This window comes from Vidua macroura, chromosome 32 (genome assembly GCF_024509145.1).
Source record: "Vidua macroura isolate BioBank_ID:100142 chromosome 32, ASM2450914v1, whole genome shotgun sequence".
Lineage (NCBI taxonomy): Eukaryota > Metazoa > Chordata > Aves > Passeriformes > Viduidae > Vidua > Vidua macroura.
This window is the reverse complement of record NC_071602.1, coordinates 210,262-277,480: the sequence shown is the minus strand read 5'-3', so window position 1 is coordinate 277,480 and position 67,219 is coordinate 210,262. Positions and strand designations below refer to the sequence as shown.

The 67,219-nt window shown below is 54.4% G+C and overlaps 5 protein-coding genes across 6 annotated transcripts; 1 reads left to right on the top strand and 4 right to left on the bottom strand.

Moving 5' to 3' along the window:
* The first annotated feature begins 1,763 nt into the window (after positions 1 to 1,763).
* Positions 1,764 to 5,059, top strand: LOC128820891 (serine/threonine-protein kinase pim-1-like). The gene is made up of 5 exons (XM_054001731.1): positions 1,764 to 2,607; positions 2,769 to 2,819; positions 3,024 to 3,390; positions 4,028 to 4,207; positions 4,463 to 5,059. The coding sequence occupies exons 1-5, from the start codon at positions 2,032 to 2,034 to the stop codon at positions 4,567 to 4,569; spliced, it is 1,281 nt and encodes a 426-aa protein (XP_053857706.1). The 5' UTR covers positions 1,764 to 2,031; the 3' UTR covers positions 4,570 to 5,059.
* A 2,621-nt stretch (positions 5,060 to 7,680) lies between these two features.
* Positions 7,681 to 11,774, bottom strand: LOC128820889 (uncharacterized). The gene is made up of 12 exons (XM_054001729.1): positions 11,722 to 11,774; positions 11,252 to 11,399; positions 10,819 to 11,006; positions 10,594 to 10,731; positions 10,204 to 10,318; positions 9,890 to 10,030; positions 9,519 to 9,695; positions 9,230 to 9,385; positions 8,969 to 9,070; positions 8,620 to 8,722; positions 8,291 to 8,347; positions 7,681 to 8,001 (listed from the first exon to the last, which is right to left on the bottom strand). The coding sequence occupies exons 1-12, from the start codon at positions 11,754 to 11,756 to the stop codon at positions 7,802 to 7,804; spliced, it is 1,560 nt and encodes a 519-aa protein (XP_053857704.1). The 5' UTR covers positions 11,757 to 11,774; the 3' UTR covers positions 7,681 to 7,801.
* Positions 11,775 to 30,828: 19,054 nt separating this feature from the next.
* Positions 30,829 to 34,141, bottom strand: LOC128820919 (uncharacterized). The gene is made up of 10 exons (XM_054001759.1): positions 33,966 to 34,141; positions 33,741 to 33,878; positions 33,351 to 33,465; positions 33,037 to 33,177; positions 32,666 to 32,842; positions 32,376 to 32,531; positions 32,115 to 32,216; positions 31,766 to 31,868; positions 31,437 to 31,493; positions 30,829 to 31,147 (listed from the first exon to the last, which is right to left on the bottom strand). Exons 1-10 carry the CDS (start codon positions 34,139 to 34,141, stop codon positions 30,948 to 30,950), a joined length of 1,365 nt encoding a protein of 454 aa, XP_053857734.1. The 3' UTR covers positions 30,829 to 30,947.
* A 32-nt stretch (positions 34,142 to 34,173) lies between these two features.
* Positions 34,174 to 36,208, bottom strand: LOC128820918 (uncharacterized). The gene is made up of 4 exons (XM_054001758.1): positions 35,942 to 36,208; positions 35,460 to 35,524; positions 34,869 to 35,017; positions 34,174 to 34,546 (listed from the first exon to the last, which is right to left on the bottom strand). Exons 1-4 carry the CDS (start codon positions 36,060 to 36,062, stop codon positions 34,174 to 34,176), a joined length of 708 nt encoding a protein of 235 aa, XP_053857733.1. The 5' UTR covers positions 36,063 to 36,208.
* Positions 36,209 to 49,122: 12,914 nt separating this feature from the next.
* Positions 49,123 to 51,838, bottom strand: LOC128820904 (olfactory receptor 14A16-like). 2 transcript variants are annotated; one of them, XM_054001745.1, is made up of 3 exons: positions 51,633 to 51,838; positions 50,400 to 51,332; positions 49,123 to 50,130 (listed from the first exon to the last, which is right to left on the bottom strand). In XM_054001745.1, the coding sequence occupies exon 3, from the start codon at positions 50,105 to 50,107 to the stop codon at positions 49,175 to 49,177; it is 933 nt and encodes a 310-aa protein (XP_053857720.1). In that variant the 5' UTR covers positions 50,108 to 50,130; positions 50,400 to 51,332; positions 51,633 to 51,838; the 3' UTR covers positions 49,123 to 49,174. The 2 variants fall into 2 exon arrangements, with proteins under 2 accessions (XP_053857720.1, XP_053857719.1); XM_054001744.1 differs by lacking the exon at positions 50,400 to 51,332.
* Positions 51,839 to 67,219: the final 15,381 nt, after the last annotated feature.

Below are 67,219 nucleotides of genomic sequence, written 5' to 3'. Positions count from 1 at the left end.
GCACTCTGCCCTTGTGCCCGAGGCCTTCCCTGGGCTGGGGCTGGCCTGGGGCTTTTCCTGCAGCGGGACCTGCCCTGCTCCTGGCACAGGAAAGGCAGTTCCTGCTGGAGCAGGAGGCTCTGCCTGCACTGGGCTCAAACAACTCCAGCAAGGCCCTGTTTGCAAAGCCCCCAGTGGGAAATGAAGGAGGGGGGTCACGCTGCTTTTGGGGTGAATAATGCTGAAACCAGCCTGACTCCTCCATCCCTAAGTTCCACATCCTCAGAGGGAGCTGAAGCTGTGTCAGAGCTGGAAAATCCCCAGAGAAAGGAACAACCAAGTGACACCACTGAGAGCTTCTGCAGAGCTGCTGAGCTGGCCCAGCCGGGGCACATCTGACCCACAGGGCAGCACTTCAGACTAGAAATGCCCTGTCCCAAACTTTAATGGCAGCATCTCCTGACATTTCCCTTCTTGGGGGCTGTGGAGATTCCTCCCTGCAGTGGGGACACCCCTCAAGGTCACTGCTCCATGCCGAGCCTGAGATTTGCCCATGCTGGTTGGTCTGGGGGAGTGACATCAATCTCTGCTTAAGAATTGGTTTTTGTTTAATACAATTGCTTCAAAATTTAATTTATTTGCTTTCTGTTTTACCCTGAGTGTCCCTGCAGAACACCTTTCAGGCAGTTCCAGAAGCTCAGGGTTCTCATTTCATGAAGAATCTGGGGTGCAAATGGCCTTGTAAGAAGGATAAAAGCAGAAGCAATGGACTAGAAAGAATTAGAAAAAATTACCCTTCTTCCAGACAATGTCCACCAAGTCATTCCCTGCATTTCTCCTTTTCAAATTCTTTCTGTCACCTACTCTCAGAGGTCCAGCTTGTTCTGGTGCTTATCATGAACTGACTGTGCTCTTGATTTATACCAGCACAGGAGATGTAGAATCACCAAACTGCACACAGAAACAAACTCCCTCTGTCAGCCCATTTTCATCTTCTAGATCACTTTCTAGGTGTCCATGGAGATGTGGAAATCATGATCACACACCTCTCCATTTCTGGCTGCAGGCTCTGGAGAGTCTTTCTCTGAATTCAGTCAGGCTTGTATTCCCTAACAAGTCCTGGTTCCACCTCCTGTTTTCCAAGGCTGGAACAGTCCCAATGAAAACCTCACCAGTGGCACAACTCCCCAGCTCACCAGGAAAAGAAAACAAGCTGTCAAATTCTCCAAACCTTTGGCCTGCTTGGCTACAGGAGTCCTGCTGCACACACGGTGGAAAGCCAAGAGAAGCTGCAGCTGGTGGCACCTCTTGTGACAGGAGCTCGACCTCATTCTCCAGGAAAGGTTCTTGAGAAGAGCAGACATCACTGTGGAGAAGATTCCTGGAAAACTGAAACAGCTTTTAAGAAATGAAATGAAAATGGAAAGAAACAATCTAAGATGTTTTCCTCTATTTATTTCTCTGCTCCCCTTTTCCATCTTGCACTACTTCTCCATGCCATGAATTCCAAGTGCATCTCACCTCTAAGATGGGTGACTTAGCGAGCTCTAGACACTCGAAAATACCATGAGCTGCACACAGTTTGCCTTCCCATTGTTGCTGGAAGCAGTGCTGGACCCTTAAGAGCAGGGCCAAGGCCAGGGAATCCTCCAGCCAGGGAATGTGCCCCGACAGGGTTTGATCCTCAGCAGGGACAATGCACAGCAGCGACCGAGGGGATCCCTGTGCCCCTGTGCAGGAGTCCAGACTCTGGGTCTGGGCTGAACAAGGCAAAGTTACCGTGTTTGGACAGGCTCAGGGGCTGCCCCCGGGGAGCGCGGGGCTGGGCGCGGGGGCGAGCGGGCAACGGACAAACGGACACGGGGACAAACGGCCCCGGAGCTTCAGTTGCAGCGGCAGCAGCGGCAGCAGCGGCAGCAGCAGCAGACAGAGCAGCGAAAGCAGCAACTTTGTGGAGTCCCTCTTGCTCCTCCTCTCCCTCTCCCGCTGTCCCGCAGCCTCTCCCGCTCTCCCGTTCCCGCTGTCCCCTCCTCTCTCGGTCTCTCTCTCCCCATGCCCGGCCGGGCCATGCCCCCGGCCCGCCCCCGGCCCCGGGCGGGGCTGTCCCGTCCCCGGCCCCGGCCGTCCCGCCGCCGTCTCGCCCCCGCCCGGCTCTGGCCGTGCTGGCGCTGGCGCTGCTGGGCGGGCATCAGTGCCTGGGGCTGGGGCGGCATCGCCTCCCTTTGGCTCCGCCTGGCCCGAGCCCGGCCCCGGCCCCGGCCCCGGCCCCGGCCCCGGCCCCGGCGCCGGCTCCTCCCGGGCCCCGCGGAGGACACAGGCGGCGCGGCCGCTGCCGTCGCCTCCGCTGCGGCTTCCCCGGCCCGAGCTCCGCCGCTCGGCAGCGCGGCCGCCGGCCCCGAGCCGCCGCTGTCCCGTTGCCAGGAGCGAACGCCTGGGGATGGCCGGCCCGGGGCGCTTGAGGGGCGCTCGGGGGCCGCTCCTGGCCCCGGGCCGAGCGCTGACAGCCGCGTCCCGCCGGCAGGGAAGGCGCAGCAGGGCCTGAAGGAGCAGTACCGGCTGGGTTCGCTGCTGGGCCGCGGCGGCTTCGGCAGCGTCTTCGCGGCCACGCGGCTCTCGGACGGCGCCCCGGTGAGCGGCGGGGCCAGCGGCGGGAGCAGGAGGAGGGGGCGGAGGAGGAACAGGAGGAGGAGGAGGAGAATGAGGAGAAGGAGGAGGAGGAGGAGGAGGAGGAGGATGGGGCTGGGCAGGGCGGGCGGCGAGCTGAGCCCGCTGCTTCTCTTGGCTTGCAGGTGGCCATCAAAAGGGTGCCACGGAACCGCGTCCTGCACTGGGGCGAGCTGGTGAGTGAGCGGGGCCAGCGGCAGAAGCCGGGGCGTGCCGGGCGGGGATGAGCCGGGGCCCGGCAGGGTGGAAGCCGCCGGGACGCCTCGAGGGAGAGCGGGCGTGGGGCCAGCGCAGGGCGCAGAGCATCCCGCGCTGGGTGAGGGCTTCCCGAGCCCCGGCACGGCCTCAGCCCCACTGACGGCATCGCGCTCCTCCCGCAGCCCGACGGCACCAGCGCACCCCTGGAGGTGGTGCTGCTGGCCAAGGTGTCCACTGGCTTCCCCGGTGTTGTCCAGCTGCTGGAGTGGCTTGAGCTCCCCAACGACATCGTGATGGTGCTGGAGCGCCCAAAGCGGTCTCAGGACCTGCACCATTTCATTCGGGCACGGGGGTTCCTGTCCGAGGAGGTGGCGCGGGAGCTGTTCCGCCAGGTGCTGGAGGCCGTGCGGCACTGCACCAGCTGCGGGGTCCTCCACAGGGACATCAAACCAGGGAACATCCTGGTTGACCTGGCCACCGGGGAGGCTAAATTGATCGACTTTGGCTGTGGCACCTACCTGCAAGACACAGCCTACACTCACTTTGCAGGTGAGTCCACACAGGGGTGTGCTCCCGGTCCCAGCATCTCACGGCCCAACATCTCCCAGCCCAAGCTGGCTGTGGCATCGGGGATTGTCCCTTTTGCTGCCCTTGATGGCACTGAGATTTCAGCCGAGTTGCGTTTCAGCAGGGCTGGGTGGGGAGCCAGCTTCCAGCCCTGCTGGCAGCCTTTGCCCACCACTCTGCCCAGGGCTGGGGCTGGGGCAGCCAGCCCAACAAAAACACCCGTGGGTGGGGGTAGCAGAGAGGGGGGGCCAGAACCTGTGCCCCAGCCGGTTTGGTGTGCAGGTGAGAAAGGGCTTGGACTGCTCCACTCACCTGGTTTGCTTTGAATTCATAATGTTCTTTGGGGCAATGCAGGCAGGGAGGATGAAGGCATGGTTTTCCCCACCAGTGAGCGGGTTTTTCCTTGTCATGATTGGGCCTTGCCAGGGCTCCTGCTGCCCTCTTCCAGCACCTGTGGCTTCTTTTCCAACCCCAAGTCTGTACACAAGTCCCAGGTGCTGGCGAGAGGGCAGCGGTCACCCCGTGTGCCACTGGGGCAGCCCCCGCATGCCCAGGGATGCTGGGGCCAGGCTCTGGGAGCAGCAGCATCCCCCTGCTGAAGCCCATCTCTATTCCATAGGAACACGGTCATACAGCCCCCCGGAATGGATGCATTTTGGCTGGTACTACGGCAAGCCAGCTACTGTCTGGTCCCTGGGCATCGTGCTGCACCAGATGGTCTGCGGGGAGCACCCTTTCAGGGGCTGCCAGAACATCAGCTGGGACCATCAGCTCTCGCTGCCACAACGGCTCTCTCCAGGTGGATCCCAATCTGTGGCCACAGGGGCAATACCAGTGCTGGGAGACAGCAGCAGCTCGTGAGCATCCCGCTCTGGCAGCTGCTGAGGAGGGGGCACATGTCCTGCTCTCCTGCACTCCTCCAAAACAAGGAATTGATGGGAAAGTTTAGGCCCAGCTCTGAGCACATCCAGCATGGCCTGGGCATGGGAATAGTGGGGCAAAGCCAACAGAAGCCTTCTCCAACTGACCGGCGGGTTCTGGTTTCTCTGTCCAGAGTGCCAAGATCTGATCAGGAGGTGTTTATCCATGCTGGACATGGAAAGGCCCTCGTTAGAAGAGCTGTTGTGTGATCCCTGGATGCAGGACGTTCATCTGCCCTAGAAGAAGGGAGAGAGCCACAGACACACTTTGATGCAAGGCCCTGGTAAGTTACAGCCCCACACACGCCTTGGCAATCAGAAGCACAGGAACCCAGACTTTTTTGTGCTGCCTGTGTCACTGCCCAGGGCTCATCAGATGGGAACACGCAGCCCTTATGCTGGAGCTGAGCTGCTCTGCCCAGCACTGGTGGCCGCCATCTGAGCTGGTTTTGCTTGTCCTTGGTTCCCTGACAGCTGGGGCCCTGGGCAGAACCCTGACAGCCTGGTCTCAGCCCCAGGGAAGGAGAAGGAGCCCCTGGAGAAGCTGTAGCAGGTGGGGCTGCTGCTGCTGGAGACAGCGAGGAAGACATCAAGGATGACAACCTCTTGCTCCACCTGGTCACCGGCAGGCTGAAGATGACGTCACTTTGATTCTGGCACCTTCTCCAAAGCCAGGCTCCACAGGGAATTTGCAGATGAGTCCACACGCAGGGGATGCTCCCAGATTTGGGCATGGCACAGCCTGGCCGGGAACAGAAGGTTCCCCTTTTGCTGGGATCCTTCAGTTGGCTGCCCAGCTGCTTTTGGCAGGGCTCGGGGCATGGGCTGGGGTGGGTACGAAATGGGAGTGGGCTCCTGGCCCTGCCAACAGCCCCCACCACCCACCGTGCCCCGGGCTGGGGCTGGGGCTGGGGCAGCCAGCCCGACACAAACCAACCCCCATGGTGGGAGCAGAGGTGGGACTCCAGAACCTGTGCAGGGGCTGCTTTGATTTGCAGGCAAGGAAGGGCTTGGGCTGCTCCCCTGCCCTTGTTTGCTTTGGGATCACTCTTATTTTGGGGGGCAGTGCAGGGGAAGGGAGAAAGCCTGGGCTTCCCTCACCCGTGGGTGGGTTTTTTCCTGGCATGCAGGGCTTGGGCCTTCCTCAAGCCCCAGACAGAGATATGATTTTTGACCTTTTTTCTTGTTTCCCCTTTTTGTCTGTAATCTACTTTCAATAATTTGTTGTGTGTTTTTCTAGAGGAAGCGTTCTAGGTGGGGTCCAGTCTGGATGGGGAAGTGCTTGGGAGCAGCTGCGGCGTGGATGGGCCGTGCCCTTGGAGAAGGCTGAGGACATCGTTTGGGACCAGATTTCTTCCAGCGGTGGATGGCGTCAGGTGGGTCCCATCTGCTTGGCATGGTGGGATCAGAGCTTTGGGGAGATGGCAGCAAGCACAGGAGCATCCTGCTCTGGGCAGCTGCTGAGGGCTGGATGTGCCATGGCTGGCTGCAGGCTGGGCACATGTCCTGCCCTCCTGCTCTGCTGCCAAAGGCAGCAGTGATGGGCAGCTCTGGGCACCGCTCTGGGCACGGCCAGCATGGCCTGGGCACCGCGGGCGGCTGGGACAAGGGGACAGGAGCCTTCAGCTGAGGGGCACTTTCTGGTTTCTCTCCTTGCAGCCGGGCTCTGAGGGTGCTGAGGCTGCTCCGGGCTCTGCCAGGGCTCTGCTGGAGCTCAGCACCGGGCCAGAATCAGCCAAAGAAGAAATGGTGTGACCTGCAGCACAGACTTGCTTGAGCATTTCAGCAACACAGCTCAAGTTTGCAGAGTGCACACCTCCAAGGGAAAACATGCCACCACCCAAAAATTAAACTTGTTCAATAGCTTCTGAAATGAAATCAGTCTGGGATGACCCCAAATGACATTTTTCAGCTTGCTCAAGCTGTAGCTCAGGCCTTCTCTGAACAATTCTCTCCCCACCTGCCTTTTACTTCCCAACTGCTCCCTCTTTTCCCCCAGTGAGTTCCCAGCCCGTGGCAGTCTCCATCACACTGTTGCCTTCCTTGATGCCCCTCACCACGAGGAAGGCCGAGCCCCTGGCTTAGGGACTCATCCTGTCACTGGCTGAGGAGCAGCAATGTCTCAGAGGTCTGGTTGGATTTTAGTGGCATTCAGAGCTGCTCTCCAGCCCTCCGCTCTCCTCACTGCTGAGTTCCCACTCCCTTTTCCTTGTCCTTTCAGCAGAATGAGCTCTGTGAATCCCCTTGGGCCTCCCCACTCCTCCCAGCCCATGCACCCACCTCAGTTAGGCTGAAGCTGCAGCTTCTCTGTCTCCTCTGGCACACCAGTCCAGTCCCCTGTGCGGGGAGCCCCAGCCCCAGAGCGCAGCACCCAACAGTGCCGTCCGGGCTGGAGCAGCTGCCCTGCAGCCCTGGCTTGGCTCTTGGTGGCAAGGGAATGCTCCCTGTTTGCAGCTGTCCTTGCAGGATGGCCCCAGGGCAGAGCCCAGCTCCCACTGCAGCCCTGAAGCTTGGGGCAGACAGTGGTCCCAGAGCTGAGGTTCATGGGGAGCACCCGCAGCTGTGCCTGGCACTCTGTTGCCATGTGTCACAGTGCAGGCTGCCTTGTACTGGGTGAATGGACCAGCCCCTGCTTTGACTGACAGGGGCCTCGCCCATCACATCTCTCCCAAGGCTGCAGGCATTTCACAGGCCAGAATCTGAAGGGGCGCAGAGATCACACCAGTGAAATTATCCAGACTGGCTTTTTCAAAGGCCCCTTAGAAGGAAGGGCTTGAGCACAAACGCTCTCTGTTTGCCCCATGAACATTGGGCTGAGTGGTCTCTTTGGCTCCAACCCACTTTCCTCCTGGCCAATGCTACCCACTGCCTCCCACATCCCCCCCATGCCTTCCCACTGCCTTGTCCTGTCAGGGCTTTCACAGCCCCTCATCCCTTGGTGGCCCCATCCCCTCAGGGTCTCCCTCAGCCCGGCCAACCTGCCCGGCAGCAGCGCCGCAGCCCCACAGGAGCTCCCGAGGAGCCCCATCCAGAGGCACCTCGGAGCCCTCAGCAATGCAGCCAGCAACACACGGGCAGGAGGACACAGATGGTGGTTCCTGCCTGGGACAGGGCTTGTGGCCATCTCCAGGCACCGGTCTCACAGGGATCCCTGGAACTCCGGCCCCTGCCCACCGGCTCCGTTGGCAGCACAAAGGCTGCAGCAGAACCACCAAAGGCCAAGGGGCTTCTGGCCATTTTCCCTGCAAGCCTGCACGTGCCTGGGCAGCTTGCTGAGCCCAGGCACCCTTTGCTCCCTCTTCCCCTATGCCCTGCAGAGCCTGGGCAGCAAAAGAAAGATCCTGGGAGTCTGTCTATTACAACACATCCTATATTTAAATGCTAAAGAAAAGCCAAAAGAAGGAAAGAACAACCTTAAACAAATGAAACATTCCTGCTGGCTCAGGTGGCCCCAGCAGACAGAGCCTCTGGGATCAACACTCTGCACAGCTCCGGCAGCGCAGCCAGCCGAGCCCCAAGAGACGAGGCCGTGTCCTCCATGCCCTGCGGAGCTGATCATGCAGGCTGTCCAAGAGGGAATATCCAGCTCTCTCTACTGCCTGGAGGATGTACAATGTTTGAATTGCCAGGCTTCCATCGGCGACGCTGATGTCATTTGCCGTGCCTTCAAGGGCTGAAAGAGAGAGCAACAGAGCCATGGTCAGATCCCGGATCTGAGGGGACCCGAGGAGACCTCCCTGCCAGGGCCATCCCAGCCGGCTCCGGCCATGGCCAGCAGGGATAAGGGACAAACGGGATCAGCCCGAAGCTGCTGGCCACGAATCCCCCAGGTGGCCCTGAAATCTCCGTGTGCTCTGCCCACGCCGCCCCTCGTCCGCACAGGGAGCAGAGCCCTGCCCAGCCGGAGCACGGCTTGCCGCTCCCCCGCCAGCCCCCGCTGACAGCCCGCTGCCCTCACTCACCCTCACAGATGAGCTGGAGCTCTTCCTTCTTCCCCCTCAGCTGCCGCCCGGCCATCCCTGCCAACACACAGCCCGTCACGGCCCAGCGGCACAGCTCCCTGCCAGCGGCGCTGCCAGCCCTGTGGCCACACGGCCTCCTGGCCCGGCAGGGCTCAGCCGGGCCCTTGCCGCACGCTGCCGCCCAAGGGCACAGCTGCGAGAGGGCGGCAGCAGCGCCCAGGCCAGCCGGGGCTCCACCCCGCCGGGCCCGGATGGCGCTGCCGGGGCAGCAGGCGGGGCTGGGGCCGAGCTGCGGCGGGGCGGGGAGGGAGCCCGGCCTCGCGGCTCACCCAGGAACCTGATGGCCGCCTCTCGCAGGGGCTCCTCTGGGCTCTCCAGGTAGGGCATGGCCTGGCGCAGGTGCTCGGCCGCTCTGCTGCTGTCGTCTGCCAGCTGGAGAGAGCGGCAGGAGGGAAGGCTTGGCGCGGGCTCAGCCCCTGGACCGGGCACTCCCTGCGCCCAGCCCCAGCCTCCCCTGCCCGCACCGCCGTGAGCTCGGGCCCACAGGAGCCTGGAGCAGAGCCCGCGCCGCCTCTGGCTGCAGCAGCGGGCAGGGGCACAGCTGCCAGCCCCGCACACTGAGCACCGCGCTCAGGGGGATTCTCCAGCCTGAGGCTGGCACTTCCAGACCATCCTTACCAGGCACTCGGTGAACTTCCACAGCTTCTTCTTCTTCACCACTTTTTCCAGATCCCTCCTCTTCAGGAACTGGGCCACACAAAGCAGCGTTTCCTGAGAAGCCTGGAGAGCAGCAGAGACGCGGAGATGGCCCCACAGCCCAGGGCGCAGGACCTGTGACCCTGTGCCAAGGCCTGGAGGAGGCTGCAGCCCAGCAGGCGCCAGGGCAGGAGACAGCTGAGCCGCCTCCCAGGGGGACAGCAGCAGCCCACGAGTCCTCACCTGTGCCACACGCCCATCCTCATCATGGCAGTGGAAGAAGAGTGGCAGCAGGCTCTGGCGCGCGTGTGTCTTCAGGGCCTTTTTGCCCTTTTCCAGTGGAAGAGACACCAATGTTTGGAAGAGCAGGATGGAGAGCAGCTGCACCTGGCTATTGTCCTGTATGAAAGGAAGAAAAAAAGACCTGAGCATCGGCTGCATGGGGCTCAGCTTGGCTCAGGCCTGGAAATCCACAGGGCACAAAGTGTCCGGGCAGCAGCCAGTGGCTGTGGCTGGAGGCAGCGAGCCTTACGTGGTCAAAGAGTGGCAGGAGCGCCTCAACCAGCTGCAGTGCAATGGAGCTGCCTATCAGCATGTCCTTGTCCCGGGAGATAAAGCTGAGGAGCGTGACTGTCATGCTAACTATCTCTCCATCTGTGTCGCACAGGAGCTCCACAAGACTTTCAGTCAGGCTCCACATTTTTTCACGCTGTGCGGAACACAAGTTTGTGAAACGCCATCCTGCTGCCGCAGGGCCTAGAGGCCAAAGGGCTGTTGCGGAGCACTTGGGCAGCTGAAGCAGGAGGCAGGAGAGCTGGGAGCAGCTGCCCCAGTGCCTAAAGCCCAGCAAAGCCCAAGCGACTGCATTCCCGAGCGCAGCCTCAGCCGCTGCCCCCTTCTCACCATCGAGGGATTGTCAATGAGCTTGAGAAGGGCCCTGAGCGCCAGGCGACGCCTGTCCCTGCACCTGCTGTGCAGGTGCCTTGACAAGATTTGCAGGACTCTGTTAGCACTGCCTCCACTCAAGTTCAGGCACTCGAGGACCTGAAAGGCACAGGGCAGTGACAGGGGACCCGGCCGGCAGGAGCCCGGAACCGCACAGGGCTGGGCCCAGGCAGCAGCACAGGGCGCGGGCACCCGTCCCAGGCAGCTGCGGCTACGAGAGGACAGAGAGCTGGGAGGCAGCTGAGCGAGGCAGCGCTGGCCATCAGGCTCACCTCCACAAGGAACGCCAGGGCGGGCAGCTCCCAGCGTGGCTCCAGTGTGTTGAGCAGCTGGAGCAGGTAGCGAGCGATCCGGGAGCACAAGGGGATGGAGACACGGGATATCTCCCTGGCAGGAGAAAAAGTAACCAAGACTTTGGGCCGGGGGACAAACCTCTCCCAGGACAGACTCACAGAGGTCTGGTCTTTCCCCAGCATCCTGCAAGGGGCCCTGGGCTATTTGGGAGGCGGCTCCTTGTGGGTACCCTCCTCTGCCAGCCTTTTCCAGTCTGCTTGGCTGTGCCTTGGTGACAAGGCCCTCTGGCCCACGACCACTGGGACTGTGTGGGGCACCCTGGGCACAGAGCACAAATGTCAGAGGCAGCGGGGAGAAGGGGGTTTCACCTGGCCAGCAGACCCACGGCATAGTGGTGGGTGTCAGCACACAGCAGCGTGTCCCAGCCACGCTTGCGTTCCATTGCCAGCACCACATCCTCGTGCTCCATTTGGCAGAGCAGGGACTTCAGGGTCCGCACTGCAAACCTGCGTGCAGAGCAAAGCCCAGGTCACGCTGGGAGCACTGGCTCCTGCCCAGGGATGTGGCAGGGACAGAGGAGTGGGATGGAGTACCTGTTGGGGCTGGTGGCAAGGCCGTATTGCTGCTGGCATCCCTTCCAGAAGGTATCGACCTCCTCTGGCATATCCAGAGTGCTGAAGAACACTTGGAAGAGCAGATGCACAAGTAGGTGGGGGAAATACACCGTCACCATCTGTGGGACACAGGGCACCTGGAGGATCTTCCACATCACCAGAGTTGCCTGCAAAGGACAAAGCCCCTCGAGACAGCGCTCAGTGCCGAGGTGTCCGTGTGGCAGGGCCCGAGCACGGGAGGGAGAGGCCCGGAGAGACGCAGGGGGAGCAGCGGGCCTGGTGCCCCTGAAGCTGCCCCGAGGCCAGGTTTCAGCCCAGCGCCTGAGGCAGGGAGATGCAGTGGGGCAAGGAGGATGGAGAGCTGCTGGGCAGGTGGCCTTGGGGCCAGCAAAGGCCAGTTGCAGAAACTCACAGCCAGGACAAAGACACCCGTTTTGCCCCCATCACAGGTGAACGTGCTGTGCTCTGGCCAACTCCCCAGCACATCGAGGAGTATCAGCTGCACTGGCTCGGCAGTCCTGGGCGAGCACATGATGCTCTTCCACATGGTGAAAGCAGCTCTGCGGGGTTAGAGCTCTGTCTCAGCGGGGTCTGGGACACAGCACCGTGGCCTGGGCAGCAGCGGGGACCTGAGCTGGCTGCCAGCTCTGCCTCTGCCCACTGCCCCTCGCCAGCAGCGCCCAGGCAGCCTAGGCCTGTGGGGACAGGCCCCTGAGGGGCAGCGAGGGAGCATGGCAGCAGGCTCGGGGGCTGAGGTGCCAGGGCTGGCAAAGGGAGCAGCCAGAGGGCTCTGGGGACTCTCTGTTGATCAGACACCTGGCACAGGCTGTACAGGCTGATGGGCTGGGGAGCCCTGAGCCCTCTGGGCAGGTGGCCCCATACCTGTCACAGGATGGGGCCACACACAGGAGCGTCATTACTACATCAGCAGGCTGTTCTTCAGTCAGATCCAGCAGGGCCCTCTTCAGCCTCTGCTCAGCAAACTGGTTGTCCATGAGCCACTCGTGGATGTACCTCACCATGGCGGGCACCTGGAGAAGGCACGGGGAGACTTGGAAAGCTGCCAGAGGGAGGAATGTCCCCAGCTTCCCCAGAGAAGTGCTTCCCTTCCCACCACACTGCCATGGCCTCAAAGGCTTCCAGTGACCATCGGGCGTGGCTTGGGAGGCCAAGCAATTCCTGGGAGGATCAAACCCTGGCCACAGGCTGCTTATTTGCTTTGGATTGCAAAACCCGCCCTCTACGAGCATATCCAGCAGGGCAGCAGAGGTCTTGGTTTTGAAGGTGTGTGAATATGCTCTGAGCCCTTTGCCCATGGTGCTGGGCTCTTCCTCCTGAATCCTCTTAATGAATTTGCAAACCAGGTGTAGGAGAAGGGCAGGAAGCCAGGGATGTTCCACGGAATGCTCCAAGCATGGTGCTCGGCTGAGCGGTGCCAGCAGGCCCAGCCCAGGTGGGGATGGCTGCAGGTACCTCCACTGTTCTGCGGAAGAGGCCACGGGCGGGGTCCTGCTCTTGTGTGCGGTCCACGGCTGCATCTGGCAAAGAGCGAGCGCAGCCAGAGCTGAGGGGCTGCGGGAGAGGCCGGAGAACACAGCCCAGCCCTGAGCTCCCCAGGCAGGGACAGCCCCGGGATGCCCCAGGGGATGGAGCACGGCCACTGCGGGGTGTCTGCCCGGCCCCTCTTCTGTCCTGTCCGTGGGCATGTCCCCAGAGGATGGGATGGGATGGGATGGGATGGGATGGGATGGGATGGGATGGGATGGGATGGGATGGGATGCCATGGGATGCCATGGGATGGGATGGGATGCCATGGGATGCCATGGGATGCCATGGGATGCCATGGGATGGGATCGGATGCCATGGGATGGGATGCCATGGGATGGGATGGGATGCCATGGGATGCCATGGGATGGGATGCCGTGGGATGGGATGCATTGGGATGGGATGCAATGGCGCCAAGCTGGCTGCAGGCACCAACCCTAAGCCCAGCTCTGCCACTCACCCTCCTGTAGAGTCTTGAACCGCACCACCTCTTTGATCTCCACTATTGGGGCAGCTCCAGGGCCTTCTTCCTCCTCCTGCACCCAGGCCAGCTTGGGCCCTCTCAGGGGTCTCTGCTCCATGGCAGTGACTGGATTTGAGGCTACTTGCAGGAGAGATGCCTCGGAAAAGCTCCAAGTCAGCAAGTCCTGCAGTCGTTCCTGGAAGGCACCTTCAAGAGAGAAGCCTCAGGAAGGCTACAGGACAGCAAGTCCTGCACTCTGGTCTTGAGGGCTGCTGCCACAAGGACAGGAGACTCCTGTCAAGGATTGATTGTGGTCAGGCCTCGAGGGCACCGGTGGCAGGGATGGGAGATGCCTCTGGGGCACCAAGTCCCACGGTCTGCCCTCAAGGGCACCTGCAGAAGAGAAGCCTCGGGAAGGCCACAGGTCACCAAGTCCTGTGGTCTGGCCTCGAGGTCAGCTGCAGGAATAACGCCTGGGAAAAGCTCCGGGTCAGACACGAACGAGTGCGCTGTGCGGGGGCTCCTCACGGCACCGCTCTGTCCCGTCCTGTCCCGTCGCGTGCTCCAAGCACTCTGGCGTGGTCTTGTCACCGCCAGCTCCTATGTCACCCCGTGTCACAAAGGGCCCTTGGACACGCTGTCCCGTTCCATGACACGGTGACCACGCAGCACCGTGTCACAAAGGGCCCCTGCACACACTGCCCCCTGCCCTGGGGCCGCCCCTGACCCACCCAAAGTGGCTCAGGTTGGAAAGAATTCCTCACCCCAAGTGTCTAAGAGAGCCCGACAGGGTCTTTAGGAACGGCTGAAACCATCAGCAAACGCTGCCCTGCTCTGTGGGCTCAGGGCAGCAGAAGGAGCCCCCAGGGCTGCCGACGCAGCTGTGCTGGGAAGGGCACGGGGCCTTCCACAGAAGCTGGCACGGCCTCCTTGGGACACGTCCCGGCTGGTGGCCATCCTAAACCCGCGGGTGTGACACAGACTAGGAACGTGTGGGCCAGGGCACCAATGCTGCTCAGACCCCTGGGGCCCGGGGAGCGCTGACATCAGCAGGTGTGGCAGAGTCCCTGCCCAAGCAGACCTGCCACCCCCCGGGCCCTGGCAGCTCTGGTGCCCTTCTCCTGCCCCAGAGACCTGTGCCCGTTGGGGGCTTCTGTGCCAGAGGGAGCCAAAGCCCACGTGCACTGGGGGCTGCGCTCCTGCCTGCAGGGGCTCTTGGCAGGAGCACCTGGAACAACTGCTGGCAACACTTGGTCTCTGTCAGAAGCTCTTACTCCATGCTGAAATTATTTTCTCATTGAAGTTCTTGCCTTCTGCACAAAAACACCTTAGTGGCCAAGGCACGGAAGAATCTGGCAAGTAAGAATCCTCACTTCAGGAAAGCTTTCCTTCCTGTTGTTCAACTCAAGTAGTTCCAAAAATTTGCAAGCTTCCCAAATTAATTGGGATGGCCTGAGGAGGTGAAGATTTGGAATTTTGCTTCCCATCTCAAAGCAGCAACTCATTTGCCTTAACCTCATCCACTGAGGGTCACTTCACAGAACCTAACACTACACAAAAAAGGGCAAAAACAAGGGCCATTCTTTGGTTTTCTATGAAGGGATGATAATATCCTAATTCTCTTAAGGAATAAAAGCTCTCAAGAAATCAAAGTCCACTCAGTGGTACAAAATTAGCCCAGAGAAATGAGTAGATGGCAAAAGGGCGAATCCTCCCCCTGGTACAGATATCTAAGTGGCCAGTAAAGTGCAGCTCTCTCCTCTTGTTCCCTGCAGCAGAATCAGGAGCATGAAGAGGAAAAGTCACAGATATTCTTTCTGCCCTCCCTAACCAAAGCTGTGCCAAAGCACAGATGCTGCCTTCCAACTGACTCCAATTCCAGCCTAGACCTCTCACCTTCCACACAACTCCTTCTCCAACACCCCACCAGCAACAACCCCCCCAAACTCCCGCACAGAAGCCCTCAACACCCTGCCAGGAGCCCCAGCTGTCCCCGTCCCTCCACAGAGCTTTCCCAGCCTCCAGCAGATGCCCTGGTTCCCTGCAGGTGCCGTGGGATGGCACTCAGGAGGATCTGCTCCAAGGCCTTCCCCTGGAGCAAGCTCAGGCTGCCAGGCCTATGGTTCCTGCATCATCCTTCCCACCGAGCCTTCCTGTGCACGGCTGTTCCATTTGCACCTTTGTGCTCAGCTCGGACTTCTCCACTGAACCAGGAGTGCTGGGGAAGGATGGAGAGCAGCCTGGCAAGCTCTTTCTCCAGCTCCCTCTTTACTCTCGGGGAGGTAGAACATTCCACAGGAAAGCAACTGCTGCCACAAGGAGCGGGTGGCCTCAGGCACCTTTGGCAAGGAAACAAGGCCTTTGACAGAAGGAAGCACAAGCAATTCACAGGAGTAAACAAGTAATGAGCACAGACATACTGAAGTACTTAGCAGCAGTTAGCATAAGAAAAAGCTGGCAGGCCTAACTTGACCTGAGAGTGACTTGACAAAAAGCTTTAGCCGTAGTCTAGCAGAAGAACTAAGGGCAAGTGTGGAGTCAGCCCTGTGCAGGGAAGCCGTGAGGAAGACTGTGCTGCTTTGGGGCATGGAGACGGCTCCTGGCCAGGGCCTGGACATCAGCTTCAAGTACAGCAATCTGACACAATGTATTTCTAACCCCCTGCCTATCGAATCACCTCAGCAGTGTAAAGATGGATGGTGTGATAAATTGAGGCGAATAATTTGATTCAGCCCTTTTGAGGTCAATTAAAATTTTATTAATTACAGCAAGCAGTAGCAAGCAAAACAGCGCTGGGTGGGTAGGGGTCTCCAAACCGCCCCTCCTGTGTCCCACACTGCAGTGCCCCACGCCCCACTCCCCTTATTCAGTCTCTTTTATAGTTTCTTGGAGGTTTCTTTATTCGCGTCTCTTGCGATAGCGGTGGGCGTAGCTTGAGCATCCCTCTGCATCGTCTCTGCGTTGTGTCGAGGCAGGTGATCGTTGGTTTCACAATCGGCTCCGGACAGTGATGGGCGTACCCGGAGCACTCCCACGCCGTCCACTTCGCTGGCCGCCGCCCGGTGGTCGCTGATTTCACAATCAGCTCCAGCCATCCCCCAACATCCTTTAGCCTGTGTCTGCAAAAACAAGCTAAGAAAAGCTCCCTAAATGGTGAATAATCATACTTGTGGTCTTGCGTTTTGTAATATGTCTATAGCCTTGCAATATGCCTATGCCTCGTGGTTTGTAGCAGGTGCTTCCTGTTTCCCAACCTTACAGATGCTTCCCCTATCTCCTAACAAGCAAGCTGATCCCTTATACTTTAATTTTATATTTCCCCCTTTAATATTCTAATTCTTTTGATGAACAAATAAGTTACCATAGTTTATCACAGATGGTATGTTTGATACAATTCCTACATCAACCCCCTGAAATTTATAGGTGGTGGAGAAACATTTCGGTGGGTGCAGACCCCTGCCCTCTTGCCAGGTCAGTAAAAGGGCTTTTGGCAGACAGTGCATTTGTCTGCCGATTTCTTTGAATAAGGGAGACCCCTCAGGACTGCTGTATCCTGAGGGAACACCGTTGACCTTGACCTGTAGGCACCTGCACCAGCTTAAAATCAGCTGCCTCAGCTTCCAGGACCTCTCTTGGCCAGCATCCTGACGTGGATGCAGGACTGCTGGGAGGCACTGCTGGGACCCAGCGGGACGGGACCGGCTGTCTCGTGTCCACGTAGCACCCCCTGACACAGCCAGGGTCATCCCGAAACCAGAGAAACGCTCACGTGTCAGCACAGGGGAGCAAGGAGCACTGGGCTCCTCTCAGGGTATCTCAGCTGGGCTCGCTCCACAACACAGCCCCATTTTAAGGCCTGCTGATGCCCAGCTGCCAGAAATGCCTACCTTGCTCTCTCCAAGATGCACAGGGAGAGCCAATGAGCAGGACGCCTTGGGAGGCAAACCTTCCCTGCCTTTTCTGAGGCCAGGGACACACCAAGATCAAACAAGACTCTCCACGCTGCGTGGTCCACACAGCCCAGCTCTGTGCTGGCCCTGGGCCACAGCAGCTTCCACCAAGCAAGAGGCAAATGCATATTGCCAAGAGTTGAAACCCAGCAGACAGGGAAGATGTGAAAAGTGTGTGCATAAAGGCCTTTTAATTCACAGCTCTCAAAGAGAGCTTTGGGGCTCGTGGCTGGACAGAGGCGCTCCTGCTCACACCTCTGTCCAAAGGGGGGAACACACCCTGCTGCAGGTGCTTGGGTTGGTCTCCATAGGTCCAGGCGGATGCCAAACCTGCTCTTCACAGCCTTCTCCCTTGCCCTGCCCCTCGGCCAAGTGCAATGAGCCTCAAAGACTGAAAGGACCACAGAGAGACAAAGGGGGACACTTGCACCTGCCTCCCTGGGAAGCACTTCCCTTGAGAAGCAAGCCCCTTTCCTCCAAAGGCATTTCCCCAAACGTGTAGCTTTCCTGGGGAACACCAACACACTCTTAAGAAAAGCTGGCAAGGCTGAATGACTTCAGGTCCTTTCAGGACAGGCACTCCAGCTGTAGCTCATATTCCCCCAAGTGTGTTTCCAGGTGGAGGTTCAGAGGTGCAGCCCCAGGCCCTCTACAAACACAAGCTGCCCGCTGCCTCTTCACCTGCCTCAACTCGTGCCTCAGGTCAGGGCAGCAAAACCAGGCTGTTCCAGCCAGAGCCCAGAGCCCTGTTCCCGCAGGATGCTCTTGCCAGTACCTTCCTGCAAAGAAATATCATCTAGGATATCATGCCCTGGTTCCACGAGAAATTCCTCTACCCATTCCCCTTTTTCTTTCTGGACAACCCAGGCTCTATTTGTAATAGATTCTAAAGTTTTCTTTACACAAAAAAATACTGCCAAAGATAATAAGCACAGCAAAAGTGACAAGAAGGATTCTACTTCCTTCCATCAAGAAGGTTTTCAGCCATCCACTAATTCCACATTCCTTGAGCCATTTGTCAGAAGGATTTTCAACAATAGTAAGCTTTTTCATATTCTCTTGAAGTAGGGAAAGTCTCTTGTGAATGGAATCAGAGTGATCAGAAAGATTCATGCAACACATTCCTTCAAAATCCTCACAGCGATGTCCTTGAGCCAGTAACAAGAAATCAGTTGCGGCACGATTCTGTAATCCAGCCTGTCGTCTACTGTCAACGTCAGTGGTGAGCTCACTTAATATTTTGGAGGTGATATTACTTTGTTTCCCTGTCCAAGAAGCCAGTGGTCTTATTAGTTCAAAAGCTCGGGCAGAAGCAAAATTTGGTGCAAAATTTGGTGCAAAAATTGATGCTAAAATGACAGATGGTCGTCCCCACAATTGAACATCATCTCTACAGCCAGGTCCTAATTCTAATTGGTGTACGCTACGCTTAGCACGTTGAGACTTGTGCCTTATGTTGAGTACCTGTTGGATGCTGGGGGCAAATGATGTTAATTTGCCAAAGTAACACGGTCCTCCTGCTGCTTTAGCAGGTATGGCAGGCCAGGCACGATCCCCACAAATGAGGAATACTCCTGGAGGTTACATCTGTGCCGTGGCCCTAAACCATGGAACAGGCCAAATCCAATTGTCACAAACAGCAGGAATGTTGTTGTACCAAGGGGATCCAGGGGCAATGCAAGTACTATTACTTCTTGGTTTGAATGCCTGAAGGTTTTCGGAGCTAATGTCCTTTCTCTGAAATCCAAAAACTAGACAGTAATTTCCTGGAGCAGACCCTAACATGTCAAGCTCCTGAGGTTCTTTTTATACCTGTAACATTCAGTCCTTTTTGCAATTAAGAATGCTCGGGACCCTAGGAGGGTTGGTCGAAATGTTGAGTTGTTTGCAGCAATTAATTGGAACATCTTTTGTTTCATTTCATTGTTGTGGATATTCTCAGTTCAGTCAGAGAGAAAAAGAGAGATTTCTACCAGGCTGGACCTGGGAGAGAGTTGGAAAAGAATGTAAAGAATTCACTATGTCTCTTGTTGTTCATATTGTTTATAGATATATTCTGCCACCGTGCATCATTCAGAGCACCATAATGGTGTGAGATGTTTTTACTTTAAGACCAATGAAATTTGTCTGCACAATGTTCTCTCTAAAGAGAGTGGTGCATTTGAAATAAATCAGTTTTCCTTCTCACTTCTGAACTGGAGTTCTTTGTTCCTGTCCTGCCACAACAACAACAACAGGCGGTAGTACAAAACTCATCTGCTGCTTGTTCAGGCTTGGGATATACTTTACTTTTTGTCCAAGGCCTGAATTCTGTGAGATTGTTCAAAGGAACTCTGATTAAGCAAGTACAAAAGGGATCAGAGGGGGGTAGCTAGTGATAAACAGAATGATTTTTGCCCTGTCTGATTGGCCCAGGTAACCCACATATTTGTTCATGGTTGGATGTTAATCCATGCTGTCTTCTCCAAGGACAGTTTTGTCAGTCCTAACAGCCCTGTAATCAAATGAAACAAGAATTTTGTAATTCTTGTTCCTAACTGGCAAAATGAACACCACAGGCTAAGAGCTTGAGTTCTTTTTGTGGCTAAGACAACAGTGTAAGCCTTGGCTAAAAGATGCCAAAAGAAAGCTTCATACAAGCCTTCAATATTTTCTGGTATCCATGTTTCTGGAAAAGGCTGATCTGGCTCAAGGTTCAGAAATGCTCTACCAGGTTCTTCAAAGGTAATACTAACAATGACATCTCAGCAGTCTGAGCACAAAGCATGATCATTTTGCAAGTGGTTCCACTGTATAACAAAATTCTTTCCACAACTACTGCAAGGTAACACTATGTCAGCTTGCTTTCCACAATTCTCACAAGCAGAATTTTTATAGCACTTCCTTAACACAGCATTACAAGCTAGCAGACCAAATGATTGTCCTGCTATGACTTTTGACACGACGTCTTCTCTGGAAGGTGGGATTGGTCCGAGTTCTTTGTGGAGTCTCTTGAAGATTGGGAAGAACTAGAGTTGATATCGATATTCCCTTCATTCTGCTGGGGTTGACATGCAGGGCAGACAAATCTGCTAGGGACCCACAAAGGTTCTTTACCTGTGGAAATACAGAAATATCCTTGACCGATAAAGAACACTGGACTGGGTCCTTCCCAGTTGCCTGTAGTCACATGTTTTTATAATGAACTTGCATCCCAGGAATGGTTTGATTTTGACTGTTTTGAATAGCCTGATTATGTAGAACAACAGGAGGCCCCTCTCTTCCTTCTGTTAGAGACAAGTAATTCCATGTGAAAATTACTTTATTTAACCGTTTACTTGCATCAATCTCTGTTGTCTTTTGTTTTCTCAAGTATTCTTTTAATGTGCGATTTGCTCTCTCGACTATGGCCTGTCCTGTAGGGGAGTGTGGAGTTCCCCTGACATGTTTCACCCCCCATGTTATCATAAATCTAGCAACCCATAAACTACTGCAAGCAGGGCCATTATCTGTTTTGATTTCTGCAGGCACTCCCATAACTGCAAAACAGGCTGTTAAATGTCTTTCAACATGAACTGCCTTTTCTCCAGCCTGGGCAGTGGCCCAAATGAAGTGAGAGTATGTACCAATTGTTACATGGACACATCTAGACTTTCTAAATTCAGAAACGTGTGTTACATCCTTTCCCCAAATTTGGAACGCTTTTGAACCTTTTGGGTTTAAACCCTATACCAGGCCCATGATGACTACACTGAGGACAGGAACGAACAATTCCTTTTGCATCTGCCAAAGGGATTCTGTTCTGTCGATGCAATGATTTTGCATTTTGATGAAACATTTTGTGAAAAATGCCAGACACTTGTTTTTAGAATTTTTAAAAGTTTAATAATAATAAAATGGTTATAAAAATAGCAATGCAATTAGAGCAATAAAAATTTAGGGTTGGGACAATGACAAGACAATTAAAAGCAAAGACTTACAGACATCAGGATGTTCTTGGGCACTAAGCTGCCAAAAACATGCCTTGAGAACAAAGGAATAACCCTTAAAAGCAACAGCCTGTTGCATATTCATCTATGTCATATATGATGCATAAATTCCTTGCAAATTAAGAACTTTTCTGTTTTTTGTCAACTTCTTCCCCTTAATCCTGGTGCTTCCATAAAGATGGAGAGAAGGTAGAAGAATGTTTGTCTTTTCTGATAAGGAGGCCATAACTCTTTGTGTCCTGTCACTGTTATCTCTCTGCGAAGAGTTTCTTGAATATCTTATCCCTTTCTTGAGCTAGTAAAAAATCTTACCTCACAGAGTTTCTATGTTAACATTATGTTATAACCTAAAACTATATTTAACACACCACTCAAGAGAATTAATACAGCATAACTTTCTAATATTACACATATCATATTCATTTTAATATTTGTGAAAAGCCAGTCATAAAAGATGCATTTTTCACAATTTCATGGCTGTTTCAGGCTTCTTCCAATTTGTTTCTTGGAGGTGTTATTGCAAAACAACTGACTGCTTCATGTGCTTGTGCATTGCCTTCGCCTAATCGAATGTTCCGCTGATGGCTTCTGATATGCATCATGCAGAATTCTTGCTCTCCTTGCTGAAGCGTGGTATGTAACTGTACAAACAGTTCACCAAGCTGCTGCTTTTTTCTTTCTCGTAGCAAAGCATCTTCAATGCGCTGCACTACGCCGACTACACACAATGAATCTGATGCTATGTTTACAGGCGTATCTTTCCAGTTTCCAAAGCCCAGCACATGGCTTTCGGTCCTAAGGTTTGGAGGCTGTGTCTCTGTTGCCCAAGGATGATGTGCTTCTGCCAGTGATTTTCTGATTGCCGCACACATGCAGCCTTCTTCATTTTTCGCCCCGCATCTGTAAACACCTTGGCCCTTTAACTGGCCTTTCAGAACAGAGTGTCCTTTTGACCCGTATCGTTCAAGCATCTTCCAAAGAGGCCCTTTTGGTCGATTATTATGTACAGTTCCTGTAGAGCCTATCAAGGCTTCTTGCACTTCAATCGAATGCCACAGGAGCCATTCCAAATCATCTCCACGGACCGGGCTGCTGATGTCTGCAGCCTCAGCTCCATCTAGTTCAATGATTCTGTCCCTCCCTTTCCTTACCAAAGCTGCTAATGCTTCTGACCAACACGAAATACGATGCCATAATTGCATTGGCAAAAACACCCACTCAAGAATGATGGCCGTGTCCTCCCCCTTTTTCTTTTGCCATTGTAGGGTAATGGCAAGGGGAGAAGTGGTGGCGTTGCAGATCAGAAGAGATAATGGCTGATCTGGCAATCGGCGATTACTCCATCCTGTTTGAATCTTACGAGCTACTGCATCCAGGGCAGCCTGTTGTTCTGGTGAACAGGTGTGGGGACTATGTGCCTGGGTGCCATGCAGCCAAGACTGGAAGGGGAGGAGGTCATCATTGGTGATGCCAACTAGATTACGAACCCATTGTACGTCTCCCAAAAGCCTTTGAGCATCATGCAGGGTACCGATCTGTGCAGTGATGGTTACCTTTTGTGGCCTGATCTGAGCGTCCGAGATGAGCCAACCCAGGTATTTCCATGGTACAGAACGCTGGACCTTTTCAGGGGTGACAGTCAGTCCACAGGAGTGCAAATGGTTGATGATCCACTCGAATTCACTATCTGTTAAAGCAGATTCGGCAGCAAACAAAATATCCATGTGGTGATAAATGAGCATGTGAGACCATCGCTTTCGCACAGGCTGAAGTGCCCAATCCACAGAGATTTGACACATACTTGGACTCTTTCTGGACCCCTGGGGTCAAACTACCCATTCATAGTGTTTGGCAGGGGCTGCACAGTTGACAGATGGCAGAGTAAATGCAAACCTCCGTGTATCATCAGGGTGTAAAGGAATTCTGGAAAAAAAAGTCCTTTAAGTCTATTATTATTATGATTTGCCAATTTTGTGGGATCATTGTAGGAGCAGGAAGGCCACTTTGCAGTGCAACCATACCTAACATTTGATCATTAACTTTTTGTAAATCATGTAAAAGTCGCCACTTGCCAGATTTTTTCAGGATGACAAATATAGGAGTGTTCCACGGGCTTGTGGAAGGTTGAATGTGACCTGCTTTTAGCTGTTCCTGCACTAACTCTTCTGCAATGCGCAGCCTTTCAGAGGTCTTCAGACACTGGTCTACCCACTCTGGCTTTTCAGTTAACCATGTAATTTTTAGGATGGGCAGCTGCCGCCCAGTGGCCGTGGCACAAAATGCTGCTCTGTTGTCAGCACCAGTCCCGGTTGTGACAAAACATCCTGTCCAATCAATCCTGGTAAAGTGTGTGGAAGTTGCATTACATAAGGTTTAATTACAATTGTTTGGCCGTCTTCAAACTGCAAAGTAATTAAGTCTTTACTTTGTTTTGGTGCTTTTGCTCCTCCCACCCCCACTGCTTGGGCAACTGGAGATTGTAATTCCCATGTCAGAGGCCCACATATGTTGATTAATGATGGTGAGATCTGCTCCAGAGTCTGGTAGTGGTTCTAAACTAATTTGTTGACTGCCCTTTTTCAGTTGAATTTTCACATATGGTCTTTGATTAAGGTCCAATGTGAAAAACACACCATATCCAGAGGATCCAAAACCTTCATTTCCTCTTACTTTAGCTACTTGGCCTTGTTTTTTGAGTTTTTCATAATACTCTCAATGTGTAAGAAAGTTTTCATAGGGAAGTATTTGTGCAATCTTGCTGCCTTTAGGAATTGTTACAGGTGGTTGTAAAGCACAGGCCATGATTTGTACTTGCCCTATGAAATCTGCATCTATTATTTCGGGTAATGCAATTACTCCTTGTTTGCTTGTTGACGACCTGCCAAGTAAAAGCCCTCCGGCTGGAGACTCAGCCCTGAGCACAGGGCCTTTTACTTCAGCTGGAATCAATGTTACCTCTTTGTTGCTCAGGGTTACCTCTACTGTGGTTGCCACGTCCACTCTGAGACTCCCTCGGGTGGCTGGGACGCGCTGGTATAGGAAACCGTATTTTTCATCTGTGTCGAAGGGGTGTGTTGGGTGGAAGGGGTCTGTACTTGTGTCTTTGTGCGGAGACAGGTCGCGCTGCTCTGCATGTTTCTTGACGGTTTGTGAGCACAGGCAGCGGTGGCATGAGTGTCAGAGTTACACACATGACACCAAACAGTTTTGGAACAGGTTCGCCGCATATGCCCAAATTCACCGCATCGGAAGCAGGTAGCAGTTTTAATCTTTCTGTTATTTTGACCTTTTATTTTAGCTTGCTTGCCTCTGTTTCCAGACAGAGCAGCTGCAATTACATGACCTTGTTCCTTTAATGTTTCTTTCATCGCTGCCGTGAAGGCGGCTGTCTGATTATTCTGTTCTGCCCGAGTGGCTCTCATAAGCATTTTGTCAACTGGGCTCCCTTGTGGTAATGTTGCCAGGATTGCTCTCGTTCTGGCATTTGCTCCTTCAAAAGCGAGAGTGCGGAACATATGTTCTTGGAGTTCAGGAGGCAAATCTGCATTATCTTTTATTGCTGCTGACAGACGGTCTAGGAATAGTCCACAGGGCTCTGTTCTTCCTTGGCGGACAGCGGTCTAAGGTGCAGGATTTTTCTTATCAGGTACAGACAAAAGAGCTCAGTGGGCTAAAGTCTGGGCAATTTGGTGCATTTGAATAGGATATGGTAGCTGAACCTGTGTGTTAGAATAGGGTCCTTGCCCAGTTAGCATGTCTGCCTGTATACCATACAGAGGGTCTCCTACTATTAAATGTTTATTTGCTTCTTCAACTGCTAATCTTTTCCATTCTCTTTCAAACAACAAATACTGAGACAGAGTGAGGAGAAGGGAAGCAACTCTTGCACAGTCAGCAGGGGCAAGGACATCTGCTGTAAAAATAAACGGAATAATTTGTCGGGTAGCTTCTGATCAAATACCATGGCTAGGAACTGCTTGTTTTGCTGGTTGTGATATTTTCCAATCATGAGGTTCCCAATTTGCTTAATTATTACTGACTATTGCAGGGCAAGCAAGAGAACTGGCAACCTGCCATTCACCTTCTATGATAGCATCTCGAATCACACCCGACCATCGCGGTTGAATTGGATCTTTTTCCGGCCTTGGTGCCTGCGGGGGTATTGCAAGGCATCCAGGCATGGGTGGAGCAGTCGGCTCCTCAGGGGGTGTCACAGGGACTGGGACTGAAAGGGGTGTCGGAATAGTCTTTAGCACTGACACAGTCTCTGTTTGTTTTTCCAATTGTTCCTGCCGTATGGATAATTCTGCTAATTTCTTTAACACTTCTTGAATTGAGTCATTAGAATCCGACTTTTTAGCTTTGTACTTAAATTCAGAGCGCTTTGACCTTCTAACTCTATCTTTTTCCTCTTCCTCGGACTCAGCCGACAGCATAGATTGGTCTGATGCTATGTCAGGCAAAGGAGGGCACAGGGAAGGGCAGCATTCTTTTCTTCTCCTTTCTGCCCGCAAGCTGAAGCTGCCTTTTTCGGCCTTGCATCACCCACCGCCTCAGGAATTTCTTCTATTTCTGCTGCTTCAGGCACTGCTTCCATATCTATGGCTTCTCTTGAAGGGGCATCAGTTACTTTTTCTCATTTTTGACCAGCTGCAGCAGACTCTGATGGGGCAACCTCCTCTTTTTGTGATGGATTATTTAGCAACTCTTGTAAATTAGAGCAAACAGGGACAGAGATTCCTTTCATGGGGACCTTTCCAACTCCAAAAAAGTTAGCGAGACGTGATGGCTTGGAAGGAACTTGTTGCTTTGCTCCACTCACATCGCCTCCCAAATCCTCAGTGGCTGCGGCAGCTACCTTTTTCTCAGCTTTCATAGTCTCTGAAGTATTGGTGATAGATTTCCAAGTAACTCCTAACTCCCTTGCTTCTTTTCCATATTTTCCACCTTCTATCATGATATCCCAGAGGAAGTTTCCTACCTCTTGCACTCAGATTCACTAAAGAGCAGGGCAGGTTCAGAAAGCTTTCCTTTTTTTACATGCCCATTTTATTAGGGCTATTACTTCTTCTTCTTTGGTGCCCTCACCTCTCTTTGAGAGGATAGTTGTCAGTAATTTAACTGCCGGGTCTAATTCCATCCTGGTCTTACCTTGGCAGGGCCTTGATCGGCCACTCAAGCTCTGGACTCTGCTCTTGCGTTTGCCTACCAGGCCTCTCCTGCCTCCAGCTCTCCGGCTCCCAAATCAGGTGCTTCCCTGATGCTTGGGAGCCTTCCGCATGTAAGTGTCTGCATTTAAGCAAAGGAGTCCCTGTTCATGGTGCCAGTATGAAGGGGGTCCCACGGAGAGCCGTCCGGAATAATGACACTCAAACCACTATGGCTGCATGTCCTCCTCCTTTATGGTCTAATTTATCCATATTTTATACCCTACTGCCTTACATCATACAACAGCTAATTAACATTCATTGGTTAAGGTCATATGATCACATCTACAAGTCACTTATTGATTGGCTGTTATACTACAAGCGTCTGATCAGGTTATAGTACGTGACAGTTTTCAGCATCCAGCATAGACTATTGTATTCATACAAAGCTTATTGTCTTTCCAAGGATGTCCTAAATACTTCTAAAGTAACTAAAGTATTTCCGTAATCTGCAGGCCAGGGTTGTCCAGTTCCTGCAAAGAAATGCCATCAAGGATAGCATGGCCTTGTTCCATGAGAAATTCCTCTACCTTTCTCTACTGTCACACAGCTGGTCTCTAATGTCACAGCCTGTTCTGTGATGTCATAGCCTGCTCTGTGATGTCATGCCTCTGCCCTGTGATGTCACAGCTGACTCTGTGATGTCACTGAGACAGCCTATGATACCATAGTTGCGTGATGACCTCACATAACCCACTCTGTGATGTCATATCCCACTCTGTGAACTCATGTTCCCAGATGATAAATTGTCTCCACCCGCTGAGCACACAAAATGCTCGTTCTGCAAAACCCCGGGCCTATGGAAACCACACAATGCCCATTGTGTGAGAAGGGGAACTGAAATTCACCAGCCTCAGTGTCCTGCCAGCTCAGCCAGGCTGACGGGAACATTGGGGTCCACGACCACCAGGGACCACCAGAGAGACCCCCCAGGACAGAAGAAGGCATGCAAAAAATGGGAGGGGAAATGTGTTCATGATTTTGGGGAAATGATTATCATCTGTGTGTTTAGTGCAGGACAATCAATGAATATGTGTGCAAAATACAGAATATGAACAGAAACTCTCCTGCACTCAGCATGCTTGGCTTTGGGAGGAGCTCTCCCCCGTGCATCCGGCTGAATAAAGAATGCTGCTTCCTAATGCTACATTGGGGTTAAGGAGTTTTCTGTTTTACTGAATTTTTGGTAACTCCCACTCCCAAGGAAAGCTCTGTCTCCTGCTGTTCACAAACAGAGAAGGGCTGGTGGCAAATGTGGTGCTCAGAGGCTGCCTGGGACACAGTGACCATGAAATAATCAAGTTTTCAATGTTCTGTGAAAGGAGGGGGGGCTTCAACCAAACTTCTACACAGGAATTACGGAGGGCAGACCTGGGCTTATTCAGGATGCAGATTTGGAGAGTAGTGAATCAAGTGTCTGATTCTTTCAGGGAAACAGCCCTTAAAAACAAAGAGGTCCAGGAAGGATGGACACATCTCAAGAAAGAAATCCTACGGGGGAAGGAGCAGCCTGTCCCTCTGTGCCGAAGTTGAGCCAGCGAGGAAAATGGACTGTTCTGTCTGTGCATGGAACAGTTCTTTTGTGGGAACTCAGGAAAAAAGAGGGTGCATCAACTTTGGACAGAAGATCAGGCATGTCAGGAAATCTTTCAGGATGTTGCTAGCTCGTGCAGAAAGTAGAGTGGTGAAAGGTCAATTAGAGCTTAAGCTGGCCACTTCTGTGAAAAAGAATAACAAGTGGTTAAAAATAAACTAATAGCAAAAGGAGGGATAAGTAGAACTTCTACTCTTTATTGGATGCAGTGGGGAATAAAGTACCTAAAGATAGGGAAAAGCTGAGCTGCTTAATGCCTTCTTTGCCCCAGTTTTCAACATTAGGACAGGTCATGCTCAGGACAAGTGTTCTCCTGAGCTGGTGGATGGGGACAGGGAGCAGAACAGCTCCCTGGAATCCAGGAGGGAGCAGCTGGGGACCTGCTGAGCCACTCAGATGCTCCCAGGTGTCTCTGGCACCAGATGGGATCCATCCTAGGGGCATGAGGGAGCTGGTGGATGAGCTCCCCAAGCTGCTCTCCATCATTTCTCATCAGTCCTGGCTCACCAGGGAGACCCCAGAGGACTCGAGGTGCCAGTGTGAGCCCATCCCCAAGAAAGGCTGGAAGGAGGATCTGGGGAACTGCAGGCCTGTCAGCCTGACCTCGGTGCCCAGCAAGGTTCTGGAACAGATCAGCCTGAGTGCCATCACAGGGCACCCACAGGATGGCCGAGGGATCAGAGCCAGCCAGCGTGGATTTCAATGTCTGCATTGAGGATCTGCATGAGGGGACTGAATCCACCATCAGGAAATTTGCAGATGACACCAAGCTGGGTGTGAGTGTGGATGTGCTGGAGGGTAGGAGGACTCTGCAGAGGGACCTGGACAGGCTGGATCCAGGTCCAACAAGGTGAGGTTTAACAAGACCAAGTGCCAGGTCCTGCACTTTGGCCACAAAAATCCCTGCAGAGCTACAGGCTGGGGACAGAGCGGCTGGACAGCAGCCGGCAGAAAGGGACCTGGGGGCACTGATGGACAGCAGGCTGGACATGAGCCAGCCGTGTGCCCAGGTGGCCAAGAAGGCCAATGGCTCCTGGCCTGGATCAGGAATGGTGTGGCCAGCAGGAGCAGGGCAGTGATTCTTCCCCTGTACTGGGCACTGGTTGGGCAGCACCTCGAGTGCTGTGTCCAGTTCTGGGTCCCCAATTTAGGAAGGACATGGAGGGGCTGGAGCATGTCCAGAGAAGGGCAACAAGGCTGGTGCGGGCTCTGCCACACGAGTCCTGTGAGGAGCAGCTGAGGGAGCTGGGGTTGTTTATCCTGGAGAATAGACTGCTCAGGGGAGACAAGGCAGTGTCAGGGCACAGGTTGGACTTGATGATCTCCAAGGTCTGTTGTAGCCTGGCTGGTTCTGTGATCCTCTGAAACCACCCTTGGAGCAGTTGCAGGAGGAGCCCTGGGCCTCCTCTTCAGAAGCTTGCAGCAGCCCAGGTCCCTCAGCTTCTCCTCACAGCCCCAAAGCCCGCTCTGGGCACGGCCAGCATGGCCTGGGCACCGCGGGCGGCTGGGACAAGGGGACAGGAGCCTTCAGCTGAGGGGCACTTTCTGGTTTCTCTCCTCGCAGCCGGGCTCTGCGGGTGCTGAGGCTGCTCTGGGCTCTGCCAGGGCTCTGCTGGGCTCAGCACCGGGCCAGAATCAGCCCAAGAAGAAATGGTGTGACCTGCAGCACAGACTTGCTTGAGCATTTCAGCAACACAGCTCAAATTTGCAGAGTGTACACCTCCAAGGGAAAACATGCCACCAGCCAAAAAATAAACTTGTTCAATACTTTTCTGAGATGAAATCAATCTGGGATGACCCCAAATGACATTTTGCAGCTTGCTCAAGCTGTAGCTCAGGCCTTCTCTGAACAGTTCTCTCCCTCACCTGCATTTTACTTCCCAACTGCTCCCTCTTTTCCCCCAGTGAGTTCCCAGCCCGTGGCAGTCTCCATCACACTGTTGCCTTCCTTGATGTGCCGCACCACGAGGAAGGCTGAGCCCCCAGCTTAGGGACTCATCCTGTCACTGGCTGAGGAGCAGCAATGTCTCAGAGGTCTGGTTGGATTTTAGTGGCATTCAGAGCTGCTCTCCAGCCCTCAGCTCTCCGCACTGCTGAGTTCCCACTCCCTTTTCCTTGTCCTTTCAGCAGGATGAGCTCTGTGAATCCCCTTGGGCCTCCCCACTCTTCCCAGCCCATGCACCCACCTCAGCTAGGCTGAAGCTGCAGCTTCTCTGTCTCCTCTGGCACACCAGTCCAGTCCCCTGTGCGGGGAGCCCCAGCCCCAGAGCGCAGCACCCAACAGTGCCGTCCGGGCTGGAGCAGCTGCCCTGCAGCCCTGGCTTGGCTCTTGGTGGCAAGGGAATGCTCCCTGTTTGCAGCTGTCCCTGCAGGATGGCCCCAGGGCAGAGCCCAGCTCCCACTGCAGCCCTGAAGCTTGGGGCAGACAGTGGTCCCAGAGCTGAGGTTCATGGGGAGCACCCGCAGCTGTGCCTGGCACTCTGTTGCCGTGTGTCACAGTGCAGGCTGCCTTGTACTGGGTGAATGGACCAGCCCCTGCTTTGACTGACAGGGGCCTCGCCCATCACATCTCTCCCAAGGCTGCAGGCATTTCACAGGCCAGAATCTGAAGGGGCGCAGAGATCAGACCAGTGAAATTATCCAGACTGGCTTTTTCAAAGGCCCCTTAGAAGGAAGGGCTTGAGTACAAACGCTCGCTGTTTGCCCCATGAACATCGGGCTGAGTGGCCTCTTTGGCTCCAACCCACTTTCCTTCTCGAGCCAACATTACCCACTGCCTCCCACATCCCCCCCGTGCCTTCCCACTGCCTTGTCCTGTCAGGGCTTTCGCAGCCCCTCATCTCTTGGTGGCCCCATCCCCTCAGGGTCTCCCTCAGCCCGGCCAACCTGCCCGGCAGCAGCGCCGCAGCCCCACAGGAGCTCCCGAGGAGCCCCATCCAGAGGCACCTCGGAGCCCTCAGCAATGCAGCCAGCAACACACGGGCAGGAGGACACAGATGGCCGTTCCTGCCTGGGACAGGGCTTGTGGCCATCTCCAGGCACCGGTCTCACAGGGATCCCTGGAACTCCGGCCCCTGCCCACCGGCTCTGTTGGCAGCACAAAGGCTTCAGCAGAACCACCAAAGGCCAAGGGGCTTCTGGCCATTTTCCCTGCAAGCCTGCACGTGCCTGGGCAGCTTGCTGAGCCCAGGCACCCTTTGCTCCCTCTTCCCCTATGCCCTGCAGAGCCTGGGCAGCAAAAGAAAGATCCTGGGAGTCTGTCTATTACAACACATCCTATATTTATATCCTAATGAAAAGCCAAAACAACGAAAGAACAATCTTGAAGAAATTAAACACTCCTGCTGGCTCAGGTGGCCCCAGCAGACAGAGCCTCTGGGATCAGCACTCTGCACAGCTCCGGCAGCGCAGCCAGCCGAGCCCCAAGAGACGAGGCCGTGTCCTCCATGCCCTGCGGAGCTGATCATGCAGGCTGTCCAAGATGGAATATCCAGCTCTCTCTACTGCCTGGAGGATGTACAATGTTTGAATTGCCAGGCTTCCAACGGCGACGCTGATGTCATTTGCCGTGCCTTCAAGGGCTGAAAGAGAGAGCAACAGAGCCATGGTCAGATCCCGGATCTGAGGGGACCCGAGGAGACCTCCCTGCCAGGGCCATCCCAGCCGGCTCCGGCCACGGCCAGCAGGGAATAAGGGACCAACGGGATCAGCCCGAAGCTGCTGGCCACGAATCCCCCAGGTGGCCCTGAAATCTCCGTGTGCTCTGCCCACGCCGCCCCTCGTCCGCACAGGGAGCAGAGCCCTGCGCAGCCGGGGCACGGCTTGCAGCTCCCCCGCCAGCCCCGCTGACAGCCCGCTGCCCTCACTCACCCTCACAGATGAGCTGGAGCTCTTCCTTCTTCCCCCTCAGCTGCCGCCCGGCCATCCCTGCCAACACAGAGCCCGTCACGGCCCAGCGGCACAGCTCCCTGCCAGCGGCGCTGCCGGCCCTGTGGCCACACGGCCTCCTGGCCCGGCAGGGCTCAGCCGGGCCCTTGCCGCACGCTGCCGCCCAAGGGCACGGCTGCGAGAGGGCGGCAGCAGCGCCCAGGCCAGCCGGGGCTCCACCCCGCCGGGCCCGGATGGCGCTGCCGGGGCAGCAGGCGGGGCTGGGGCCGAGCTGCGGCGGGGCGGGGAGGGAGCCCGGCCTCGCGGCTCACCCAGGAACCTGATGGCCGCCTCTCGCAGGGGCTCCTCTGGGCTCTCCAGGTAGGGCATGGCCTGGCGCAGGTGCTCGGCCGCTCTGCTGCTGTCGTCTGCCAGCTGGAGAGAGCGGCAGGAGGGAAGGCTTGGCGCGGGCTCAGCCCCTGGACCGGGCACTCCCTGCGCCCAGCCCCAGCCTCCCCTGCCCGCACCGCCGTGAGCTCGGGCCCACAGGAGCCTGGAGAAGAGCCCGCGCCGCCTCTGGCTGCAGCAGCGGGCAGGGGCACAGCTGCCAGCCCCGCACACTGAGCACCGCGCTCAGGGGGATTCTCCAGCCTGAGGCTGGCACTTCCAGACCATCCTTACCAGGCACTCGGTGAACTTCCACAGCTTCTTCTTCTTCACCACTTTTTCCAGATCCCTCCTCTTCAGGAACTGGGCCACACAAAGCAGCGTTTCCTGAGAAGCCTGGAGAGCAGCAGAGACGCGGAGATGGCCCCACAGCCCAGGGCGCAGGACCTGTGTCCCTGTGCCAAGGCCTGGAGGAGGCTGCAGCCCAGCAGGTGCCAGGGCAGGAGACAGCTGAGCCGCCTCCCAGGGGGACAGCAGCAGCCCACGAGTCCTCACCTGTGCCACACGCCCATCCTCGTCATGGCAGTGGAAGAAGAGTGGCAGCAGGCTCTGGCGCGCGTGTGTCTTCAGGGCCTTTTTGTCCTTTTGCAGTGGAAGAGACACCAATGTTTGGAAGAGCAGGATGGAGAGCAGCTGCACCTGGCTATTGTCCTGTATGAAAGGAAGAAAAAAAAGACCTGAGCATCGGCTGCATGGGGCTCAGCTTGGCTCAGGCCTGGAAATCCACAGGGCACAAAGTGTCCGGGCAGCAGCCAGTGGCTGTGGCTGGAGGGAGCGAGCCTTACGTGGTCAAAGAGTGGCAGGAGCGCCTCAACCAGCCGCAGTGCAATGGAGCTGGCTATCAGCATGTCCTTGTCCCGGGAGATAAAGCTGAGGAGCGTGACTGTCATGCTAACTATCTCTCCATCTGTGTCGCACAGGAGCTCCACAAGACTTTCAGTCAGGCTCCCCATTTTTTCACTCTGTGCGGAACACAAGTTTGTGAAACGCCATCCTGCTGCCGCAGGGCCTAGAGGCCAAAGGGCTGTTGCGGAGCACTTGGGCAGCTGAAGCAGGAGGCAGGAGAGCTGGGAGCAGCTGCCCCAGTGCCTAAAGCCCAGCAAAGCCCAAGCGACTGCATTCCCGAGCGCAGCCTCAGCCGCTGCCCCCTTCTCACCATCGAGGGATTGTCAATGAGCTTGAGAAGGGCCCTGAGCGCCAGGCGACGCCTGTCCCTGCACTTGCTGTGCAGGTGCCTTGACAAGATTTGCAGGACTCTGTTAGCACTGCCTCCACTCAAGTTCAGGCACTCGAGGACCTGAAAGGCACAGGGCAGTGACAGGGGACCCGGCCGGCAGGAGCCCGGAACCGCACAGGGCTGGGCCCAGGCAGCAGCACAGGGCGCGGGCACCCGTCCCAGGCAGCTGCGGCTACGAGAGGACAGAGAGCTGGGAGGCAGCTGAGCGAGGCAGCGCTGGCCATCAGGCTCACCTCCACAAGGAACGCCAGGGCGGGCAGCTCCCAGCGTGGCTCCAGTGTGTTGAGCAGCTGGAGCAGGTAGCGAGCGATCCGGGAGCACAAGGGGATGGAGACACGGGATATCTCCCTGGCAGGAGAAAAAGTAACCAGGACTTTGGGCCGGGGGACAAACCTCTCCCAGGACGGACTCACAGAGGTCTGGTCTTTCCCCAGCATCCTGCAAGGGGCCCTGGGCTATTTGGGAGGCGGCTCCTTGTGGGTACCCTCCTCTGCCAGCCTTTTCCAGTCTGCTTGGCTGTGCCTCGGTGACAAGGCCCTCTGGCCCACGACCACTGGGACTGTGTGGGGCACCCTGGGCACAGAGCACAAATGTCAGAGGCAGCGGGGAGAAGGGGGTCTCACCTGGCCAGCAGACCCACGGCATAGTGGTGGGTGTCAGCACACAGCAGCGTGTCCCAGCCACGCTTGCGTTCCATTGCCAGCACCACATCCTCGTGCTCCATTTGGCAGAGCAGGGACTTCAGGGTCCGCACTGCAAACCTGCGTGCAGAGCAAAGCCCAGGTCACGCTGGGAGCACTGGCTCCTGCCCAGGGATGTGGCAGGGACAGAGGAGTGGGATGGAGTACCTGTTGGGGCTGGTGGCAAGGCCGTATTGCTGCTGGCATCCCTTCCAGAAGGTATCGACCTCCTCTGGCATATCCAGAGTGCTGAAGAACACTTGGAAGAGCAGATGCACAAATAGGTGGGGGAAATACACCGTCACCATCTGTGGGACACAGGGCACCTGGAGGATCTCCCACATCACCAGAGTTGCCTGCAAAGGACAAAGCCCCCCTAGACAGCGCTCAGTGCCGAGGTGTCCGTGTGGCAGGGCCCGAGCACGGGAGGGAGAGGCCCGGGGAGACGCAGGAGGAGCAGCGGGCCTGGTGCCCCTGAAGCTGCCCCGTGGCCAGGTTTCAGCCCAGCGCCTGAGGCAGGGAGATGCAGTGGGGCAAGGAGGATGGAGAGCTGCTGGGCAGGTGGCCTTGGGGCCAGCAAAGGCCAGTTGCAGAAACTCACAGCCAGGACAAAGACACCAGTTTTGCCCCCATCAGAGGTGAACGTGCTGTGCTCTGGCCAACTCCCCAGCACATCGAGGAGCATCAGCTGCACTGGCTCGGCAGTCCTGGGCGAGCACATGATGCTCTTCCACATGGTGAAAGCAGCTCTGCGGGGTTAGAGCTCTGTCTCAGAGGGGTCTGGGACACAGCACCGTGGCCTGGGCAGCAGCAGGGACCTGAGCTGGCTGCCAGCTCTGCCTCTGCCCACTGCCCCTCGCCAGCAGCGCCCAGGCAGCCCAGGCCTGTGGGGACAGGCCCCTGAGGGGCAGCGAGGGAGCATGGCAGCAGGCTCGGGGGCTGAGGTGCCAGGGCTGGCAAAGGGAGCAGCCAGAGGGCCCTGGGGACTCTCTGTTGATCAGACACCTGGCACAGGCTGTACAGGCTGATGGGCTGGGGAGCCCTGAGCCCTCTGGGCAGGTGGCCCCATACCTGTCACAGGATGGGGCCACACACAGGAGCGTCATTACTACATCAGCAGGCTGTTCTTCGGTGAGATCCAGCAGGGCCCTCTTCAGCCTCTGCTCAGCAAACTGATTGTCCATGAGCCACTGGTGGATGTACCTCACCATGGCGGGCACCTGGAGAAGGCACGGGGAGACTTGGAAAGCTGCCAGAGGGAGGAATGTCCCCAGCTTCCCCAGAGAAGTGCTTCCCTTCCCACCACACTGCCATGGCCTCAAAGGCTTCCAGTGACCAGCAGGCGTGGCTTGGGAGGCCAAGCAATTCCTGGGAGGATCAAACCCTGGCCACAGGCTGCTTATTTGCTTTGGATTGCAAAACCCCTCCTCTACAAGCACATCCAGCAGGGCAGCAGAGGTCTTGGTTTTGAAGGTGTGTGAATATGCTCTGAGCCCTTTGCCCATGGTGCTGGGCTCTTCCTCCTGAATCCTCTTGATGAATTTGCAAACCAAGTGTAGGAGAAGGGCAGGAAGCCAGGGATGTTCCACGGAATGCTCCAAGCGCGGTGCTCGGCTGAGCGGTGCCAGCAGGCCCAGCCCAGGTGGGGATGGCTGCAGGTACCTCCACTGTTCTGCGGAAGAGGCCACGGGCGGGGTCCTGCTCTTGTGTGCGGTCCACGGCTGCATCTGGCAAAGAGCGAGCGCAGCCAGAGCTGAGGGGCTGCGGGAGAGGCCGGAGAACACAGCCCAGCCCTGAGCTCCCCAGGCAGGGACAGCCCCGGGATACCCCAGGGGATGGAGCACGGCCACTGCGGGGTGTCTGCCCGGCCCCTCTTCTGTCCTGTCCGTGGGCATGTCCCCAGGGGATGGGATGGGATGGGATGGGATGGGATGGGATGGGATGCCATGGGATGCCATGGGATGGGATGGGATGCCATGGGATGCCATGGGATGGGATGGGATGAGTTGGGATGGGATGCCATGGGATGCCATGGGATGGGATGCCATGGGATGGGATGCAGTGGGATGGGATGCAGTGGGATGGGATGCAATGGTGCCAAGCTGGCTGCAGGCACCAACCCTAAGCCCAGCTCTGCCACTCACCCTCCTGTAGAGTCTTGAACCGCACCACCTCTTTGATCTCCTCTATTGGGGCAGCTCCAGGGCCTTCTTCCTCCTCCTGCACCCAGGCCAGCTTGGGCCCTCTCAGGGGTCTCTGCTCCATGGCAGTGACTGGATTTGAGGCTACTTGCAGGAGAGATGCCTCGGAAAAGCTCCGAGTCAGCAAGTCCTGCAGTCGTGCCTGGAAGGCACCTTCAAGAGAGAAGCCTCAGGAAGGCTACAGGACAGCAAGTCCTGCACTCTGGTCTTGAGGGCTGCTGCCACAAGGACAGGAGACTCCTGTCAAGGATTGATTGTGGTCAGGCCTTGAGGGCACCGGTGGCAGGGATGGGAGATGCCTCTGGGGCACCAAGTCCCACGGTCTGCCCTCAAGGGCAGCTGCAGAAGAGAAGCCTCGGGAAGGCCACCCGTCACCAAGTCCTGTGGTCTGGCCTCGAGGTCAGCTGCAGGAATAACGCCTGGGAAAAGCTCCGGGTCAGACACGAACGAGTGCGCTGTGCGGGGGCTCCTCACGGCACCGCTCTGTCCCGTCCTGTCCCGTCGCGTGCTCCAAGCACTCTGGCGTGGTCTTGTCACCGCCAGCTCCTATGTCACCCCGTGTCACAAAGGGCCCTTGGACACGCTGTCCCGTTCCATGACACGGTGACCACGCTGCACCGTGTCACAAAGGGCCCCTGCACACACTGCCCCCTGCCCTGGGGCTGCCCCCGACCCACCCAAAGTGGCCCAGGTTGGAAGGAATTCCTCACCCCAAGTGTCTAAGACAGCCCAACAGGGTCTTTAGGAACGGCTGAAACCATCAGCAAATAGAAAAGGAGGAATCCCCAAATTTCCCCCCAAAATTCCCGATTTCCCCCCCCCAAATCCCGAATTTTCCCCCCAAAATTCCCGAATTTTCCCCCAGATCCCCTCAGGAGCCTTCATCCCTCCCCCCTCCTCCTCCTCCTCATCTTCCTCCCTGTTCCCACTTTTCCTTCCTCCCCTTCCTCTTCCTCCTCCTCCTCCCGAGCCTTCCTCCCCTCCTGTCTCCATCCTCATCTTCCCGAGCCTTCATCTTCCTCCTCCCCGCGGCTCCTTCCTCTTCCTCACCTCGCTTTTCCCTCCTCCTCCTCCTCCTCCCAAGCCTTCATCCCCTCCCAGCTCCATCCTCTTCCTCCTGGCTCCGCATGCCCACGCCTTCCTCTTCATCTTCCTCCTCCTCTTCCCGAGCCTTCCTCCCTTCCCGCATCTTCCTCCTCCTCCTCGCGCTGCTCCTCCTTTTCCTCCCCCCCGGGGTCTCCTTCATCTTCCTCCTCCTCCTTTTCTTCATCCCCTCGCTTTCTTCATCTTCCTCTTCCTCCTCTCCATCCTCCTTCTTCTCCTCCTCCTCCCAGGCCTTCCTCCCGCTCCTCCTCCTCTCCCCAGTCCCTCCTCCCGGGCCTTCCTCCTCCTCCCGCTCCTCCTCCTCCTCCTCCTCCCACTCTTCCTCCCTTCCCGCTGCCACATCTTCCTCCTCCTCTTCCTCCTCCTCCTCCTCCCCCCAGATCTTCATCCCCTCCATCCTCCTCCTCCCGCGCCTTCATCCCCTCCTCCTCCTCCTCTCCATCCTCTCCCCCCCATCCCGAGCCTTCATCCCCTCCATCCTCATCCTCCTCCTCCTCCTGAGCCTTCATCTCTTCATCCCCTCCATCCTCATCCTCCTCCTCCTCCATCCTGGTCCTTCATCCCCCCCCCCCCTTCCTCCTCCTCTTCTCGAGCCTTTATCCCTTCATCCTCTCCATCCTCTTCCTCCTGCTCCTTCATCCTCCTCCTCCTCCTCTTCCTCTTCCCGGTCCTTCCCCCTCCTCCTCCCAAGCCTTCATCCCTTCATCCTCTCCATCCTCTTCCTCCCCCCGTTCCCCCCCGTCCTCCTCCTCCTCCTCCCCCCAGGCCTCAGAGCCCCCAGGGCTGCCGACGCAGCTGTGCTGGGAAGGGCACGGGGCCTTCCACAGAAGCTGGCACGGCCTCCTTGGGACACGTCCCGGCTGGTGGCCATCCTAAACCCGCGGGTGTGACACAGACACGGAACGTGTGGGCCAGAGCACCAATGCTGCTTGGACCCCTGGGGCCCGGGGAGCGCTGACATCAGCAGGTGTGGCAGAGTCCCTGCCCAAGCAGACCTGCCACCCCCCGGGCCCTGGCAGCGCTGGTGCCCTTCTCCTGCCCCAGAGACCTGTGCCCATGGGGGGCTTCTGTGCCAGAGGGAGCCAAAGCCCACGTGCATTGGGGGCTGCGCTCCTGCCTGCAGGGGCTCTTGGCAGGAGCACCTGGAGCAACTGCTGGCAACACTTGGTCTCTGTCAGAAGCTCTTACTCCATGCTGAAATTATTTTCTCATTGAAGTTACTGCCTTCTGCACAAAAATACCTTAGTGGCCAAGGCACAGAAGAATCTGGCAAGTAAGAATCCTCACTTCAGGAAAGCTTTCCTTCCCATTGTTCAACTCAAGTAGTTCCAAAAATTTGCAAACTTCCCAAATTAATTGGGATGGCCTGAGGAGGTGAAGATTTGGAAGTAATTAGCACAGACATACCGAAGTACTTAGCAGCAGTTAGCATAAGAAAAACCTGGCAGGCCTAACTTGACCTGAGAGTGACTTGACAAAAAGCTTTAGCCATAGTCTACCAGAAGAACTAAGGGCAAGTGTGGAGTCAGCCCTGTGCAGGGAAGCCGTGAGGAAGACTGTGCTGCTTTGGGGCATGGAGACGGCTCCTGGCCAGGGCCTGGACATCAGCTTCAAGTACAGCAATCTGACACAATGTATTTCTAACCCCCTGCCTATCGAATCACCTCAGCAGTGTAAAGATGGATGGTATGTTTGATACAATTCCTACATCAGCCCCCTGAACTTTATAGGTGGTGGAGAAACATTTCAGTGGCTGCAGACCCCTGCCTTCCTGCCAGGTCAGTAAAAGGGCTTTTGGCAGACAGTGCATTTGTCTGCCGATTTCTTTGAATAAGGGAGACCCCTCAGGACTGCTGTATCCTGAGGGAACACCATTGGCCTTGACCTGAAGGCACCTGCACCAGCTTAAAATCAGCTGCCTCAGCTTCCAGGACCTCTCTTGGCCAGCATCCTGACGTGGATGCAGGACTGCTGCGAGGCACTGCTGGGATCCAGCGGGACGGGACCGGCTGTCTCGTGTCCACGTAGCACCCCCTGACACAGCCAGGGTCATCCCGAAACCAGAGAAACGCTCACGTGTCAGCACAGGGGAGCAAGGAGCACTGGGCTCCTCTCAGGGTATCTCAGCTGGGCTCGCTCCACAACACAGCCCCATTTTAAGGCCTGCTGATGCCCAGCTGCCAGAAATGCCTACCTTGCTCTCTCCAAGATGCACAGGGAGAGCCAATGAGCAGGACACCTTGGGAGGCAAACCTTTCCTGCCTTTTCTGAGGCCAGGGACACACCAAGATCAAACAAGACTCTCCACGCTGCGTGGTCCACACAGCCCAGCTCTGTGCTGGCCCTGGGCCACAGCAGCATCCACCAAGCAAGAGGCAAATGCATATTGCCAAGAGTTGAAACCCAGCAGACAGGGAAGATGTGAAAAGTGTATGCATAAAGGCCTTTTAATTCACAGCTCTCAAAGAGAGCTTTGGGGCTCGCGGCTGGACAGAGGCGCTCCTGCTCACACCTCTGTCCAAAGGGGGGAACACACCCTGCTGCAGGTGCTTGGGTTGGTCTCCATAGGTCCAGGCGGATGCCAAACCTGCTCTTCACAGCCTTCTCCCTTTCCCTGCCCCTCTGCCAAGTGCAACGAGCCTCAAAGACTGAAAGGACCACAGAGAGACAAAGGGGGACACTTGCACCTGCCTCCCTGGGAAGCACTTCCCTTGAGAAGCAAGCCCCTTTCCTCCAATGGCATTTCCCCAAACGTGTAGCTTTCCTGGGGAACACCAACACACTCTTAAGAAAAGCTGGCAAGGCTGAATGACTTCAGGTCCTTTCAGGACAGGCACTCCAGCTGTAGCTCCTATTTAAACCCTATACCAGAACCACGATGACTACACTGAGGACAGGAACGAACAATTCCTTTTGCATCTGCCAAAGGGATTCTGTTCTGTCGATGCAATGATTTTGCATGTGGATGAAACACTTCATGAAAAATGCCAATCACTTGTTTCCAGAATTTTTAAAAGTTTATTAATAATAAAATGGTTATAGAAATAGCAATACAATTAGAGCAATAAAAATATAGAGTTAGGACAATTACAAGACAATTAAAAGCAAAGAATTACAGACATCAGGATGTTCTTGGGCACTAAGCTGCCAAAAACATGCCTTGAGAACAAAGGAATAACCCTTAAAAGCAACAGCCTGTTGCATATTCATCTATCTCATATATGATGCATAAATTCCTTGCTAATTAAGAACTTGTCTGGTTTTTGTCAACTTCTTCCCCTTCATCCTGGTGCTTCCATAAAGATGGAGAGAAGGTAGAAGAATGTTTGTCTTTTCCGATAAGGAGGCCGTAACTCTTTGTGTCCTGTCACTGTTATCTCTCTGCGGAGAGTTTCTTGATTATCTTATCCCTTTCTTGAGCTAGTAAAAAATCTTACATTGCAGAGTTTCTATGTTAACATTATGTTATAACCTAAAACTATATTTAACACACTACTCAAGAGAATTAATACAGCATAACTGTCTACTATTACGCATATCATATTCATTTTAATATTTGTGAAAAGCCAGTCATAAGACACACATTTTCACAATTTCATGGCTGTTTCAGGCTTCTTCCAATTTGTTTCTTGGAGGTGTTATTGCAAAACAACTGACTGCTTCATCTCCTCGTGCATTGCCTTCGTCTAATCTAATGTTCCACTGATGGCTTCTGATATGCATCATGCAGAATTCTTGCTCTCCTTGCTGAAGCGTGGTGTGTAACTGTACAAACAGTTCACCAAGCTGCTGATTTTTTCTTTCTCGTAGCAAAGCATCTTCAATGCGCTGCACTACGCCGACTACACACAATGAATCTGATGCTATGTTTACAGGCGTATCTTTCCAGTTTCCAAAGCCCAGCACACGGCTTTCGGTTCTAAGGTTTGGAGGCTGTGTCTCTGTTGCCCAAGGATGATGTGCTTCTGCCAGTGATTTTCTGATTGCCACACACATGCAGCCTTCTTCATTTTTCACCCTGCATCTGTAAACACCGTTGGCCCTTTGACTGGCCTTTCAGAACAGAGTGTCCTTTTGACCCGTATCGTTCAAGCATCTTCCAAAGAGGCCCTTTTGGTCGATTATTATGTACAGTTCCTGTAGAGCCTATCAAGGCTTCTTGCACTTCAATCGAATGCCACAGGAGCCATTCCAAATCATCTCCACGGACCGGGCTGCTGATGTCTGCAGCCTCAGCTCCATCTAGTTCAATGATTCTGTCCCTCCTTTTCCTTACCAAAGCTGCTAATGCTTCTGACCGACACGAAATACGATGCTATAGTTGCATTGGCAAAACCTCCCACTCAAGAATGATGGCCGTGTCCTCCCCCTTTTTCTTTTGGCATTGTAGGATAATGGCAAGGGGAGAAGTGGTGGCGTTGCAGATCAGAAGAGATAATGGCTGATCTGGCAATCGGCGATTACTCCATCCTGTTTGAATCTTACGAGCTACTGCATCCAGGGCAGCCTGTTGTTCTGGTGAACAGGTGTGGGGACTATGTGCCTCGGTGCCATGCAGCCAAGGCTGGAAGGGGAGGAGGTCATCACTGGTGATGCCAACTAGATTACGAACCCATTGTACGTCTCCCAAAAGCCTTTGAGCATCATGCAGGGTACCGATCTGTGCAGTGATGGTTACCTTTTGTGGCCTGATCTGAGCGTCCGAGATGAGCCAGCCCAGGTATTTCCATGGTACAGAACGCTGGACCTTTTCAGGGGCGACAGTCAGTCCACAGGAGTGCAAATGGTTGATGATCCACTCGAATTCACTATCTGTTAAAGCAGATTCAGCAGCAAACAAAATATCATCCATGGGGTGATAAATGAGCATGTGAGACCATCGCTTTCGCACAGGCTGAAGTGCCCAATCCACAAAGATTTGACACATACTTGGACTCTTTCTGGACCGCTGGGGCAAAACTACCCATTCATAGTGTTTGGCAGGTACTGCAGGGTTGACAGATGGCAGAGTAAATGCAAACCTCTGTGTATTATCAGGGTGTAAAGGAATTGTGAAAAAACAGTCCTTTAAGTCTATTATTATTATTATTATTTGCCAAGTTTGTGGGATCATTGTAGGAGCAGGAAGGCCACTTTGCAGTGCACCCATACCTAACATGTGATCATTAACTTTTCGTAAATCATGCAAAAGTCTCCACTTGCCAGATTTTTTTCAGGATGACAAATATAGGAGTGTTCTAAGGGCTTGTGGAAGGTTGAATGTGACCTGCTTTTAGCTGTTCCTGCACTAACTCTTCTGCAATGCGCAGCCTTTCTGAGGTCATCGGCCACTGGTCCACCCACTCTGGCTTTTCAGTTAACCATGTAATTTTTAGGATGGGCAGCTGCCGCCCAGTGGCCGTGGCCCAAAATGCTGATCTGTTGTCAGGACCTGTCCCAGTTGTGACAAAACATCCCGTCCAATCAATCCTGGGAAAGTGTGTGGAAGTTGCATTACATAAGGTTTAATTACAATTGTTTGGCTGTCTTCAAACTGAAAAGTAATTAAGTCTTTACTTTGTTTTGGTGCTTTTGCTCCTCCCACCCCCACTGCTTGGGCAACTGGAGATTGTAATTCCCATGTCTGAGGCCACATATGTTGATTAATGATGGTGACATCTGCTCCAGAGTCTAATAATGGTTCTAAACTAATTTGTTGACTGCCCTTTTTCAGTTGAATTTTCACATATGGTCTTTGATTAAGGTCCAATGTGAAAAACACGCCATATCCAGAGGATCCAAAACCTTTATTTCCTCTTACTTTAGCTACTTGGCCTTGTTTTCTGAGTTTTTCATAATACTCTCAATGTATAAGAAAGTTTTCATAGGGAAGTATTTGTGCAATCTTGCTGCCTTTAGGAATTGTTACAGGTGGTTGTAAAGCACAGGCCATGGTTTGTACTTGCCCTATGAAATCTGCATCTATTACTTCGGGTAATGCAATTACTCCTTGTTTGCTTGTTGACGACCTGCCAAGTAAAAGCCCTCCAGCTGGAGACTCAGCCCGGAGCACAGGGCCTTTTACTTCAGCTGGAATCAATGTTACCTCTTTGTTGCTCAGGGTTACCTCTACTGTGGTTGCCACGTCCACTCCGAGACTCCCTCGGGTGGCTGGGACGCGCTGGTATTGGAAACCGTATTTTTCATCTGTGTCGAAGGGCTGTGTTGGGTTGAAGGGGTCTGTACTTGTGTCTTTGTGCGGAGACAGGTCGCGCTGCTCTGCATGTTTCTTGACGGTTTGTGAGTACAGGCAGCGGTGGCATGAGTGTCAGAGTTACACACATGACACCAAACAGTTTTGGAACAGGTTCGCCGCATATGCCCAAATTCACCGCATCGGAAGCAGTTTTAATCTTTCTGTTATTTTGACCTTTTATTTTAGCTTGCTTGCCTCTGTTTCCAGACAGAGAAGCTGCAATTACATGACCTTGTTCCTTTAATGTTTCTTTCATCGCTGCCGTGAAGGCGGCTGTCTGATTATTCTGTTCTGCCCGAGTGGCTCTCATAAGCATTTTGTCAACTGGGCTCCCTTGTGGTAATGTTGCCAGGATTGCTCTCGTTCTGGCATTTGCTCCTTCAAAAGCGAGAGTGCGGAACATATGTTCTTGGAGTTCAGGAGGCAAATCTGCATTATCTTTTATTGCTGCTGACAGACGGTCTAGGAATAGTCCACAGGGCTCTGTTCTTCCTTGGCGGACAGCGGTCTAAGGTGCAGGATTTTCTTATCAGGTACAGACAAAAGAGTTCACTGGGCTAAAGTCTGGGCAATTTGGTGCATTTGGATAGGATATGGTAGCTGAACCTGTGTGTTAGAATAGGGTCCTTGCCCAGTTAGCATGTCTGCCTGTATACCATACAGAGGGTCTCCTACTATTAAATGTTTATTTGCTTCTTCAACTGCTAATCTTTTCCATTCTCTTTCAAACAACAAATACTGAGACAGAGTGAGGAGAAGGGAAGCAACTCTTGCACAGTCAGCAGGGGCAAGGACATCTGCTGTAAAAATAAACAGAATAATTTGTCGGGTAGCTTCTGATCGAATACCATGGCTAGGAACTGCTTGTTTTGCTGGTTGTAATATTTTCCAATCATGAGGTTCCCAATTTGCTTAATTATTACTGACTATTGCAGGGCAAGCAAGAGAACTGGCAGCCTGCCATTCACCTTCTATGATTTCATCTCCAATCACACCCAACCATCTCTGTTGAATTGGATCTTTTTCCAGCCTTGGTGCCTGCGGGGGTATTGCAAGGCATCCGGGCATCGGTGGAGCAGTCGGCTCCTCAGGGGGTGTCACAGGGACTGGGACTGAAAGGGGTGTCGGAATAGTCTTTAGCACTGACACAGTCTCTGTTCGTTTTTCCAATTGTTCCTGCCATATGGATAATTCTGCTAATTTCTTTAACACTTCTTGAATTGAGTCATTAGAATCCGACTTTTTAGCTTTGTACTTAGATTCAGAGCGCTTTGACCTTCTAACTCTATCTTTTTCCTCTCCCTCGGACTCAGCCGACAGCATAGATTGGTCTGATGCTATGTCAGGCAAAGGAGGGCACAGGGAAGGGCAGCATTCTTTTCTTCTCCTTTCTGCCCGCAAGCTGAAGCTGCCTTTTTCGGCCTTGCATCACCCACCGCCTCAGGAATTTCCTCTATTTCTGCTGCTTCAGGCACTGCTTCCATATCTATGGCTTCTCTTGAAGGGGGATCAGTTACTTTTTCTCATTTTTGACCAGCTGCAGCAGACTCTGATGGGGCAACCTCCTCTTTTTGTGATGGATTATTTAGCAACTCTTGTAAATTAGAGCAAGCAGGGGCAGAGATTCCTTTCATGGGAACCTTTCCAACTCCAAAAAAGTTAGCGAGACGTGATGGCTTGAAAGGAACTTGTTGCTTTGTTCCATTCACATTGCCTCCCAAATCCTCAATGGCTGCGGCAGCTACCTTTTTCTCAGCTTTCATAGTCTCTGAAGTATTGGTGATAGATTTCCAAGTAACTCCTAACTCCCTTGCTTCTTTTCCATTTTTTCCACCTTCTATCATGATATCCCGGAGGTAGTTTCCTACCTCTTGCCACTCAGGTTCACTAAAGAGCAAGGCAGGTTCAGAAAGCTTTCCTTTTTTACATGCCCATTTTATTAGGGCTATTACTTCTTCTTCTTTGGTGTCCTCACCTCTCTTTGAGAGGATAGTTGTCAGTAATTTAACTGCCGCGTCTAATTCCCTCCTGGTCTTACCTTGGCAGGGGCTTGATCGGCCGCTCAAGCTCCGGACTCTGCTCTTGCGTTTGCCTACCAGGCCTCTCCTGCCTCCAGCTCTCCGGTTCCCAAATCAGGTGCTTGCCTGATGCTTGGGAGCCTTCCGCATGTAAGTGATCTGCATTTAAGCAAAGGAGTCCCTGTTCATGGTGCCAGTATGAAGGGGGTCCCACGGAGAGCCGGACGGAGTAATGACACTCAAACCACTATGGCTACATGTCCTCCTCCTTTATGGTCTAATTTATCCATATTTTATACCTTACTGCCTTACATCATACAATAGCTAATTAACATTCATTGGTTAAGGTCATATGATTACATCTACAAGTCACCTATTGATTGGCTGTTACACTACAAGTGTCTGATCTGGTTATAGTACGTGACAGTTTTCAGCATCCAGCATAGACTATTGTATTCATACAAAGCTTATTGTCTTTCCAAGGATGTCCTAAATACTTCTAAAGTAACTAAAGTATCTCCGTAATCTGCAGGCCAGGGTTGTCCAGTTCCTGCAAAGAAATGCCGTCAAGGATATCATGCCCTAGTTCCATGAGAAATTCCTCTACCTTTCTCTACTGTCACACAGCTGGTCTCGAATGTCACAGCCTGTTCTGTGATGTCATAGCCTGCTCTGTGATGTCAGACCTCTGCCCTGTGATGTCACAGCTGACTCTGTGATGTCACAGAGACAGCCTATGATACCATAGTTGCGTGATGACCTCACATAACCCACTCTGTGGTGTCATATCCCACTCTGTGACCTTATGTTCCCAGATGATAAATTGTCTCCACCTGCTGAGCACACACAATGCTCGTTCTGCAAAACCCCGGGCCTATGGAAACCACACATAATGCCCATTGTGTGAGAAGGGGAACTGAAATTCACCAGCCTCAGTGTCCTGCCAGCTCAGCCAGGCTGATGGGAACATTGGGGTCCACGACCACCAGGGACCACCAGAGAGACCCCCCAGGACAGAAGAAGGCATGCAAAATGGGAGGGGAAATGTGTTGATGATTTTGGGGAAATGATTATCATCTGTGTGTTTAGTCCCGGACAATCAATGAATATGTGTGCAAAATACAGAATATGAACAGAAACTTTCCTGCACTCAGCATGCTTGGCTTTGGGAGGAGCTCTCCCCCATGCATCCGGCTGAATAAAGAATGCTGCTTCCTAATGCTACATTGGGGTTAAGGAGTTTTCTGTTTTACCGAATTTTTGGTAACTCCCACTCCCAAGGAAAGCTCTGTCTCCTGCTGTTCACAAACAGAGAAGGGCTGGTGGCAAATGTGGTGCTCAGAGGCTGCCTGGGGCACAGTGACCATGAAACAATCAAGTTTTCAATGTTCTGTGAAAGAAGGAGGGGCATCAACCAAACTTCTACACAGGAATTACGGAGGGCAGACCTGGGCTTATTCAGGATGCAGATTTGGAGAGTAGCGAATCAAGTACTGATTCTTTCAGGGAAGCAGCCCTTAAAAACAAAGAGGTCCAGGAAGGATGGACACATCTCAAGAAAGAAATCCTAAGGGGGAAGGAGCAGCCTGTCCCTCTGTGCCGAAGTTGAGCCAGCGAGGAAAAGGGACTGTTCTGTCTGTGCATGGAGCTTTTGTGGGAACTCAGGAAAAAAGAGGGTGCATCAACTTTGGAGAGAAGATCAGGCATGTCAGGAAATCTCTCAGGATGTTGTTAGGTCGTGCAGAAAGTAGAGTGGTGAAAGGTCAATTAGAGCTTAAGCTGGCCACTTCTGAGAAAAAGAATAACAAGTGGTTTAAAAATAAACTAATAGCAAAAGGAGGGATAAGTAGAACTTCTACTCTTTATTGGATGCAGTGGGGAATAAAGTACCTAATGATAAGGAAAAGCTGAGCTGCTTAACGCCTTCTTTGCCCCAGTTTTCAACATTAGGACAGGTCATGCTCAGGACAAGTGTTCTCCTGAGCTGGTGGATGGGGACAGGGAGCAGAACAGCTCCCTGGAATCCAGGAGGGAGCAGCTGGGGACCTGCTGAGCCACTCAGATGCTCACAGGTGTCTCTGGCACCAGATGGGATCCATCCTAGGGGGATGAGGGAGCTGGTGGATGAGCTCCCCAAGCTGCTCTCCATCATTTCTCATCAGTCCTGGCTCACCAGGGAGACCCCAGAGGACTGGAGGTGCCAGTGTGAGCCCATCCCCAAGAAGGGCTGGAAGGAGGATCTGGGGAACTGCAGGCCTGTCAGCCTGACCTCGGTGCCCGGCAAGGTTCTGGAACAGATCACCCTGAGTGCCATCACAGGGCACCCACAGGATGGCCGAGGGATCAGAGCCAGCCAGCGTGGATTTCAATGTCTGCATTGATGATCTGCATGAGGGGACTGAATCCACCATCAGGAAATTTGCAGATGACACCAAGCTGGGTGTGAGTGTGGATGTGCTGGAGGGTAGGAGGGCTCTGCAGAGGGACCTGGACAGGCTGGATCCAGGTCCAACAAGGTGAGGTTTAACAAGACCAAGTGCCGGGTCCTGCACTTTGGCCACAAAAACCCCTGCAGAGCTACAGGCTGGGGACAGAGGGGCTGGAGGGCAGCCAGGCAGAAAGGGACCTGGGGGCACTGATGGACAGCAGGCTGGACATGAGCCAGCAGTGTGCCCAGGTGGCCAAGAAGGCCAATGGCTCCTGGCCTGGATCAGGAATGGTGTGGCCAGCAGGAGCAGGGCAGTGATTCTTCCCCTGTACTGGGCACTGGTTGGGCAGCACCTCGAGTGCTGTGTCCAGTTCTGGGCCCGCAATTTAGTGGTTTCCCTGGCATCCCCCAGCCCATCCTGGCCCCAGGGGCTGATGGCATTTGTGCTCCCTCAGGTTCATGTCCCCACAGCACCAGCACCGGGGTGCTCCCACCTGCTGTGTGCAGTGCAAACAGGGGCTCCTGAGCCAGCGCTGCCGTGTCTGTGCCTGCAAGGATGGGGCACCTGTGTGAGCTGGGGGAGAGGCCAGGGCTGCAGAGGGGGGATTTGTTGTTGGCAGCTCCATGAGGACGCTCTGGGACGCTGCCCTGGGCTGTCCAGCACAGTGGGGATGGATCAGCCCCTGCTCTGCTGCTCCTTCCCATCTCCCCCAGGGCCCTGGCAGGGCACCAGCCGTGCTGTTTGCCCCCAGCCTGCCCACGGCCAGCCTGGGGCTGCTGACGGGGGTTTTCTGTGCTGAGCATTGGCCTGGCTGTGTTCTTGAGAGAGCCTGGGCAAGGAGCCTGGAGCCCCCAGGCCCTGACCTGCGGTGTCAGCGCTGCCCCAGCAGTGCCCATGGCCTGTCCCTGCTGCAGCCCTGGCACTGCCACCCCCAGGACTGTGCCCGGCCCCGAGAGCACTCAGGCCCTGCAGCAACACCAGGGCCACCAGGGCAGCGGGGCAGGGCCACGGGAGCAGCACTGGCAACACCAAGTGCTGCTGCTGCTGCTGGGCACAGCTGCTGTGCCAGCACTGATCTGCCCCCAGCTCTGCACACAGACATTGCTGCTGCAGCCCCAGAGAAGGCAACAAAAGGGCATCTCTGCAGAAAACTTTGCTGGCAGATCCTTGAGTTCCTTTGAAGACACCAAGAGCGCAGCCCCTCATTGACACAGTCTGTGGCTGCAGGGAAGGTGGAGAGAAACAAAATGAGAAATGGCACAAACAAAGACATTACTTTGTGGACAATATTGAAAAAAAAAAATGAAGAAAACAAACCTCCAAAACGAAACCAACAAGAAGAATCAAAGATTACTTTTATTTGAAGTGATTTGGCGAATTGCCCAGAAGTTTAATGTTCCTGAATGCATCCAGTCATCAGTCTCCACACTGCAGCCTTGAGCTCCTGGTTCCTCAGGCTGTAGATGAGGGGGTTCAGGGCTGGAGGCACCACCGAGTACAGAACTGACAGGGCCAGATCCAGGGATGGGGAGGAGATGGAGGGTGGCTTCAGGTGAGCAAACATGGCAGTGCTGAGGAACAGAGAGACCACGGCCAGGTGAGGGAGGCAGGTGGAAAAGGCTTTGTGCCGTCCCTGCTGAGAGGGGATCCTCAGCACAGCCCTGAAGATCTGCACATAGGAGAAAACAATGAACACAAAACAACACAAGGATAAAGTGGCTGTAACCACAAGAACCCAATGTTCCCTGAGGTAGGATTTGGAACAGGAGAGCTTGAGGATGTGTGGGATTTCACAGAAGAACTGGCCCAGGGCATTGCCCTGGCACAGGGGCAGGGAAAATGTATTGGCCATGAGCAGCAGAGCATTGAGAAAGGCAGTGGCCCAGGCAGCTGCTGCCATGTGGGCACAAGCTCTGCTGCCCAGGAGGGTCCCGTAGTGCAGGGGTTTGCAGATGGACATGAAGCAGTCGTAGGACATGATGGTCAGGAGGAAATACTCTGCTCCAATGAAGAACAGAAAGAAAAAAAGCTGTGCAGCACATGCTGAGTAGGAGATGGTGCTGGTGTCCCAGAGGGAATTGTGCATGGCTTTGGGGACAGTGGTGCAGATGGAGCCCAGGTGGCTGAGGGCCAGGTTGAGCAGGAAGAAGAACCTGGGCGTGTGCAGGTGGTGGCCGCAGGCTCCGGCGCTGATGATGAGGCCGTTGCCCAGGAGGGCAGCCAGGGAGATGCCCAGCAAGAGGCAGAAGTGCAGGAGCTGCAGCTGCCGCGTCTCTGCCAGTGCCAGCAGGAGGAAGTGGCTGATGGAGCTGCTGTTGGACATTTGCTGTGGCTGCACAGGGGGACCTGTTCATGGAGAAAGGACAGGGAAGAGCTAGAGGAGATACCTGTAACCAAAATCAAAGCCATTTCCCATACACCCTCCTCTGTAGCACACACGGACACAAATCTGTGTTTAAGAGTTCTGGGGTTTTCTTTATAAGCTCCCCAATATTTTTCCTAGTATTCTTGTATATCAAAATCTCTGCATTTCTGCTTCCCCAGGGAGAACAGAGCAAGTTGTGTGAGGCAAAGTGATGAGAGGAGAGTGAGGGGAGATGGTCTGTCATTCTGACCTGTTCAGACTTTCTCGGGGCTTTAACCTCTCTCAGGTGGAGGGTGATCACATTCTCCTACTTCCCCTAAAATGTCACCAGGTACTGCTGAGAACAGATGGATCCACCACAGCCCAGCTCCACATTTGTAGCCAAGGACTCACATTGCTCATTTCACCAACCCAGCAACATTTTCAGTGTCACAACACCTCTGTCTTTCCCCATCAATCTTATAACTCAGAGATGCTCTAGGACAGGTTTGCATCCTGGATTGGAGCTCCCAGCTTGGACTGAAATCTCAGGGAGACTTCCAAGAATCCTTCTGATGGCATTGGATGAAGGGAGATGCAGCTCCTTCCCTGGCTGCACTGCCAGCATTGCCCAGAGCCGGGCCCTGGGGACAGCTGTGTCACCCTGAGCCAGCTGTGCCCCCTGCCAGAGCCCCCAGTGCCGGGCAGCTGCTCCCAGCCCTGTGCTCTGCAGAGGGAACTGGGCCCGGGGCTGCAGAGCTGCCCCACGGCTCTGCTGCAGCTCTGCCTGCACAGGAGGGGCTGCACGCCTTGGAGCCCCGGCCCTGAGGGCAGAGGCTTGGCTGGGGGCACAGGAGGGAGGGGGCTTGTGCAGAGGGAGGGGCTGCACTGGAGGGGATCCTCTGCACATCTCTAAACTCTCCCTGCCACAGCACTTCTGGGTTTTGTTCTCTCTCCTTGCCTGATCTTCTCTCTGCTTCCTGGAGATTTTCCTCCTGCAGGTGTTTCCCTGTTCCTGACCTCTCCGTGCCAGCACTCACAGACCCCAGATCTCTGTGCACTCTCCTTGGCCTGACAGAACCCTGCCTGTTTGCAGGGCACTGGCTGGGGGCAGCTTCTGTTTGCAGCTTGGAGAAAGGACAGCTCAGACTGAGCCTGATGGCTCCAGCAGAGGTGATGCTGCTGCTGTCCATGGGCAGAGTGGCTGAAAGCACATTAGGGATCTCCTGTGAACCTATTGATCACTAAAAGTAACAGTTTGGATGTCGCAGGCACTTGCCAAAATTCACAATTAATAATTCATAATCAACGTTTAATATTTATCCCCCCTCCTTGCCATTCTCCAACACTAGGAAATTGAATGCCAAAACTTTAGAAATTTCCTCATTTTTATCAAAATCCTTGTCTTGGAAATATTCTATGAGTGATCCAAACCCCTCAGCATGTCAGAGCTTCATGAGCATTTCACCTGTCCTGCACCAGAAATACTCAGAGTTGTACTCACAGGGTCTGTGGGCATTGGGATGTTCCAGCTTGAGGAGATCACTGCAGGAGCTGCAGCTGCCTTGTCCTGCAGCCAGAGGTTCCTGTGCCAAGGGCTGGCAGTGATTCTGCCCCAGGCACTTCTCAGCACCTTCCCAGCCCTGACTGATTGAAGCTCTCTGTGCCTCTGGGCTGTGCCCGGGCTGGCTGCAGGCAGTGCCCCAGCCCTGCTGGACTGGGAGAAGAGCTGCTCATCAAGAGAAATGTGCTTTTGAAGCTCTTCTTGGTTGCCAGGCTCACCCTCTGTGCCAGGAGCTCGGCCCAGCTCAGCAGCACAGACACTGCACAAGGACTTGAATGACCCTCTGGGGCTTTGTGCTCAGGCCCTGAACATCAGGCCCTGAGAGGGAGCTGAAGAAACCTCTCCAGAACTACAAGTCAGAATCCAACTCCAAAGTTTCTTTGACTTTTAATGGGTCCCACTGAGGGACACGACTGAGAAAGTGTCCCCAGGCTCCAGGCAGAGCAGAGAACTGGAGGCACTGATGACAGGTGGGGACAAAGAGAAGCCAAGTCCTGGTGGCCTGGGGCACAGCAGGGTCTGTGCCACCAAGGGCTGTGAGGAGACACCTTGTCCTGAGGCACTGGGGCCTCCTGGCACAGCCCCAGCCAGGCTGGCCACTGTCAGCCCCTTGTCCTGCCCTCAGCATCCCCCCCCTAGCCCACATCCCAGTGGCCACAAGGATCTGCTGGAAGGAGTCCCTGGGGAGCCTTGCTCAGGAATGGCCCTGGGGGCTCCACAATGCTCCCAGGGACTGCAGGTTTTTCAAAGGACTTTGGCTTTGGCTTTTGCCTTGGAGTCTCTGAGAGCTTTGTGCAATCATGGCCTCCAATTATCTGCTGTAATTAGTCCCTGGAGAGGCTTTGTCAGGAACAACACTCAGTGGGGCTCATTAATGCTTCAAGGTACTCAGTCATTTTAAGGTACTTGGTGTTTCCCTTTAGATACAGACTCTCTGAGAGGTTTGTGCAATCATGGCCCCAATTATCTGCTTTAACGAGTCCCTTGAGAGCTTTGCACTGACACTCAGTGGGGCTCAAGATTTTTAAGGTACTTTGGATTTTCCTTTCCATACTGAGAGTTTTTTTGTGCCATTTTGAGTGTCTGAGAGGTTTTTGTGCCATCCTGGCCTCCAGTTCTCTCCTCCAAGGAGTTCATGAGGAGCCTATGTTGGGGAAGGACCTCAGTGGGTCCCATTAATGCTTTGAGACACTTTGGGCTTTTCTTCTGCCTTGGACTCCTGGAAAGGTTTGTGCAATCTCCTCTCGGGCCCTGAGGTTCCAGGGCTCAGCTCCAAATGCACCACGGGGCTCATAAGGATCAAGCAAGTCCGGATAAGCCATGGCTCTGCCTGGATTTCCCTCTGGCCTGGTGCAGTTCATCAGTAAGTTTTCCTACTACAGTTATGGAGAACTATTTCAAGAGCTTCTAAGAAATATTTATTCCTATTTTAACGGGTATATTTCATTACTGTTCTCTTTCTAGCAGAGGTGATTGCAGTATTCAGTGATTCATAGTGACCCAGGGATTCTCTTAAGAAGGTCTGGCCTGCTCAGAGAAGCTGTGCCTTGAGATGTGACCCAGTGGGAACAACCTTGCTCCACATTCCCCAACCCATCTTGCCTCTCCTTCCTCATCTGGGGCCTGCTTTGCTTGGAGAACTCATTGCACACAGCCAAAGAAGGGTTTTCTTCTTCTTTTTTAAGCAATCTAAATCTCCCAAGTTGCCCACTAAAAACAGACACCCTCCTCAAGGGTGTGCCAAGACCAAGCTGCCTCCAAGGAGGTGCAATTGCAGTGACACTCGTTGGTGCCGCCAGGTGCCACGGCCACGGCCACAGGGACCCGTTCCTTAGTTTGGTGCCACGGCAACCAAGGCCTGGAGGCGTTGTGATGGTTGGTTGCCATGGAAACCTGCCCTGGGCCCCTTGCTCAGGGCTGCTGTCACTGCCCAGAGCCAGAGGGGATCCCGTGCTGGGGGCTTGTGCCACGGCCACCTGCCCTGTGCCGCGCTGGCCGCTCAGGCGCCGCAGAACCAGCAGCAAACGCCAGGGCCAGGGCCAAAGGCCAGGTCAGCCAGACAGAAAGGGGCCGTGCTGGGCACTGTTTCCATGGCAACCCTCACTGGCTGTGACACCTGGGTCACCTGTCCTGGCAGTTGCCATGGCAACCCGGCTCACTGGAAAGACAAGGGTGGACAAAGGTTTTAGTAGGGCCTGTCACAACAGGACAAAGGGGAGTGGTTTTAAACTAAAGGAAGGGAGGTTCAGATAAGAAGAGATAAGGAAAAAATTTTTGATGATGAGATTGGTGATACACCAGGAGAGGTTCCCATGGAGGTGGTCAATGCCCCATCCCTGGAAACATTCAAGTCCAGCTGGGACAGGGCTCTGAACAACCTGATCTGCTGAAAGATGTCCCTGCTCATCGTGAGGTTTTGGTGAGATGAGCACTGCAGAGCTCTTCCCATCTAAACCATTCCAGGATTGCATGGGCAGAAGGGGATTCTCAGTGGACTTTGCTGGCTGGTCCTGGTACCTGATCTCCACAGTCTCTCCTATCCTACTCAATCTTCTTCATCCATGTTTGTTTCCTGCCTATTCTAAATTTCTGTTTGTGTGTCTGTGTGTGACTGCTGAGCAGGGACAAGGAGGCAATGAGGGCCCAGGCCTGCAAGGGTCACTTGTCCCCTCCTGGAGCCAGGGCCAGCAGCCACGGCCAAAGTGCTGCACAGGTTGGCTCTGTCAGGGCCTTGCAGCTGCTGCACATGCCTGTGCCCTCTGCAGCCCAGGCTGTCCTACGGTGTCCCTGCCCTGCGCCTCTGTCCCTGCAGGCTGTCCTCATCCCCCGGCTGCCCCACCTGGCTGGCCCCTTCCTTTGCTGACAGCTCTGCCTCCTGCCTGCCCCTGCCTGGCCACACAAAGCCTTGGGCTGCTCCCGGCTCCTTCTGGGGACGTGTTGCACCACAGCCCTGCCCTGGGAGGGAAATTCCTTTCTCCTGGTGTCCAGTCTGGGCCTCCCCAGCTGTACTTGGAGTCTTTATTTCCTTCTCATGCTTATGTCCTCTATGAAGAAAAGCTCCAGCCTCTCTGAAACCACCCTTCAATCCCTCCCAGGCTTCTCCTGTTCTGTCCTCAGTCTCCACACCACTAAGCCCAGAGCCCGCAGCCTCTACCTGCTGATTATGTGATGAGGCCTCCAAACCCCATCTTGGGAGATTTTTGGCTCCTCTCCAAGGTCTATGAAAACGGAAACTGTGATCAAAGTTATTTTCTCCCAAAACTTGCAGTGACAGAAGAAGAGTCAATCTCTCTAAACTGAATGAGGGTCGATTTTCATTTGTTAGAAGGAGGAAATATTTTACAATGATGAGAGTGGCAGAAAACTGCAACTGTTTTTCCAGAGAAGTGGATGCCTCATCCCAGGAATGCTCCAAGAGCAGGAGCTTTGTGCAGCCTGACCCAGGGAAACCCCGTCCCCTCCCCAGGGGATGGAATTCCTGTTGTGTGGGTTCTCTGATGTGCTGGGTGCCCTCACAGCACTTCTGGCCAGAAGGTCTGCTGAGGGCAGCCAGGCTGCTGCAGGGGCTGTGACCTCACAGCCATCACCATTGCAGCCCTGTCCCCTGGGCCTGGCTCTCCCCTTTCCTCTGCCCCTGCCTTGTCTCTGCTGGCATGAAGAGTTTTGTCATTAAGATCTTGTCCCCAAGGTGCTGGGGCCAATGGCTTCCCTGTCAGGCTCCTGGAGCAGAAGTGGCTTTCCAGAGCCCAGCCAGAAATGAGCCCTGAGGCAGCAGCTCTGCAGTGCTGGCCACCAGGCCGGCTTGCCAAGGGAGGCTTCTGGCCATGCCCTGCAAGCAGCTGCTGCTGCCAAGGTGCCTTTGGTGCCTCAGGCTCTGCCTGGCACAGCTCCCAGCACGGCACTCTGCCCTTGTGCCCGAGGCCTTCCCTGGGCTGGGGCTGGCCTGGGGCTTTTCCTGCAGCGGGACCTGCCCTGCTCCTGGCACAGGAAAGGCAGTTCCTGCTGGAGCAGGAGGCTCTGCCTGCACTGGGCTCAAAGAACTCCAGCAAGGCCCTGTTGCCTTCAAAATTGGTTCCCAGAGCACTATATTAGAATAATTGTTATAGCTTCTGGACTGTGGAGTAAATAACTCTGGTTAAGATCCTTCTGTCTAATCATGATCAGAATCAATCAGAGCTGTATTTATATAAATATTTCTGGTATTCCATCGTTAATCCTGTGGGACAAATTGCATTAAGGTCCTATTCCACCTGTCCAATCTTTTACACCTTTGACAAATTGTGGGGCCGGGATTGGATCCAGTCACTCCCAGTCTCCTCTCTCGGGTCCTGCAGTGGTTTGAGGCTACATGGTGGCTGCTGGGTGTCATTTCTCCATCTCATGACTCAGCAGGACTTTCTCCAATAAAGAAATAAAGCTTTAGCCTGAAGCTCCCACTCTGCCCATGACGGGAACCCCTGTGATTGCCTGTGCCATCCTGGCTCTTTGGCAGCCTGGGGACTCCTGGGATGTCACCGTGGAGCCCCCGTGAGTGCCTGTGACAGATCGGTGCCTGAGCAGCCCAAGGTGCCCTGGGATGTCACCATGGAATGGCTGTGACTGCCTCTGACCACACGGCTCTTGACCATCCCCAGAAACCCGTGGGAGGTCTCCATGGAGCCCCTGTCTCTGCCTGTGACATTCCAGCTCCTGAACAGCCGGGAGACTCTTGGAAAATCCCCATGGAACCCCTCTGAGGGCATGTGACAAATCTGATCCTTAGCAGGCAAACATCACCAGGACCCATTGCTGTGTTCAGTATCCATGGCAACCATCACCAGTCCCTGCTGCTATGGTCAGTTTCCATGGCAACCATCATCACCCCATGCCGCTGTAGTCAGTATCCATGGCAACCATCACCAGTCCCTGTTGCTATGGTCAGTTTCCATGGCAACCATCACATCCCCTGTTGTGATGGTCAGTTTCCATGGCAACCATCATCACCACCCCATTTGCTATGGTCAGTTTCCATGGCAACCATCACCAGGACCCGTTGCTATGGTCAGTTTCATTGCCAACCATCATCACATCCCCTGTTGCTATGATCAGTCTCGATGGCAACCATCACCAAGAACCGTTCCTGTGGTCAGTTCCCATGGCAACGATCACCAGGACCCGTTGCTCTGGTCAGTTTCCATGGCAACCATCACCAGCCTCTGTTCCTATGGTCAGTTTCCATGGCAGCAATCAACATCCCCTGTTGCTATGGCCAGTTTCCATGGCAACCATCACCAGGACCCGTTGCTGTGGTCAGTTACTATGGCAACCACCACCAACCCCTCTTGGTATGGTCAGTTTGCATGGCAACCATTACATCCCCTGTTGCTATGGTCAGTTTCCATGGCCACCATCATAACCAGCCCCTGTTGCTATGGTCAGTTTCCATGGCAACCATCACATTCCCCTGTTGCTGTGGCCAGTTTCCATGGCAACCATCATCACCAGCCCCTGTTACTATGGTCCGTTTCCATGGCAACCATCACCAGCACGTGTTGCTGTGGTCAGTTTCCATGGTAACCGTCATCACCAGCCGCTGTTGCTATGGTCAGTTTCCATGGCAGCCATCACCAGCCCCTGTTGCTATGGACAGTTTCCATGGCAACCATGATCACATCCCCTGTTGCTATGGTCAGTTTCCATGGCAACCATGATTACATTCCCTGTTGCTATGGTCAGTTTCCATGGCAACCATCATCACCAGCCCCTGTTGCTATGGTCAGTTTCCATGGCAACCATCATCACCAGCCCCTGTTGCTATGATCAGTCTCCGTGGCAAACATCAGCAGGACCCGTTGCTGTGGTCAGTTTCCATGGCAACCATCATCACCAACCCCTGTTGCTATGGTCAGTTTCCATGGCAACCATCACCGTCCTTGTTGCTGTGGTCAGTTTCCATGGCAACCATCACCAGCCCCTGTTGCTATGGACAGTTTCCATGGCAAACATCATGAGCAACCCCTGTTGCTGTGGTCAGTTTCCATGGCAACCATCACATCCCCTCTTGCTGTGGTCAGTTGCCATGGCAACCATCACCAGGACCCATTAATATGGTCAGTTTCCATGGCAACCATCACATCCCCTGTTGCTATGGTCAGTTTCCATGGCAACCATCATCACCAGCCCCTGTTGCTATGGTCAGTTTCCATGGCAACCATCATCACCAGCCCCTGTTGCTATGATCAGTCTCCATGGCAAACATCAGCAGGACCCGTTGCTGTGGTCAGTTTCCATGGCAACCATCATCACCAACCCCTGTTGCTATGGTCAGTTTCCATGGCAACCATCACCGTCCTTGTTGCTATGGTCAGTTTCCATGGCAACCATCACCAGCCCCTGTTGCTATGGACAGTTTCCATGGCAAACATCATGAGCAACCCCTGTTGCTGTGGTCAGTTTCCATGGCAACCATCACCAGCCCCTGTTGCTATGGACAGTTTCCATGGCAAACATCATGAGCAACCCCTGTTGCTGTGGTCAGTTTCCATGGCAACCATCACCGTCACTGTTGCTATGGTCATTTTCCATGGCAACCATCATCACCAGCCGCTGTTGCTATGGTCAGTTTCCATGGCAACCCTCTTCACCAACCCCTGTTGCTGTGGTCAGTTTCCATGGCAACCATCATCACCAGCCCCTGTTGCAATGGTCAGTTTCCATGGCAACCATCATCACCAGCCCTTGTTACTATGGTCAGCTTCCATGGCAACCATCCCCAGGACCCGGCGATATGGTCAGTTTCCATGGCAACCATCATCACCCCTGTTGCTATGGTCAGTTTCCATGGCAACCATCATCACCAGCCCCCTGTTGCTATGGTCAGTTTCCATGGAAACCATCACAGTCCCTCTTGCTATAGTCAGTTTCCATGGCAACCATCACATCCCCTGTTGCTATGGTCCGTTTCCATGGCAAGCATCACCAGCACCTGTTGCTATGGTCAGTTTCCATGGCAACCATCACCATCCCCTGTTGCTGTGGTCAGTTTCCATGGCAACCGTCATCACCGGCCCCTGTTACTATGGTCCATTTCCATGGCAACCATCACCAGCACGTGTTGCTACGGTCAGTTTCCATGGCAACCATCACCAGCACGTCTTGCTGTGGTCAGTTTCCATGGCAACCGTCATAACCAGCCGCTGTTGCTGTGGTCAGTTTCCATGGGAACCATAATCACCAGCCCCTGTTGCTATGGTCAGTTTCCAGGGCAACCATCATCACCCCATGTTGCTATGGTCAGTTTCCATGGCAACCATCACCAGTCCCTGTTGCTATGGTCAGTTTCCATGGCAACCATCATCACCCGCCCATGTTGCTATTGTGAGTTGTCATGGCAAAAGTCACATCCCCTATTGCTAGGGTCAGTTTCCATGGCAACCAACACCAGGACCCGTTGCTGTGTTCAGTTTCCATGGCAACCATCATCACCAACCCCTGTTGCTGTGATGAGTTTGCATGGCAACCATCACATTTCCTGTTGCTATGGTCAGTTTCCATGGCAACCATCACCATCCCCTGTTGGTATGGTCAGTTTCCATGGCAACCATCATAACCAGCCCTTGTTGCTATGGTCAGTTTCCATGGCAACCGTCATCACATTCCCTGTTGCTATGGTCAGTTTCCATGGCAACCATCATCACCAGCCCCTGCTGCTATGGTCAGTTTCCATGGCAACTGTCACATCCCCTGTTGCTATGGTCAGTTTCCATGGCAACCATCACATCCCCTGTTGCTATGGTCCATTTGCATGGCAACCATCATCACCAGCCCCTGTTGCTATGGTCAGTCTCCATGGCAACCATCATCACCCCATGTTGCTATGGTCAGTCTCTATGGCAAACATCAGCAGGACCCGTTGCTGTGGTCCGTTTCCATGGCAACCATCACCAGCACGTGTTACTGTGTTCAGTTTCCATGGCAACCATGATCACCAACCCCTGTTGCTATGGTCAGTTTCTATGGCAACCATCACCAGCCCCTGTTGCTATGGTCAGTTTCCGTGGCAACCATCATCACCCCATGTTGCTGTGGTCAGTCTCCATGGCAAACATCAGCAGGACCCGTTGCGGTGGTCAGTTTCCATGGCAACCATCATCACCAACTCCTGTTGCTATGGTCAGTTTCCATGGCAACCATCACCAGCTCCTGTTGCTCTGGTCAGATTCCATGGCAACCATCGCTAGGACCCATGGCTATGGTCAGTTTCCATGGCAACCAAACCTCATCCCATGTTGCTGTGGTCAGTTTCCATGGCAACCATCACCAGCCCCTGTTGCTGTGGTCAGTTTCCATGGCAACCATCCCCCTCCCCTGTTGCTATGGTCAGTCCCTGGGCAGCTCCATGGAGACCCCATCCCAGGGGTGGTTGCCATGGACACCAGCTCAGGCCTGGAGCCAGAGCCCGTTGCCATGGCAACCATTGGCAGTCCCATCCCCAGGGTCATGGGATCCCAGAGCCACAGAATTGGCTGAGCTGGGAGGGACCCATCAGGATCCTCGAGTCCAGCTGCTGGCCCTGCACAGGACACCCCAACAATGCCAGCCTGGGCCTGGCAGCGCTGCCCAAACGCTGCTGGAGCTCAGAGAGCCCTGGAGCTGTCACCCTTCCCTGGGCAGCCTGGGCAGTGCCCCAGCAGTCTCTGGGCAAAAACCTTTTCCTGAGATCCAACCCGAGCCTGCCCCGACTCAGCTGCAGCCGCTCCCTCCACTCCTGTCCCTGGGCACCAGAGTGAAGAGGTTCCCACAGCCCCAGCCAGGGACCCTCTCCCAAGGCTGTTGCCGTGGCCACCAAGGCTGGCACCAGCTGGGATGCTCGCTTTCCACGGGCCGGGGTTCAGGAATGGGATTCCCCAATTTCCTGCTCCCACCAAAACCGTGCTGCCGCTCACTGCCCTCCCACCTCCCATGGAAAGCACAGAAGGCAAAGATCCTGGGCTGGGATAAGAACAATTTCCTGGGAATATCAACGAGACAAGGAACAAACAGGAACAGAAACAATATTGATAACAGAAGGGATAAGAAAAACTATTTACAGGGAAAACTACATCACCACCAACCGTCCCTTCCCAGCCATGTATTTCCTCCTGCCTGGAAAGGACACCCTTCTCCTCAGGGACAGAGAGAGAGAGTCCCTTTCCTGCCCCTGGCAATGACCTGAGGTGGGAGTGAATGTCATGACAGGGCCATGTCCAGACCTCCATGTTCTTAACTCCCACATAAAGCCATTGGCAGGGGCAGGAGAAGGTACAGGTGTCTTCCCAGCATGGATCACAGGGAAAATGGGTCACCAGGGCTCTTCCCAGTGTGGGTTCTCCAGTGGGGGATGAAGCTGGAGCGGTGCATGAAGCTCTTCCTGGAGATGGGGCATTTGCAGGGCTTCCCTTACCGGTGACTCCACTGCTTTCTGGTCAAGTTCAAGCTCTGGGGGAAGTTCTTCCCACACTAGGGACACTCGCAGGGCCTCTCCCCAGTGTGGATGCGCCGGTGCCTGACAAGTGTGGAGTTGTGCTTGAAGCCCTTCCCGCAGTCAGGGCAGCGGAAGGGCCTCTCCTCGGTGTGAATCCGCTCATGCAGGAGGAGATTGGAGCTGGTCTCAAACCTCTTCCCACATGTGGGGCACTCGTAGGGCCTCTCCCCGGTGTGGATGTGCCGGTGCCTGATGAGGTGGGAGTTGCGCTTAAAGCTCTTCCCGCAGTCAGGGCAGTGGAATGGCCTCTCCTCTGTGTGACTCCGCTGGTGGCAGAGGAGATCTGAGCTGGTGTGAAACCTCTTCTGACACTCAGGACACTCCTAGGGCCTCTCCCCAGTATGGATGCGTTGATGGATGATGAGGTTGGATCTGCAGCTGAAGCCCTTCCCACACTCCCCACACTCGTAGGGCCATTCCCCGGTGTGGATCATCTGGTGGCAGATCAGGTGGGAGCTCCGCCTGAAGCTCTTCCCACACTCCAGGCACTTGTAGGGCTTCTCCCCATCATGAAGCTGCTCATGGACCAGCAGCTCCGAGCTCTGGCTGAAGCTCTGCCCACCTTCCTGGCACAGGGTGGGTCTTCCCTCCTCAGAGCACCCTGGGCTGGCTTTGCAGCCCCTCCTCCTGTGGAATCTCTGGGGCTTTTCCTTCCCATTGGATTCCTGTGCCATGAAGCTACTCAAAACAGCCTCTGCCATGAGGTTCTGCTGTGGGGATTTGTCCTCCCTGGTCTCCATCCTCAGCTCCTGGTCTGGGGGAGGAAGGACAAGGAGAGGATGGGATTTGCCTCCGGGCCAGAGGGAAGGGGAAGGAGATCCCCCCAGTGCATTCCCAGCAGGACGGCGTCGGCAGCGGGGCTGTCCTGCAGCTGGGGGCCGTGCTGGGCTGGGAGATGGAGCAGGAGAGAGGGGGAAAGGGGCACTGACTTCCTCCTCACCTGCCTGGTTGTCCCTGGGCACCTTTCTCTTCCTCGCAACCTTCTCCTCCATCTAGCCAAGGTTTGAGGATGGGAAATTCTGTTTTGGGAGGAAAACAAGGGATAAGCACGTTGAGTTTTGTACTGGTTTGAGGACAAACCAGGGGGAGAGGCTAAGCCAGAATTACAATTTAATAAGAAATTAAAATCAAAGCAATGATACAGAAACCCTGGCTTACACGGACAGAGTCAGGATATAACCTGACACACCACTGGTCAGGGTGGTGGTAGCCGTCTGATGAAATGGTGGCTGCAGTCCTGTTGGAGTGATGAACGTGATTCTGTCAAAGCAGGGATCCTGTAGAAGGGTCTGGTCTTCCTCTGAAGGTCCAGTGCTGGTTATGGAGCTCTTGTCCTCTGGGAATCCAGTAGGCAAGGTACTCCTGGTGTTGCAAGGGTGAGATTATATCCAGGTAGGAATGCTTGGTTCCTCCCCCTGGGCGGAGCATCCCACAATGGGATGATGTAATTTTATCAGTCCTGCAGTGACACTCAATGGCCCATTAACAGAAGATGGCCCCTGGAGGGCGTTAGCAGGGCTGAGTCATGGAAGAGATAAAGAACACTGCCCCACCTGTTTATAGCAGTTCATGAAGATGGTGACTGAAAACATACTTTTGGTTACATCTTCCATTGTCACCTGAAACAGTGAGGCAATCCCTGCTCGGGGTGGGGGGTGAACACCACCCCCCTTACCCAAACTGGATCCAGTGTAAAACTCCCACTTTGGGAAGGCCACACACACAGGGGACAATGTCACACTTGCCCTGCCCCAGGGGAGGTCTCTGTCCCTGTCACTCCCTTGCTCTCCCCCCATTTCTCCTTCCTTCCATCTCTCTCTCTACCTCATATTTATTGTTCAATAAAATCCACTTTGGATTCGGTCTCCTTAGCACCTTAATTTGGGCAGAGGCATCTCTCTAACAATTTTATTAACCAGATTGTTGTGGGTATTCTCAGCTCAGTCAGAGAGAAAGAGAAAGGTTTTCTAACCAGGCGACAGCCTGGAAAGCAGGTGGGAAGGAATGTAAATAATTCCCTAATCTATCTTGTTATTCACATTGGTTATAGATATGTTCTGCCTCTGTGCGTCATTCACTGCACACCAATGCTGTGGGATGTTTTTATTCTAAGACCAATGAAATTAGTCTTCTCAATGTTCTCTATATATAGAGGGGTGCATTTGAAATAAAGGAGAGAGTTCATTTTCTTTGCCTTCTGATCTGGAGTTCTCTGTTCCCGTCCTGCTCAACGGCGTCAGATTGTGATATTATTTTGGCACAGTGAGTTCAGGGCACTGTTCTCTGACACCAAGTGCCTTTGACAACAGCATGGTTCCCTCCTCTGAGCAGGTTCTGGCTCTTTCTGGAGGAACTCCAGGAAACTTGGACGCAGCTTCCTCTGAGCGACTTATGGGAGAACTTATGAGGAAAATGGCTGTTGTGGCTGGCCAGTGTAAAGAAAATATTTTGTTGTCCTTCCTTGAAAAGTTTGTTCAAATCACTGGAGGAAAGGGAGCAAATGATATCAGCAAGACTGACAAGGATGATTCACCACAAGCTGAGGAAAACAAGGCTACTCAAGTCCTACAAGAAGCCCAGCTCAAGAAGTTAAATTCCCAAATAACTCCCAAATTCACAGGCTTGGGGGCTTTGCCAAATGTGAGAATCATTATTTTCTTTGTCCCTGTCACCTTTTTGACAGATACACTGAGCTTTCCCTTCCTTTTAATAATCTGTATTGGGCCGAATTTCCACTTTTCTTTTCTCGGAACCTGCCAGCAGCTGAGCTGGAGCTGTGCAGGAACCGATGAAATTTGGAATTGCCACAGAATTGCTTCTGTTGTAGATTTCTTCATGTTTGGGATTTGTCTGCGTTTCCATCACAAGTGACTTGTGGGAAGAGCAAATATTCCTCAAGGCACTTTATGTAGCCTTAAGTTTGATTTCTGCCAAGTTTATTTTGTCTAGTGCCCAGGGGATGCTTGAGGGGTCTCTGTGCCTCTCGCCCTGGGTGATGCTTGGGAGGGGCTTGGGGGGGTTGTCCCTGCCCCTGTCACCCCAGGCCATTCCCTAGGCAGTGTCTCTGTCCCTGTCACCCCAGGCCATTTCCCAGGGGTGTCCCTGTCCCTCTCACCCCAGGGCATTACAGAGGAGGTGTCCCTGTCCCTGTCACCCCAGGGCATTCCCCAGGGTGTCTCCATCATTCTCACCCCAGGGAATGCCTGGGGGTTCTCTCTCCCTCTCACCCCTGTGCCAGGGGTGCTCCAGGGATTCTCTGTCCCTCTCAGCCCAGGGAATGCTCAGGGGTCTCTGTCCCTTCACCCTGGGGGATACTCGGGGTCTCTCCATCCCTCTGGCCTCGGGGAATGCTTGTGCAGGGCTGGGGACCAGGGGCTTTCTCTCCCTCTCACTGCTGAGGGTGCTCGGGGCTGGGGGGGCTCTCCGACCTTCTCATCCCTGAGGAGGCCAGGGGGGTCTCTGCCCCTCTCAGCCCTGGTGTGACCCTGCCCAAACATCATCGGGGTCAGAGGGACAGAGACACCCCCAAGCCCCCAGAAGGGCTGAACCTGGGATTTGATTTGGGATGAGGATTTAGGAAGGGGCTGGAATTGGGGCTGGGGTTGGAGTTGGGGCTAAGATTTAGGTTAGAGCTGGGATTGGGGCTAAGGCTAGACATGGGATTGGCTTTAGGGCTGGGGTTGGGATTGGGTCTGAGGCTAGATGAGTCTGGCACTGGGATGAGATTAAATACAGAACTGTGAGTGTGCCGGTTGGGCCGGCACGCAGCTCTCTGACCCCTGGCCGCAGCACCCCCACGCTCTCCGGGCACAAGACCAGCGGCTGCATTCCCAGAACTCATCCCCCCTGCCCCCCAAACGTGAGCGGGAGGGGCGAGGGGCCTCGAGCTCCGGCGAGAATCCCCCACCCAAGCAAGAACTGGACCAAGAAAAACACGGTTCCCCGGAAAGGCACTAAACTTCATAACTTTCACTTTCGCGGCAGCTGCAAGGAGCTGCCGAGGAGCGCCAGCAGCAGAGAACAGGCTGGGAGGGGACCCCGGGCTGATTGGAGTCGGCGGGGTCCGCTCCAACGCGGCCCCGGGCTGCTGCTGCTCGCTGCTGTTGCTGCTGGCAGCGCCTGGCGACCCGGCGAAAGCCGCGGGAGGCGGCGGGGCAGCCGGGACCGGCGGGGCCGGCGCGGGGGCCGCTGCGGGCGGCGTCTCCGCCCCTGCCGAGGCGGCTTCAGGCCGGCTCTCAGCGGCGGGTGCGTCTCCCAGCTCCGAATGGGCAGGAGGAGGAGGAGGCACGGCTGCAGGCGGGGAAACCGGCGGGCGGAGCGGCGTCTCCGCCTCCGCCGGGAGCGGCCCCGCACCCTCCGAAGGAGCGTGGAGGCGCGGCTCACACGCTGCAGGAGGAGGAGGAGGAGGAGGAGGAGGAGGAGGAGGAGGAGGCTCCCTCTGCGCAGAAGCAGAAGAAAACTTCTGAGCCACGGACAAAGGCTCTGCCCCCGCCTTTTTGCGGGGGGGCACCTGCAGCAAAGACTGGATTATCGGAAAAGGGGTCCATTTCTGGACTATCGGAAGAAGCTCTAATTAAACTCTCATGGCTTGGGGTGACAGGGACAGGGGCACCCCTTGGGGTGGCTATTGGGGTCATTTGTGGTGCTGGGAGGGGGTTTGGGTTGGGGGTTAGGGTGACTGGGAGTCATTGGGATCATACTGGGAGGGATTGGAACCACGGCAATGGCCTGGGCTGGGTGATGTGGGGCCCCAGGGAGCGCAGGGAGCACTGTGACCCTGCGGGGCACGATGGAACCAAGGGGACATTGTGACACTTGGGGGCCCGGCCTGGCCGTGGGGTGTTTTGGGAGCCCCAGGGTGCCCAGGGCAGCAGAGCAGAGCCCCTGGCTCAGGGGCAGCAGCTCCCCAGGACACCCTGGGCGGGCAGGTGGCAGGGGATGCCCGGGGAGAAGAGGAAGCCAAGGCCCAGCGCCCCAAGGGCGGCACCGGCTGAGGGACGGGGCAGGAGGGAGAGGCCGCTGCTGGGACTGTGCTGGGGCTGCCCAGCACTGAGCCAAGGTTGTGTGACATCACAGGGGCTGTGTGACATCACAGGGGGCTGTGTGACATCACAGGGGAACATGTGACAGAGTTGGCTTTGTCACATCACAGAGGGCTGTGTGACATCACAGAACTGGCTGTGGGACATCACAGGGGGCTGTGTGACACCTCAGGTGCCTCTGTGATGTCACAGGGGCTGTGTGACATAATAGAGTTGGCTGTGTGACATCCCAGACTGGCCAGTGACATCACAGGGGCTGTGTGACATCATGGGGTGGCTGTGTGACATCACAGGGACTGTGTGACATCAGAGGACGATGTGCGGCATCACAGGAGGCTGTGTGAAATCCCAGGGGGCTGTGTGACATCACAGCAGCTGTATGAGGTCACTGGGGAGGTCACTCTATACCCTGACCCCTCCTCACAGTTTTATTGTTTGGAGCTCCTGAGAATGTCTTGTTGGTATTTTTCCAGTGAGTCCAACTCCGAGGACACAAATAATTGTAATTCCTTTCAAATGTCTCCTTGAAAGACTTTTTTAGTGGATGGGGGTCAGGGCTTGTCTGTCCTGCTTGGCACAGCCCAGGCAGAATTTCACAGCCCCATTCCACGCTCCATTTCCCAGCTGGAGCCGCTGGTGCCTCTGAGTTCTGCTGCCCCAGCCCCAGGGACGCTCTCCTTGTCTGCCCATTCCCCCATGGTCTCTGGGCAGGGATGGCCTCAGTGGGGGCTGCTGACATCCTCAGCACCTTGGAGGCTGCTGCTGAATTTTACTGCTCCAGAGGCTTGTTCAGCCTCCAGCTCTTCAGTTCAGGAATTCAGTGCCTCAGGGCTCATTAACATTCAGAACACCTTAACAAGCCAAGCCTCTGGGAATAATTTAAGTGTTCAAATCTTTTCTGGTTGATTAGACAGATTTCAGAAGCCTATTCCAAGTGAATACAATATATTAAAAAAAAAAAAAAAAAAGAGAAAATATTTTTT

What these genes read in the sequence shown, in the direction of transcription:
- LOC128820919 (XM_054001759.1), bottom strand. Translation starts at nt 34,141, where the DNA reads ATGTGGGAGATCCTCCAGGTGCCCTGTGTCCCACAGATGGTGACGGTG. An exon ending in CCCTGGCGTTCCTTGTGGAG is followed by an intron (nt 33,178 to 33,350) that starts GTGAGCCTGATG and finishes TGTGCCTTTCAG; the next exon opens with GTCCTCGAGTGCCTGAACTT. An exon ending in GGAAGTTCACCGAGTGCCTG is followed by an intron (nt 31,869 to 32,114) that starts GTAAGGATGGTC and finishes CGCTCTCTCCAG; the next exon opens with CTGGCAGACGACAGCAGCAG.
- LOC128820891 (XM_054001731.1), top strand. Translation starts at nt 2,032, where the DNA reads ATGCCCGGCCGGGCCATGCCCCCGGCCCGCCCCCGGCCCCGGGCGGGG. An exon ending in AGCCTACACTCACTTTGCAG is followed by an intron (nt 3,391 to 4,027) that starts GTGAGTCCACAC and finishes TCTATTCCATAG; the next exon opens with GAACACGGTCATACAGCCCC. An exon ending in GCCACAACGGCTCTCTCCAG is followed by an intron (nt 4,208 to 4,462) that starts GTGGATCCCAAT and finishes TTCTCTGTCCAG; the next exon opens with AGTGCCAAGATCTGATCAGG.
- LOC128820904 (XM_054001745.1), bottom strand. Translation starts at nt 50,107, where the DNA reads ATGTCCAACAGCAGCTCCATCAGCCACTTCCTCCTGCTGGCACTGGCA.
- LOC128820889 (XM_054001729.1), bottom strand. Translation starts at nt 11,756, where the DNA reads ATGACGCTCCTGTGTGTGGCCCCATCCTGTGACAG. An exon ending in GCCGTGGGTCTGCTGGCCAG is followed by an intron (nt 10,319 to 10,593) that starts GTGAAACCCCCT and finishes TTCTCCTGCCAG; the next exon opens with GGAGATATCCCGTGTCTCCA. An exon ending in TCCTGCCACTCTTTGACCAC is followed by an intron (nt 9,386 to 9,518) that starts GTAAGGCTCGCT and finishes CCTTTCATACAG; the next exon opens with GACAATAGCCAGGTGCAGCT.
- LOC128820918 (XM_054001758.1), bottom strand. Translation starts at nt 36,062, where the DNA reads ATGGAGCAGAGACCCCTGAGAGGGCCCAAGCTGGCCTGGGTGCAGGAG. An exon ending in TCTTCCGCAGAACAGTGGAG is followed by an intron (nt 35,018 to 35,459) that starts GTACCTGCAGCC and finishes TGCCTTCTCCAG; the next exon opens with GTGCCCGCCATGGTGAGGTA. An exon ending in GTGGCCCCATCCTGTGACAG is followed by an intron (nt 34,547 to 34,868) that starts GTATGGGGCCAC and finishes CTAACCCCGCAG; the next exon opens with AGCTGCTTTCACCATGTGGA.